This window comes from Eretmochelys imbricata, chromosome 11 (assembly GCF_965152235.1).
Source record: "Eretmochelys imbricata isolate rEreImb1 chromosome 11, rEreImb1.hap1, whole genome shotgun sequence".
Classification (NCBI taxonomy): Eukaryota; Metazoa; Chordata; order Testudines; family Cheloniidae; genus Eretmochelys; species Eretmochelys imbricata.
The window spans coordinates 61,328,110-61,399,809 of record NC_135582.1 but is presented as its reverse complement, the minus strand read 5'-3'; the positions used below and the strand labels follow the sequence as shown (position 1 = coordinate 61,399,809).

The 71,700-nt window shown below is 43.7% G+C and overlaps 2 protein-coding genes across 3 annotated transcripts; both read right to left on the bottom strand.

Moving 5' to 3' along the window:
* Positions 1–26,519: 26,519 nt before the first annotated feature.
* On the bottom strand, positions 26,520–40,198 carry ICOS (inducible T cell costimulator). 2 transcript variants are annotated; one of them, XR_013347491.1, is made up of 7 exons: positions 40,131–40,198; positions 33,054–33,095; positions 31,806–32,144; positions 29,978–30,090; positions 29,136–29,226; positions 28,522–28,594; positions 26,520–27,523 (listed from the first exon to the last, which is right to left on the bottom strand). XR_013347491.1 is itself a non-coding variant. In XM_077829979.1 (6 exons), the coding sequence occupies exons 1-5, from the start codon at positions 40,186–40,188 to the stop codon at positions 29,137–29,139; spliced, it is 642 nt and encodes a 213-aa protein (XP_077686105.1). In that variant the 5' UTR covers positions 40,189–40,198; the 3' UTR covers positions 26,520–28,594; position 29,136. The 2 variants fall into 2 exon arrangements, 1 of the variants encoding a protein (XP_077686105.1); XM_077829979.1 differs by having other exon boundaries at positions 26,520–28,594.
* A 22,228-nt stretch (positions 40,199–62,426) lies between these two features.
* CTLA4 (cytotoxic T-lymphocyte associated protein 4) lies at positions 62,427–66,117 on the bottom strand. Its single transcript, XM_077830126.1, has 4 exons — positions 65,883–66,117; positions 64,135–64,485; positions 63,582–63,691; positions 62,427–62,552 (listed from the first exon to the last, which is right to left on the bottom strand). The coding sequence occupies exons 1-4, from the start codon at positions 65,938–65,940 to the stop codon at positions 62,454–62,456; spliced, it is 618 nt and encodes a 205-aa protein (XP_077686252.1). The 5' UTR covers positions 65,941–66,117; the 3' UTR covers positions 62,427–62,453.
* Positions 66,118–71,700: the final 5,583 nt, after the last annotated feature.

The window sequence follows — 71,700 nt, the reverse complement described above, 5'->3', positions numbered from 1 at the left end:
AATTGCTACTAGCAATCCGCAAGCAATTGTTCCCTATCCTATTACCTTCTGGTTCTGTCTCAGATACATACATAGTCACAAGGTGTGTGTAACAGTCTGGACCCTTATGTTCACCAATTTGTATGAAATTTATCATAGTCTGGTAAAAGTGTGCCTTGAGAGGTATCCTTTGCTGATCATTATTTGTTCTGGAAAAGTATGTGACAACATTGTATGTAAAAGTGATTAGATTCTAGTGCATGATATTGCTAGCACATGCTCCAAGTTTAGAAAAGCAGGTACAAAGCAGTTCCTCAGAGTCAAAAAGCAAAATGATGCCTCCGCCAGGTGTCAACATAATCAAATGGACCGTTACCGGGTTAAGGGGCCATTCTTCAGCAGGAAGAAGGGTGTGAGTGAGAAATTCACATCTTGGCAAAGGAACAGCTGTGGGTTCCCATGCAAACAGACTGTCTCCTGAACCTCAGCTGGAGATGATTTTCAAAGAGGAAAATAACTATAAGTGGTTAGAACAGAGGACACACCTTCTCTCTTCCCTTTCTTTCTGTGCACAACATCCACAACACCTGAAAGACAAGGAAAGGAGTATTGGACTGAGAGGGGTCCTGGCTGAAAGGCATGTAGCCAGTAAGACTGCTAAACCATGTGGTGAGAGAGACCTTTGCTTTGAATTCATTTAGCTTGTTAAGTTAGGTATTAGTAGTTTTGCCTTGGCTTTTATTTTCTTGTAACCAAATTCTGACTTTTATGCCTCATTACTTGTAATCACTTAATTAACTACAGAAGATTGATTAACTTGTTTTGTTTTATCTAAACCAGTGTGTTTGTTTGGGAACCTCCATTTGAGACAACAGGGTTTATGCATGACACTTTCTATTAATAAAAAGATGGACTTTCTATGAACTTACATTGCCTAGGAGGATACTGGGTCAGAGGCGGCAGGTTTGTATAATTTTTGGTGGGGCCCAGAATGGGTCTAATCCCTGCCTTGTAAGCCAATATATATTTTTTTAAAATAATGTAAAAATAGACTGGAAACAGAAAGCATTTACAATGTCCCTTAATTGCTCACTATCATAAGAAAAAAATATTTAAGAATATCAACTTTATTAATACTCTTTTGAATATAGAAACAACCAAGCGCTCTTGAGTCAATAATCCTCAAAAGCAAATTTCTAAAATGGAAACAAATATAGCCCCCTTCTTTTGCAATGTTTTTAGGAGGCAGCAAATACCTTTTGTCGTTGTTTGGTTCTTGAAATGAAGTCCTCCGGGAGACTTGCAATGTCCAGTTCAGAGGTAGAGTTTTTATGATGTGCAGAAATGCCAAGTGATTTAGAGGTTCTTGGTCCATTGTCGTTCGCAAATAATTTTTCAGTCTGTGCAGGCAACCGGGTGATCGCTCAGCAGTGCAGACTGTAGTTGGAATTGTGAAGAATAATTTCAGGAGAATTGTAACTTCTGACAACATGACACTCAAGCCTTTGTTTTGTTTCAGAAATTGCTTCACTTAGCTCCCCAAATTAAGCTGGCACTTTCTCGATCTGCAAAGATCACTCAACATTTCTAAATGAAGAAATAGCCTCTCCATGTTAATGTCACCATGGAAAGATTCACTTATTGGGACAATGTCCTGTTTCGAGCCATTTGCTGCATCAGTGATATGCTTCTCCAATTTTACTGCAAATGTAAAGCTTTCTGTTGAAAACCTCTGTTCAATGGCAACTTTGAAAGCATCAATGATCCTGACCTATATCTGGTGAAAATACCTTCTGTGACCCCAAAGAGTATGAGGAACGCTTCCATGGTCAAGCCATCTCAGTGGCTTGCATTTTCTCAGGAGTGCAGGATCATCTAATTAAAGATTTCTTGCCTTCTCTACAGATTCCCAGAAATGATTGTATGAAAAATCGATGCGCACCCTGCTCAACACCTCTTGTAAGAGGCCAACTTTCTTCATAACACTTGCCAATGATATGTTTGGGCTTTGAATCTTTGCATTAGCTTCTTCTACAGGACCCATGGCTTTCACAAGAACTGTCAGTGTAAAGTACATTGAAAAAGATTGAAGTTGCTTCAAGAATCCACTACATTTTGAGCCAAATTCATCAGAAGAGTAACTACATTCATCTGAAACCTACATTCATGTAGGCAGTTCATCATGGCCTCGTAGCTGTGGAGCAGTGATTTAATGGTACTGATCCTTAGTGTCCATCTTGTTGGGTACAATGGTCGTAAAGAAAGCTCCCCCTCACTCTGAAACTCATACACTTTGACTCCCTGAAGGCATCGATGAGATCTTTCACCATCAAAAACATATCATAACGTTCTTGAATATTATGCAGGGCATCCTGTGTGGCAAGGTTAAAGGAACGTGCAGCACAGTGCACAAATTCTGCTCTCGATCCTTCACTCTGGCTTGGACCCCAGTAAATTTGCCAGAGACATTACTGGCTTCCTCGTAACACTGCTGCCGGCAATCAGAAAAGGGCAAATCACTCCTGAGATGCGTGTCTTCCACAATTTTGAAAAGAGAAGTAGCATCCATTGTGTCAGTTCGGTAAAACCCAATAAACTCATAAATCTGCCAGTCTTCACTAGAAAAGAACCTTAAAGGAAAAACTTGCTAGTTCTGTTCTTGACAAATCAGTCTCATTACAATGGCATAAAACTTTGAAGCCTTTTTTTTTTTTTTTCGCACAATTTGTCTTAGCACCATTGCCATTTTGGTTATTTTGTTAACCTCATATGACAGCCACTTGTATTTTGTGTGACTAAGCCACTATCTTGGTTCCTCTGAATCTGTACTGCTTGGCAACAAGAGCTGCATCAAATTTGAATCACTGTCATTATGGCCACGTAATGCTATTCCTTGTTGACCTAGGTACTGAACACTGTTAAAAATGTTGTGTAGCGCATTCCTAGTTGATTGTGATTCTTTTCTATAACTGGCCGACATTAGTGCAGAAACATTTACCTGTGATTGCAGAGCAGCAGACTTCACTACCACTTCCCTGTGGCAGGAGGATTTTTTTGTGTGATGTAAAACCACGCAATGTGTCTCTCCCATCTTGAAATCCAGACAAAATAAACGTTGGTTTGGCCTTCATAGAAAATACTAAGATCTTCTTTTAAAAATGTGGGGTTTTTTTGGTTTTTTTTGCAGACTGAGCAAAACGCTCTGTTTTACTTTGCTATTATACTCCAACCACATAAATCTTGAGAGCCAAGATTGCTGAAAACTCCTTTTCTTATCTTGTAGATTTGCCAAATCTTTCTTTTCTATAGCTTCCATTTGAAAGCTAGGTGTCGAACTCAGGCTGTCACTTGATGAATTACTCTTTTTCTTTTTCTCTGCGTAACTTTATTGAGAATTTATCCATTGTTCATGAATACGGATCCTACAACTCAAGAACTTGTTGCTGGGATAAAATGAAGCTACAATGAGCCGGTGCCACAAGATTACAAGGGCCAATTAAAAGTGGAAAGTCAGCATCAGCATTCGCCTACTTCAGTACATTATATTTTGTTGTACCCGTATACAACCAATTATATACTTCTTTTAAAGGGTGTAAAATATTCAAGTATTGTGATAGATAAGATCATGCCCCCAAACTGACCGCCAAATTTTAAATGGTGTGTTTTTTTTTCCCCCAGTTGCGGGCTCTGGAGTGGGGTTGGGGATGAGGGGTTCACAGTGCAGGAAGGGGCTCAGGGCTGGAGCTGAGGGTTGGGGTGAGGGCTCTGGCTGGAGGTGCAGGCTCCGGGGAGGAGGAGCTTGGGGTGCAGACTCCCCCCACCCCTCTCCCCACTGGCAGCAGCAAGCTCTGGGGGAAGGACCCCCCATCCCCCTGGCAGCACACTCACCCTGCCCCACTGTCACTGTACGTGCTCCTAGGGCCTCTCTCAGGTCCAGGCAGCCCCCTCGCTTCCCCTATGGTGGGTGCGGGGGTGGAGGCTACCATCATGTGTGCACCTCCTCCCCCTCCTCAGGCTGCCACCTCAGCCTGCTGCCGGCGCACCTCTTGTGCTGTAGCCTCGCCTTAGGCAGTAGTGGCACAGGTGAGGGAGAGCAGTGTGGTGCGGCAGGGCAGCCGCCCACTTTCAATCAGGCAGAGATGCTCTGGGGCCCAGGGGAGGTGTGCGGGGGAGGGGGGGTGGCAGGTGGGGCCCAGGGGAAACAGCGGTGGCAGCGGCCAGGGGATGCTCCAGGCAGGCCCGGGGGAGAGAGAGGAACCCACTGACCCCTCGAAAAAGATAAGGATGACCATACATAATAGAGATGTTTTAATTGAACCAATGTGTACAAGGTGATAACTAGCCACATCAGGGGGGCAGTAACTATGTCAGAGGCAGTATGTAATTTGTTTGTATCAGGATATAAAGCTGTCTCTCAGAGGGAGTATCTTTGTGCAGCTGAGGGGGGGAACGGAAAGTCCTGCCATTCAGTGAGCTGCATCCATTGTCACGGGCATACATGTCTTAGGCTCCTCGTAGAGTCTGCTAGATGCTATAACCATGCTTTGTCAACAGTAAACCTGTTCTGGTGCCTTCGTACCTTAACGGATCCTGTGGTCATTGGGCAGTTTGCTCGAGGTCTGCTGTGCTAGCTGTCTGCGCAGAGCTGGGGCAGCACACAGGGAAAGTGCACGCAAGCGCACACACAGCCGAACTTCTAACCACCCTGGGCAGTTCAGGACACACATTTCCAGGGACAAGATTCGGAATTTGCTGGTGTCACTCTGTAAGATAATTCAAGAGTGGCTGGCTAGAGTACTCATCATACAGCTTGGAGTGATTTACATGCTGAAGGCTGTCTGAGCAGACCAGGAGTGGTCGCTTTCACAGCGAAGCAATATAAAAGACACCCCAGATTAGAGAATTGAGGGGACGCAGCTGTTCAACAGTCCAGATCATACCATGGGTAATGTCAGTGTGTAATGCCAAAAAGAAATGAATTGACCTAGAAAAGTTTGAACCTATTTTTGATCTTACTTGAATCTTATTCAAATTTATGTAAAACACTTACCCTGCACACAATGCATGGTTACTGGCCTTGTGCCATTGCATTTGCATCAGTGACCTGTGGTTCCCTTGTCATCTTTCTGAGTCAACTCACAGGAAAAGGTATGATTGCCTACCTTGTTCTGATAATCTTGATACCACATTTTCCTGTTGCACAAACATCATGTCAGGGTGAGTTATCTAAAAGTGTTTCCTTTTTAGCTGGTTAAAATGTAAGTTCGCCACATTTGTTTTAAGTAATCTAGCACACCAAGTGGGCCATCCATTCTAACTGCTGTTCCCTAAAGTCAGATGACAGCAGCAGGGTGAGGGAAGGAAGGGTTTGGAGGCAGCAGACCCTCACATCCCTTAAAAACAAAAATGCTTGATTCCACACCCATTCTCATAGGACACCTGATTGCTTACTTGGCAAACAATATTCACAACCGGTTTCAGAGGAGCAGCCGTGCTAGTCTGTACCCGCAAAAAGAAAAGGAGGACTTGTGGCACCTTAGAGATGAACCAATTTATTTGAGCCTAAGCTTTTGTGAGCTACAGCTCACTTCTTGTTCATGAAAGCTTAGGCTCAAACAAATTTCTTAGTCTCTAAGGTGCCTACTAATATTCCCAACAATCTATCTTTAGGTTCTGACCTGGTCCCCTTTACCGTCTTCTCAATGTGTTAATGAATTTATAAATTATATAATGAAATTATAAAAATGTTGGCATACTGTGGGGCCATGCAAAGCTCTCCACACCAACATTCCAAACAAAGATGGACTACAAGCTGTCAGGAACAGTATCCCCAATTAATGTCACGGCAAACCTGGTGGCTGAACTTTGTGACTTTGTCCTCACCCACAACTATTTCACATTGGTGGACAATGTATACCTTCAGGTTCAGCAGCACTGCTATGGGTACCCGCATGGCCCCACAGTATGCCAACATTTTTATGGCTGACTTAGGGGACGAGAGAACAAGGCTTCCTCAGCTAACACCCCTACTCTACTTAGGCTACATTGATGACATCATCTTCATCATGTGGACCCATGGAAAAGAAGCCCTTGAGGAATTCCACCGTGATTTCAACAATTTCCATCCCACCATCAACCTCAGCCTGGACCAGTCCACACAAGAGATCCACTTCCTGGACACTACAGTGCTAATAAGTAATGGCCACATAAACCCACACCCTATACCGGAAACCTACTGACCGCTATACTTACCTACATGCCTCCAGCTTTCATCCAGGACCACATCACGGGATTCATTGTCTTCAGCCAAGCTCTACGATACAACTGCATTTGCTCCAAGCCCTCAGACAAACACCTACAAGCGTTCTTACAACTACAATACACACCTGCTGAAGTAAAGAAACAGATTGACAGAGCCAGAAGAGTACCCAGAAGTCACCTACTACAGGACAGGCCCAACAAAGATAATAACAGAACGCCACTAGCCATCACCTTCAGCCCCAACTAAAACTTCTCCAACACATCATCAAGGATCTACAACCTATCCTGAAGGACGATCCCTCACTCTCACAAACGTTGGAAGACAGGTCAGTTCTCGCTTGCAGACAGCCCCCCAACCTGAAGCAAATACTCACCAGCCACCACACAACAAAAACACTTACCCAGGAACCTATCCTTGCAATGAAGCCCATTGCCAACTGTGTCCACATATCTATTCAGGGGACACCATCATAGGGCCTAATCACATCAGACACACTATCAGAGGCTCGCTCACTTGCACATCTACCAATGTGATATATGCCATCATGTGCCAGCAATGCCCCTCTGCCATGTACATTGGCCAAACCGGACAGTCTCTACATAAAAGAATAAATGGGCACAAATCAGATGTCAAAAATTATAACATTCAAAAACCAGTCGGAGAACACTTCAACCTCCCTGGACACTCAGTTTCAGACCTAAAAGTGGCAATTCTTCAACAAAAAAACTTCAGAAACAGACTCCAATGAGAGACTGCTGAATTGGAATTAATTTGCAAACTGGACACCATTAAATTAGGCTTGAATAAAGACTGGGAGTGGATGGGTCATTACACAAAGTAAAACCTATTTCCCCATGCTAATTTTTTCCCCTACTGTTACTCACACCTTCTTGTCAACTGTTTGATAATCGGGATGGCCCATTTCACTGCAAAAGGTTTTTTCCCTCCTGCTAATAGCCCACCTTTAATTGATTGGTCTTGTTACAGTTGGTATGGCAACATCCATTTCTTTTTGTGTGTGTGTGTGTATTTTCCACTGCATGCATCGGATGAAGTGGGTTTTAGCCCACGAAAGCTTATGCCCAAATAAATGTTGGTCTATAAGGGGCCACAAGTACTCCTCATTGTGGGTTGGGTGTTTTGTTTGTTTGTTTGCTGATACAGACTAACTTTGCTACTACTCTGAAACCTGTCATATATGTTAGTTAACCATGGAGGGGGGGCACTTGACCCAATCATTGAATTTATTTTAAATGATAGCATTTGATCCTGGCTCTTTCTACTGCTAATGACACCTGGGAGAAGAGTTACAAAGTTGTCACCACCGTATTAAGCTCCATCTGAAGTAGTGCCTGGGGTCACTTGAAGATTCCTTCTCCTCTTCTAATATCCAGCCTCATGCTTGGACCTTAGGGATATTTTTAAAATTGAGCCCATAACATATACTCTCCTTTTGAAGGAGCTTTAATGAGTCTGACAAGACACCAAGAGGAAAATGGTAAGGTAGTATGGGCCAAGTCTTCCTTGCTTTACTCCACCACCCCTCTCCCCCCATCTTCCATTCTGCTGTTTTCATAAGGCTCTTAAGAAAACTGAAATCTATGTACAGGTTTTAAATGTGAGGAGGATGTTGTGCTCGTACAGCTTGTGGACTGGGAGTATATTGTGCATCTCAGCATGCTGGTGTTATAACTGGTCTCATAATATAGCTCCAATACTTGATATGTGACTTTGCCACTAGCCTTTGGCCTCTTAGAAGCCGTACCTGAGCAGTTTGTCTATGTAGATATACTAGCTTTGTGTCCAATTACACTTTGATAAAGGATGGGGAATGATTGGACAAATGGCATGCTGAAGGCAATCAGGAATTTGTAATGTACATCTTTCATAGAGGACTGGATATGCCTGGAAAAGCTAGCACAAGAACTGTCGGCGTTTTGCAGTTTCATGGTCAGTGAAAAGTCTAAAGAGTTTATGGGTAAATGTTATCTTGGTTTATTACTTTTAGAAGCAACAAGCCTGGTTATGTCTACATTGCATTGTAAACCAGTCTGTGGGACCCAGGCTTATGCTCTCAGTGTTTCCAAGTCCATGCTTGAGCGTCAACAGTGCATTGTAAACCTAGGTTTAAGATTGCTGAACCTGGGCCTCACAACCATGCTAATACATCCCTACTGCACTACGCAGATCTTCTGACTTATGCCTGGGGCTTGAGATGCAGCCACACTTCAAAATAATAGGGGTTGGACCCACATCCTGAATCAGACAGACTTGTGTGTGGCCAGTAGGGAGACTTGGGCTCAAACCTGAATCTGAGCCCATGTTTACAATGCGGACACTACTCTACTTTCAAATTTGTAGGTTTCTTTAATGTTTAGCCTTAAAGTTGATTTGCTTTCAGGTCTAATGACTATATTTTTATCGGTAGAAAGCATTTAAGATTTTTTTTTTTCTGATCTCTTCCCATCCTTAACTCTAGCTTGACAAATATTTTGTTTTTAAAATGTCTGACATACAGTGGAAGATGGGGAGTAGTAGATCTTACTCAGTTCTTCAGCCCCTCTTAGCACTAGGAATGGGGGCAGCCACAGGAGCTTGGAGCCAGGAGAAGGTAGGAAGCAGAGAAACCTATGGAGCTTGGAAACTCTTGCATGGTCCTCGTTTCCCTGCCAGCTATACCTTCTTCCCACCTTTCCTCCGCAGATTCCAGAGCTTGATTCCTGCTCTCCTTCCCCGTTTGCTCTGGCTTCTGTTGCCACAGAGTCTGAAGTCTTTAGTAACCTAGTGAATTGCTCACCTGGCTCTTTGGTTTCTATCAGCTGTGGCTCCTGTAGACTTTCAAAACTCCACTGGGAGGCAAATCTGGAACTGGCTGAAAGAATCAGGGTATGAAACCCAAGGAGGCAGATTTAGGGAGGTCCCCTGGAGAGTTGGCAAATCTTCACTAAGGCTAGAAGTTTACATTTGGTTATACAAGGAAAGTCTTAGGAGGCTTATATAGCCCTATGTAGTCTTCCCAGTCTGAGGGTTGGCTCAGCCATAGTCTCTTGCCCCTGGGTCCCCTATGGGAGTCCCTCCTCCTGGGCAAGCTCACTCTTGGTGGACTTTCTGGGTCTAATTACCTCCAGTCCATGGCACTGGTCCTCAGGTCCAGCTACTGGGCACTGTTGGAGAACAAACATCTAAAGCCCCTCTGAGGGCTCCAGTGTCTATCTACCCTAAACAATGTGTGTGCGGGGAAGCGGGGGGGGGTGGGAATGGACGGATGAACACTTCAATATTTTAGATTCATTCTGTGCAGATCAAAAGCTTCATGTGCTTTTGTAAAATCTTCCTTTCAAGACGTGGGGGGGTTTTTTATTTGTTTTTTTTTTTTCCTTTTGGTTAACTTAGTTTCTACAGTTTCAGTTCCTGGAAGCTGTGTGGTTAATCGCTCATTTTAATATATCTACTTGAATCTTGCTAGTACTGAAATTAATGCCCTCAATATATAGCTAGCCTTTCAATCTTGATAAAAGATCCTGACCTAATTGCTTCAGTGAAGATGGGACTTGCTGATGCTGCTAATCTTGATCCTGGAGTTGTCTGAAGAGCTGTCTGGGCTTATTGAGAGAGAATACTGGTAAAAGTGGCTTGACTGCTTTGAATATACATAGGGTGATGGCACTTTCTCAACAGAGATACTCTCAAAGTTATAGCCACTTAGGGTATGTCTACACTGGAAAGAAAAATCTGTAGCATCAAATCTCAGAGCCTGGCTCCGTTGATTTGGGCTTGGACTGCAGAGCTAAAATTGGCAGTGTAGACATCCTTGCTCCATCTGTTTAACCTGATGAAGGGGGAGGGTCTGACTCTGGCCTTCAGCCCTAAAAGGAAGGTCTACAATACTATTTTGAGCCCTGAGACTCTGAGCCACAGGTTTTTCTTTACAGTGTAGACATACCCTTACTCTATATGGACAAATGTACTTCCTGTATTTCTTATGCTATTAGCACAGAATCAGACATTACTCCTGGGGGAATTCTGTACGCATGCAGAATTCATGTCCACCACAGATTTCTTTGCTTCCCTACAGAAAAATCCCTTTCTGATGGGGAAGCCACAAAAGCAGCCATACCACCACATTGTTCCGGGTACCCAGAGCAGCCACCAGAGAGGTAAATCACCATGGTTGGGGATGGGGATGCCTGGCTGCTGGCTCCTACGCTGTGATGGGGCTCAGCTCCTCTTCTCCCACAAGGAGCAGCCAGGGCCAGGTCAGACCCACCCCGTGAAACCTCTCCCAGATGCAGGAAGCTCTTCACCATCTTCCCTGCCAGCTTCCTGCCTCCATTGCTCCTCAGCTGCAGGAGGAGTGTTCACTGTATGGGGAGCTGCTCCCCCCATCCACCCAACCCCGATGCATCTGGACCCCCCTGCACCCAGACAACCCCCCAATGAGCCTCCGACACTCAATCCCCCTCATACTCTAACAAGCACCAGCCCTTGCCCCAGGACCACTCCATGAGCCCCCTACACTGGGACCCCCACCCCACTGAGTCCAAACCAGCTGCACCCCAACCCTCTCTGAGTCCCAACGACCTGGACCCCTCCCCACTGAGCTGTTTGAACCCGGATCCCCCAACACTAAGCCCCTCCACACTCGGATCCTGCCAAGCTGAGCCTGCCTGCTCACACCTGGTGCAGAGGGGTAGGGGCCTAGGGTGTTTCTGGGGCAGGCCCAGCCCTTGCACTGTGTTAGGGTCAGATGCAGCCTCACTGCCAAGTCCATGACCTGGAGGAGGAAGGACTTCAGGATGACTTTAGACCTCCATTAAGCTAGTGCTGGAGCCTCCCCATTTATTTATTGGCAAATAAAATGTGCAGAATTTAACATACTGTGCACAGAATTTTGGCACAGAATTCCCTCAGGAGTAAGACGTAGAAGGAACATTCAGAGATCAAGTCTAGCCCCCTGCACTGAGGTAGGACCAAGTAAACCTAGACCATCCCTGACAGGTGTTTGTCCAGCCTGTTTTTAAAAGCGTCTCATATCAGAGATTCTACAACCTCCCTGAAAGCCTATTCCAGAGCTTAACTACCACTAGTTAACAAGTTTTTCCTAACATCTAATCATTTGTCCTATCTCCACTGGACATGGAGAATAATTGAGCACCATCTTCTTTATAAGGGCCCGGAACATACTTGACGACTGTTATCATGTCCCTCCCACCTCCACTCAAGACTAAACATGAACAATTTTTAACCTTTTTTCTCATTATCATTTTTCTTGCTCTCTTCTGGACTCTCTCTGTCCCATTTGTCCACATTTCCTAAAATGTGGCCCTCAGAACTGGACACTGTACTCCAGCTGAGGCCTCACCAGTGCCAAGTGGAGCAGAACAATTACCTCCCTATCCTACACACAACACTCCTGTTAACACACACTGACTGGTACTAGCTTTTTCGCATACACAATTTGTGGCCCACTATAACCTTCAGATCCTCTTTCGCTGTACTACCACCTCACCAGTTATTCCCCATTTTGCATTCGTGCTTTTAATTTTTTCCTTCCTAAGTGACATGCTTTGCACTTGTCTTTATTGAATTTCATCTTGTTGATTGAAAACAACCTTGACGAATTGGAGAATTGGTCTGCAATCCTGATCCTGTCCTCCAAAGTGCTTGTAAGCCCTCCCAATTTGGTGTCCTCTGTAAATGTTATAAGCAGACTCTCCACTCCATTATCCAAGTCATTTAATGAAAATATTCAATAATATCAGAGCCAGGACTGACTCTTGTGGGGTGCCACTAGATATGCCTTTCCGGTTTAATAGTGAACCACTGATAATTCCTGTTTAAATAAGGTATTTCGACCATTTGTGCACCCACCATATAGTAATTTCATCTAGAGACCACACTTCCCACATGATGTTCTCATAAGGGACTCCAGGGCTTAATTTGTGCCGACGCTTGCCAGGGCTGAGCCCTGCACTTTTAGGCTTGGCAGTTCATAGTCCCGGCACCTCTGGGCTTGCCGAGTCGGTTATGAAAATAAAAAATTTGCTTGAGCCCCAGCACCTGTTTCATTATAAAATTAAGCACCACAGGGCTCTCTCAAATCCTTACTAAAATCAAGATCTATCTGGTCTACTGCTTCCCCCTTATCCACTCAGCCAGTAACACTGTCAAAGAAAGAAGGAGATTAGTCTGGTTTGGCCTGATTTGTTCTTGACAAATCCATGCTGGCTGTACCTTTTTATAAGCCTACTATTCTCTAGGTGCTTACTTAAAGTATTAATCAATTTGTATCTTTACGAGTATTGAAGTTAGGCTGGGTGGTCTATAATTCTCCCAGTCCAGTCTTTGCTCCCCTTCTTAAAGATAAGTACTATGGTTGCCCTTCTCTGGATCCTCACCCATTCTTCATGAGTTTTTAAAGATAATTGCTAATGATTCTGAGATTACTTCAGCTAGTTCCTTAAATACCCTAGGATGAATTTCATCAGGCCCTGCTGATTTGTATACCTTTAACTTATCTAAATATTCTTTAACCTGTTCTTTCCCTATATTGTCTTGTGTTCCTTCACCCTTGTTAATATTGACTATCTAGTCACCATTCTCCTTTTTAGTGGAGATTGATGCAAACTAGGCATTAAACAACTCAGCTTTCTTGAGGTCATCAGTTATTAGCTCACCTTCCACTCAGTAGAGGACCTACACTTTCCTTCATCTTTCTGTTGCTCCTAATGTGTTTTAATGACCCTCTTCTAATAGCCTTTTATGTCCCTTGCTAGGTGTAACTCCTTTTGTGCCTTAGCCTTTCTGACTTTTGTCCTTACATGCTTGTTGCTGTACTCCTCCTTAGCCATTCATCCATTTTTTTTCTACCTTTTGTTGGATTCTGTGACAGGAGTTCTGAGTTAGGAGCTGACTTGGTAACCTGCCACTCAGATCCCCACCAGCAAGGTTAATATGGATCTAAGTGGAAGACCAACTAACCAGCTGAAGGGCTAATTAGAGGGAGAAGCAACCCCAACAGCTCAGAGCAGATAGAAAGGAAGCTATCCCTGGTAAACAGGGTGTAGAGCCTGAAGGGAGGCAGAGTCAGTTGCTGTTAGTATTGCTCTTTCTCTCTTCCCCGAAATAAGAGGGGAGCTGACTGGGACTTCTATATGTGTAAATAGTATCACAGGCAGGAATCTGAAAGAACACTAGAATAAAGCATCGTGGTGGTGAAGGTGGCCTATAGTGAGTGTGGTCTGAATCTAAGGCCATGTCTACACTACCAGCAAAATCTGCACTACTGCTATCGATGCAGCCGTGTCGATTTAGCGGGGCTGGTGGAGACACGCTAAGTCGATGGGAGATCACTCTCCCGTCGACATACCATGATGTAGACACCGCTGTAAGTCACCCTAAGTTAGGTCGAGTTCAGTTATGTAACTGAACTGGAGGAACTTAAGTGACTTACCGTGTTAGTGTAGACCAGCCCTAAGGTGTGAGAGGCTCACAGGGGAACATGCCATGACATGCTTTTTGATTTTTCAGGTCACTAAAAAGCTTATGGAGCCATATTGGCCTCTTACTATTCTTCTGTCTTTCCTTCTCATCAGGATAGTTGGCAGTTGTTGTTCCTTGAATATTGTTACCTTAAGCTGCCAGCTGTCCTAAACTCCTTTATCCCTTAGCTTCTCTTCCCATAGGAGCTTACCTACCAGTTCTGAGTTTGTTTTTTTTTAATCTGCTTTTTTGAAGTCCATAGTCCTTCTGCTTTTCTCATGTCTTCTTTTCCTTAGAATCACAAAATCTATCACTTCATGATCACTTTCACCCAAATTGGCTTCCACCTTCAGATTCCTCTCTTGGTCAGAATCAAGTCTAAAATGGCTATCCCTCTGCTTACTTCCCCCACTTTCTGAAACAAAAAGTTGTCCCCAATACAGTCTAAGAACTCCTTGGACATTTGCATGGCAGGGTCAATGGCAGAATCAGTTAGTTGTTTTCTCTTTTGGTTCTGTTAGGAGAATTGTTAGTCAAGGGCCTGACACTGCAAACACACTCATATTATTCTTATAAAGCTGGTCAAATTTCCAGGTGAAATGTTTTTCCATTAGAAAATACCATTTTGTTGAACGTGAAACTTTCCATGGGAACATTTCAATTCTCATAAAACCTTTTTTCACATTTTTGGAACAGAAAATTTTCAATTTTTCATTTGAAAAAACTTGTTTCAATTTTTGATTTTATAATTTGTATAACTTTTATTTTCTATTTAAATATAAGGCTGAAATCAGAAAAATATTTTAAGTAAACATTTTGATTTATCAAAACAAAAAAAGCTTTGAAAATTTGTTTTTTGCAGGGAATTTCAAACATTTTTTTTCATTTTTGTTCTGATTCAGAATGAAAACAAAACTTGAAATTGCAGAATTTTCTGCACAAATGGAAATTCCAGTTCCTGCATAGCTCTAATGATCATTATTTGTCATTTGTTTTGTGCATTTCCTCAATAAGCCATTAACGGTGTCTGGCCTTTTTACTGTTGTACCTGAAAGGCTGCTTGTGGGTGCTTTCAACCTCAGAACATGTTTCAGTAACACATACAGAGCCAAACTCCATAACTTCACATACGACGATAGCACATACCATCCAACGAGATATTAATGTCTAGCAGATCAAGACTTTTAGAATGATACCTCGCAAGACATACTTTGTACAAAACATATCCTAATTACATGAATATTGGGGTGTCAGGTTGTCACACCCATCTTCAGCTCCATGGCAAATCCCCAGAAAAGATAATACAGATGAGGCCTACATTTTTTTTTTTCTGTCCTGCTAAAACGTCTCACCCCCTACCCCCAAATGGTCCTGGGGGCAACTGCAGCCCTGATGGAACTGTACAGCCAGGGAACTAGGGTGGAGAGGGAGACATTGCTGAGGCGCAGTGCTTCCACTCAGATTATTTGGGTCTGTCATAGTGAGGGTGGGATCCTACTGCCTTTTCCATGGAAGGGAAAATCCTGCCCCCCACCGCCCCAACACCAGTGGATGGGACTATACATGGAGACATCTGTGGGAGTTTTGCTGTAGAAGTGCATGATTCAGCCTATAGCCTCTTCTGCTGGTCATCATGCATGAACCAAAAAGAGCCCAGTTTGACTCTCTTGTTTGTTTGGGCTCATTCCAATGAGATACCTCCTCCCCTGAGTTTCACTTTTGGGGTTTGTCTTCTCTCTAGAATTAACCCAGGTGGTCTGTACCCAAGTCAGCCTATCTTGACTGTGAGCAGCCACCCTGCATAGCCCACCAGAGTTATTGTGTTCTCACAGGTGCTGTACTCTCATGTGTATGTCATTAGGACTTTGGGGGCATATCCCATGGCTCTCTGTGCTACAGTAAGATGAGCTACTCTGATTCTTTTCCCAGTGAATTGTGGGAGAACTCATCTACCCTTTCTGGGTACATGGGTGGGGGGGAATTGTGGGAAGGCTAAGGAGGACTATCCACACTCGAGTGGCTTAGCCTAGGTCCATGCTGCAAAGTGGGCAGAGTACCAGCCCAAACAAAATGGAAGTTGATTCTAACCCATGCCCAAAGTTGTGCCATCCAGCCTGGGCTGAAAGCACCACTAAGCTCCCATGGGCTGTTTTTTATATGCAAATGTCGAGGGGGCTAGGGGTAACGCCTGAGTAAGACCTCAGGCTAACTCTGCAGTGAAGACACCCCCTGTGAGACTGGGATTTGAACCAATTATGGCTCTCAAAGCCAACCTAGTAAAAACCACAGACAGCGCTTCACCGGGTGCTGTGTCAAAGGAAAAGAAAAATGTGGGAACTGACATTTTCATGATTTTGATGTAACATCATAACTTTGCCAAGCTTGCTCTAAAGGTTCACAAACTTTTATGACATCTTCAGTAACCATGATCTGAGTCTCAGCTTTGTAACAAACCCCCTAAACCCGTGGAGTTTCATGTCATTGGCAGTTTGATCAAGACTGTCTGCATGGTTTCTGTAGTAAAGGAGAAGGCAAAAAACATGCCTTAAATCCTAGATGGTCTAGAAACTCGGTGACCATCTCCAGCAAGTAGTAGGGTTGCCAACCCTCCAGGATTATCCTGAAGTCTCCAGGAATTAAAAATTAATATTTAATTAAAGATGATGTCATGTGAAGAAACCTCCAGGAATACAGCCAACTAAAATGGGCAACGCTAGCTAGTAGGAGAAGAGAAAACAAAGGAAGTGCTTACTTAAAAAAATTCAAAATGGTCCTGTGACCATGGGACCATGAGATTCTGCCAAATGACTACATCAACGCGACTAAGTTTCTAAATTAAAAAATCTGCTGCATATTTTTCTTAATATTAGCTCTTATCACCACTCATTGGCTGTGAGTTATGTTGGCATGGAAGGGGAAATGGGCTATATTTCCTGGCACATAGCTCAGGTCTGCAAATGGCTTCTTGGTTGGTTGGTCTTAGTCTGACAAGAAGCCATATATCTGATCTGCTATGTTCATTTAAGCAGGTGCTTCAGACGTAATTAAGGAGCTCCTTTTTGACTTAACCGAAAAGAGTTGAACTCAGTGACACATGCGCATTTAGAGTGAAGGAGAGGTTTCTGTTTCCAGACAAAATTAAGAATGTGATTTTTATTACCTTGGGTTGAGGGTAGATATAGTAGGAGGAAACAACCTAAGTCCTCAGTGGAAACTATGACTCATAAGTTGCAACAAACAGTGGATTTTTCAGATACGCCCATCTTTTCCAGTAAAGAGAATATTTTTCTTTGAAAAATGGGGGGGTGGAAAACTGTAGTTTGCTTCACTTTTGTCGGAGTCCTGGTGGAAGTGTGGTTTCTTTGAGCTTTTTGAAGCTTGCGGTAGGAAGTGCTCAATGCTACTCATGAAAGAGAAACAAAGCTTGCTTAGAAAAGCTGACTCTGGGAAAGGAGTTACAGGTGCCAACATGTTAATCAACAGCAGCTCCATTGCCCAGATACTGTTACCCACCTCTTGCAAACTGGGTTTGGAAGAAGCAAGTGTCAGTGGGTGGGATGGCCCCTAAGAATGCCCAGATTAACCAGTGTGCATTTGCACAGGGCCCCCAACGCAGGAGGCCCTGGACCACTGAGGGAAAAACCAAAACCAAAACTGAGGGTACATCTACGCTGGGGGAAAATACGTAGCTGTGAGTCTCAGAGCTTAGGTCAACTGACTCGACTTGCAGGCTGTCACTGCAGGGCGTGCCCCCTCTCGCATGTATGGCATCTGCAGAGCAACATTCTATCGCTGAAGTTGTACGTCCAGAGGCCATTTCCAGCCCTCCTCTGTGACAGTTGCTGTCATCCAATTCACCTTTGAATCCATATTTGGGGCACTATGTTACATTGTGTTCCATGATTTGGATGTTCTCACCGCAGTCGCACAAAGTGGAATCACTTTGATTTCTCTCCCCTCCCGCCGCCACTTGTGTATCAACTAGCCACATCTTCCATGGTTTGTTTGGAGGCAGTTCAGAGTGATCCAGAGCCTGCATGGCAGGTCGAAACTGGGAAGGCAGTAACAGTTGGTTGGTTTGTTCGGAGTAGTAGATGATGACCTTCACGCAGCTCTTCTCGCACCCCACCCCCAAAGTTATGAAGGAAACCATGATTAACACCATCAAACCGGCAACTGAATGTTGATTGTTGACCTCCCAGTCAAAAGAGCAACCTCCCCTCTTGGCCAGGTTTCAGAGCCCAGACTCCAGCTGGAGTGGGAATGTCTACACTACTGTTTTTAGCCCCATAGCACAAGCCTGAGTTTGATGACCTGGGTTCTGGGACTTGCTGCCCATTGTGTTTTGTTTTGGCAGAGTGGTGCTGCAAGGCTATGTGCTAGGTTACAATGCCACTTACTCAGATTTGGCCTGGATGTGGAGTGCAGAGCCAGGGGTGCTCTAGTGAGTGGCCAGGAAGGTCCCGGGGTGGTGGGTGATGAGGGGCTGTGGGTGAGTTGTTGGTGGGCTCTGGGGTGAGTGGAGAGCGATGGGGTACTGGGGTGAGGTGTTGAAGTTGAGTGGGGGATATTGGTGGGGGGGAGTTGTGAGGGGAGTGGTCCATGTTGTAGGGTGGTGGGGGCCAGGATTTGGGAGTAAGTGGGGGGGGATGTATGTCGGGGCTGCTGGGATGTGTGTTGGCAGGGGTGCTGGAACAATTTGTACAGTTGGGGTGCTGAGAGCCATTGATCCAAACTGTAAACCCTGTCTATGATAAAAAGAACAGGAGTACTTGTGGCACCTTAGAGACTAACAAATTTATTACAGCATAAGCTTTCGTGGGCTACAGCCCACTTCATCGGATGCGTAGAATGGAATATATAGTAAGGAGGGAGAGATAGGTAGGGGTGTGTGTGTGTGTACATACGTACATACAGTTTGTATGGCAACTTCCACCCTCTCTGTCTGTCTGTAAGAGGCTAATTAGTTAAGATGAGCTATTGTCAGCAGGAGAAAAAAACTTCTGTAGTGATGATGATCAAGATGACACATTTAGACAGTTGACAAGAAGGTGTGAGGATACTTAACTTAGGGAAATAGATTCAATATGTGTAATGACCCAGCCACTCCCAGTCTCTATTCAAACCCAAGTTAATGGTATCTAGTTTGCATATTAATTCAAGCTCAGCAGTTTCTCATTGGAGTCTATTTTTGAAGCTTTTCTGTTGCAAAATTGCCACCTTTAAATCTTTTACTGAGTGGCCAGAGAGGCCGAAGTGTTCTCCTACCGGTTTTTGAATGTTATGATTCCTGATGTTAGATTTGTGTCCATTTATTCTTTTGCGTAGAGACTGTCCAGTTTGGCCAATGTACATGGCAGAGGGGCATTGCTGGCACATGATGGCATATATCACATTGGTAGATGTGCAAGTGAACGAGCCCCTGATGTCGTGGCTAATGTGATTAGGTCCTATGATGGGGTCACTTGAATAAATATGTGGATAGAGTTGGCATTGGGTTTTGTTGCAAGGATAGGTTCCTGGGTTTGTGTTTGTTGTTGTTGTGTGGTTGCTGGAAAGTATTTGCTTCAGGTTGGGGGCTGTCACCTTCAGCCCCCAACTAAAACCTCTCCAGCGCCTCATCAAAGACTTACAACCTATCCTGGAAAATGATCTCTCACTCTCACATATCTTGGGAGACAGACCAGTCCTCGCTTACAGACAGCCTCCCAACCTGAAGCAAATAACTGTTATGCTCAAGGATTGGACCTAGTAGGCATTGACCTGCTTTGGGGGCCATGCAGAACCATGGCATCCCACAAGGGGAGCATTTTGTTGCCTTTCCACTAGGGAAGGTGCAATGTACACCGTCATCCATAGACAGCGAGCTCTGTTGGGGGTGGGAGCAGGATCATGGCACTATCTTATCCCCACCTCTCCACTCCTTCGGAGATAGCTTGTACCTCAACAGAGAGCAATGCCACACTTAAGAGAATACAAGAACAGCAATTGTGCCTAGCCCCAGTGCAAAGGGGAGACCCCCCCTTCCTTTGTTCCCACCTGCATGGGCCATGCACAGTCTGGCTCTTAACTCTAGTCTGAGAGACATGGGTGCACAATACTGGCTATTGCAAAATCATCTGCTGCATGTGTGGAAGGATGCAGTGATTGGAGTGGGGCAGGGCAGGGGAGCGGGGTCAAAATACACAGCATGCCTGAATATCTCTGATTGGAATTACTGGTTTGGGCGTATAGAAATGCAGAGAACTGATGCAGGATTTACAGTGTGAAATATCCTTCAATATTTTAACGGTGTATTTTTTAAAAAACATGATTGTTTGCTCCGTGCGGCAGTTAAATGCTTCTCCTTGATCATCGGAGCTGCTTTCTCTTGATTAAACCTTGATCTGCAGCCACATAAGATCTTATTACTCAGCTAAGGAGCTAACTAGCATAGAAATGCTCATTAGATGAAGTTTGACTCCCCGCACCCGCTTTTTCATATCTCCAGTGTACTGATCTGCTCAATTCATTTTGCTGTAGGAGATGGCTGAGCCTCTCTTCCCCTCTCGTGAACTGAGCTCCTAATCCTAAAGCATAAATACAAATCTCAAAATTTCACCTCCCAGGGAAATCTGAATTGAGAGACAGCTTTGGTAGATTACTTTAAAAATGATGGACTGGATAGCTCAGGGGACTGAGATGGGTATATAGAACCTTTCATCTCTATTGTCATCAGTTCAACTCTAACCCAACTCTGTGATTTAGTCCCAATTCCCCAGTGACCCCCTACATGGACAGCCCCTGGGATCCCTTGTGGGTACAACTGAATTTTTTAAATAACCTGCCTAGAGAGACTATGGCTTTGCCACGTTTAATTATTGTGACAACTGCTCCATAGCAAGATACACAGACACATGCATGCTGAAATCTCTGTATATGAATCTGATTGCAAATCATGCTGTGATGATACTTTTGGTGTAGATCCCAGTCTTGATTCCTTTGTTTGTTTCAATCTAGTTCCAGTCTGCTCTCCCCTACTCTTAAATACACATTGTAAGACCTCGAGGGATAGGAAACCTGAGGGAAATTCAAGATGTCTCAAACTTTGAAGTTAATGAAAAGCATGTGCTAAGGAAGTGTGGCCCCTGGCATTTTATCATGATTAGCTGCAAACTTTAGATCCTGAATCTCAGCCTCACAAAGTGTGGGATTGTTCAGATTTCAGTTCATAGGCTTGCCCATTATGAAGGAAAAACTTGCAAAATTCGGATCCAGGTTTGGGTTTCAAGCCCTTTTGAAATATGCTGGTGTTTAAATGGTAGGTGGGGTGGGGAGAGGTTCTTAGTATCGTTTATCAAATGCATCCTTTTGTACACATTTATTGTTAAACTTTTTACCAAACCAGCTATACAGTTACAGTGGCCAGCCTTAAAGTCTTTCCAGTGTTTGCTTCACATAACTGTAAGCAAGGTCTGAATGAGTTCTCCCCTGACAGCCCGTGAGGAACTGGGGAGGGCAAAGGCTTCAGGACCAGACTGCATTTACATTTACGTTTAACACACTTACTCTGTCTAGGTATCCAGCAGACAGAGCTGTGTTGCCAAAGGGATCAATTTTGGCTGGTGTTCGGTCACAAATCACTTGATTATTGAATACAGGGGTAATGAAATGTTGTCCTTATTATCTGAGTGAAGGGCAGCAGAACTGTACTTGCCTGTCCTGATGGAGGGGGTCACTCTCAACCGACCTGAAGCAGGGGGTTCAGATGCCAAATCCCAGTGAGAGGGTGAGGACAGGTGTCCCTGCCTGGTGGTGTGGGCTCTGCCTATGCATCATAAATAGCATTTGAGCTCCCCCTCTCCCCTGTTTAAAGATAAAGCTGATTAGGCTCCACTGAGAGTCTTTTGTTTGAAGTGACCACTAGAGCTGAAATCACTGATAATCAGGTCTAAGTGCTTAGACCTGTTGCGGGGGCAGCATTTCTGCATAGAAGAGATTGCTAGTGCAAGCAGGGCAATGAGGTTCCCCCACTGAGAGCTGAGTGGCACCTCAAGAGAGCGACTCACAGAGGCCACAGTCGAGAGGCAGGTGGCAGCAGAAGGTCACAGTGCAGGGCCACCCGTGGCGGAGCAGATGGAGGTGCGGTGAAGCGCAGAGTGGCACAAGGGACGACAGCAGCAGAGTGAACAACAGCGCAGCAGCGGCAACATGGAGTGAACAGCGGCAAGTGAGAGCCGGTGGTGGTGGCAGTGTAGGCATGGCTTGAAGTTTCTTCCCCCCCCCGCCCCCCCCCAATGTCCGGTGAGAGGTGAACTCATGTGAAGGCACCTCTGAACTCTGGGTCTCCACCAACAAAGGACAGCGGCTGTGAGTGGGATATGGCAGGGAGAGGAGTGGCATGCTAAAGGGATGTTTGTTTGTTTGTTTGGACTTTCACACAGTAAGGTAAGACCCAGAGGCAAAGGACATTGCCCAATGTTCTCTGGAGCGGGAGTTTTGCTTATGGTCAGACATATTTGAATCATGGTTGTGGTGTGTTTCCCAAATTTAATGCCAGGTTCCTTTCCTCTTTTTATTAAGTTTTCTCTGCTATCTACAGACTCAAGGCTTGCGAGTGGGGAAGTATTGCCTCTTAGAGGTACCGGGGCGGGAGGGGGAGTGGTTAATTCTCCCAGATTACTGTGTAAGCCACACACCACCTGGGTGAGTGACACACACACACACACCCCGACTGCTCTACAGCCTTAGCTAATAGCCAAGTGGCTTTTAGCTCATGCAGTAGAAGCTCATGCACTAAGCTCCAGAGATCCCAGGTTCAATCCCACCCACCAATGACCAGGGTCTGTCGGCGTTACAACTGCGTGGGGGCTCGAGCTGGTTCTGTGCTCTACTATTAAGAGGGACCCCCCTGGATATTGACCCCAGCCCTTGCTGCTGCTGCCTGGCAGAAGGGTTACATAACACCACCTCTTTAGTAAGATTGAGATCAGCCTAGTTTGCTTGCCAGTTCTAAATTTCCATTTCAAGTGTTTACTTAATTTCCGGTGTCCTAGTTGTGTCTAGACAATACTTAGCTAAAGGTATCTAGGGGAAGATGTAAAGGGCAACCCCTGTATCAACTTAGAGTTTAAATAATGGGGGTGGGGTTCTCAGTAAAAAGCAAGAATAAAGCTTCTTTCTGACACTGGATCTTTAGTTCTTCTTTCATCATGTACAACAAATGGACTTGGTTTTTTACCAGTGCTATTGTCACTGAGGCAACTGCTGGAAAATTCAGCTTGATTCTGCTGGAATTTCAGAATAGACATATTCAGTCTCTCAAATGCTGTCCTCCTGGATGCTACTTAGCTGTATATGTAATGCCTATCTGATCTGAAAGAGAATTCCAGAGTAGAGCCGGTTGAAATTTTTCATTCACAACACTTTTTTTCAGCCTCTTCTCCAAAACTAAAAACTTTCACAGAGAGGCTTCCACTTCTTTCAAATTTTTGGTTTTCATAAAAACCAAAATGTTAAATTCCCTCCTTCTTTTTTTTCTTTGATTCCTTCTTGTCACTGAGTACAATCGAACAAGTGACGTCTAGAGGATTATTTTCTCCATCTTTTCATTTTTCCTCTTGCCACTCTAACTTTTCAAAACTTCCTCAGCTGTGGAAAAGTTAGTGGCAAAAGGAAATGTGGCCCTGTTTCATTTTATGGGACTCACAGGAAAAAAGGGGAAAGTGTGTGTGTCTGTGGGAGGGAAACCAAAAATTCAAAACACTTCCAAAAATATTATATGAAAAAATTCAAAGTAACAAAAATTGTTCCTTTTCAAACTCCATAAAATGGAAACCACTTCAAAATTCTGAAACATGTTTGTAATCTCTCAACATATCTTGACCATCTCTACTCCTTAGCCCATCTCTTTTTTTGACTGAGACCCTGTGTGGGGATTGTCATGATTACCGGGCAAGATTCACCATTTGAGATTCTCATCAAGTGCACCCCAACATGTCAGATCTCAGTCCTTCAGTTCTCAGGGGGGCAGGAATTCTGCAATTCACTCCCTCTTAGACTAGCACCTGAGGAACCCCCCCCCCCCCAACCCGGGGACCAACCATGACTACTTCAGCAGATCAATCTTGACTTCTCTCCACTGGGTAACATTTTAAAAAGAGGCCTAACCATATGGCTCTTACATAGGCCAGGTCTACACAACAGACTTACATCGGTACAACTACATCACTCAGGGTGAAAAACTCACCCCCTGAGTGACCTAGTTACACCAACCTAATCCCCCAACCTCCCATTGTAGACAGTGAGTTCTCCCGTCGACATAGCTACCACCTTTCAGGAAGGTGGACTAACTAGGCACAGGAGCATCTTCATTCAGCACTACAGCTGCACATGAAGACAAGCCCTTAGCCCTTTAGCTGCTCGTGGCCTAGATACCTAGGCTATGTCTACACTAGAGAGCTTACAGCTGCACTGATGCAGGGACGCTGCTATAAGATCTCTCCTGTAGCTGCATCTCCCGCCAGCCTAGTGCTGTGCACACTACCACTTATGCTGGCGTAACGATGTCGCTCGGGGGATGTGTTGCTCAGGGGTGTGAAAAATAGAAGTTTGGCCGACATAAGGGGGTAGTGTAGACATGGCCCTAGGCATTGCTTAGAAAGACATGGCCTGCAGCTCTTACTTTTCCCCCAGTTTGTGTGTCAGCCTCCCAGCATGCTGACTTTCTGCCAAGGGCACCTTTTAATCAGTCATGGTCTTTTGATCTTTTGTGTGTTGGACTTAAAAAAAAAAAAAAAAAAAATGTCCTAGCAGTGTTGTTAGCCCCAGGAAGTAACACCTGCCAGTGATCACCCCAATGTTCTCTTAGCTGGTTTGAAAGTGCATACCTGTGACTGTTTCTTCTCATCATCCTAGCTTCCTTTCCTAGGCCAGCCACCAGCTGTGGTTTGAATTAACTCCTTGAGTTCAGGTAGGCAGCAATACAAAATTGAACAGAGACACGGAGTCGCATGTAATATTCATAACAATAAAGCCACGGGAGGCACGTGAACACCCCCTTTGGGGAGGCTAGGTCCCTGCCCCCCCCCCACTTCTGCTCAAGGCTGTGTCCCCAGCCTGCCCCCGCCACTGCGGCCAGAGGAGCCCTGGCTGGGCCACCCTGGGCTGCCAGTCAGCCCGAGCCCCAAACTCCAGGTCGTCAGCCAGAGTTGAGCCCCACTGGCTTCTGGGGTAAGGGGAGTGAAGAGGGAAACAGCGGGCAACCTCACGGGGTGGGGGGGGTGGAGGTGAGGGAGGGGTGCAGCAAGTGATGGGGACCTCTGGAGAGGGGCATGTGACACACTGCACCCCATATTCATAGTGATATTATGTTATGTATTTTATGCAAGGTAAGCCATGTGAGGTGTCCATTGGAGAAGTTATGATTATGATTATCCTATTTGTATGCATGTATCATTTTTGTATCTGAAGTTATAAATAGTGACTATGTATCTGTACTTCAAATGTAGTTACACCTGGGTAATGCCCACTAGACAAAATGCTTCTAGTCTAGACAGCTGGTTGTGAAGGGCCTATTCATGGTAATGGGCCATTAGGAAAAACAATAGGCCTTGGGAGAATCTTATCCCCCACCTGGTGAGCTTTCCTGAGAAGGCTACAGACAGCCTGTTAGTAGTGGCTGCTATGACTCTACAAGGACATGTGACCAGGCCACATGATGCTGGACTCCATCTTGTGATGTCAGTATTTTTCCACAAAGTGGTCTGGGAACCAAGCTTTGAAACAAAGAGTTCCTGCCATATGCTAAAGCTATATAAGGCAGGGAGTGACATCAGGGTTCTTCACTCCCAACATAAGAAGACTCCTGGAAACACCTGAGGACCAAAGACTGAACTGGGGGAAGTGTTGGATCCAGGCTAAAGGGATTTCTAGCCTGTGTATGAAACACCTGAGGATTCCAAGCTGCAAAGCAAGTGTAGCTTGTGCCTTAAGAATCTACAAATCTGCCTGTACCATCAGTTAGATTGGTATGAATAGCAGATTCTCACCCTAAGTTTAGATTGTGTTTTTGTTTGTTTGCTAGGTAATCCTCTTAGATGTGTTTGCTATCCCTTATAATCACTTAAAATCTATCTTTTATAGTTAATTTATTTTATGTCTTAATCCAAACCAAGTGAGCTTTGACTGGAGTGCTTGCGGAAAATCTCTACTTGCTTACTACAAGTGTGCATTGCTCTCTTCACATTGAGGTAGAGGCGGACCGGGTGTTTAAACCCATATACTGGCCAGATTTGACCAGGGCAGGGGCCCAAGGCTGGGAAGCTGATGGTTAGAGAGCCTGCGTGTAACTGCAGCTGGGTGTGTCCCTAGCTGTGTGAATGCTGGTGAAAGTGCAGGCTGGAAGGCGTGGCAGCTTGTCACAGCAGCACTGTGTGAGAGGGAGCCCAGGCCTATGGGTCAGGGGGCTCAGTGGTACTACTGTTCCAGGTGACACCCCGGGTGGAACCCGTCACGGGGGTGGAGTGGAGAGGACTGAGTAGGGACTCAACAGGCAATGGTGGGTGGGGGCCTCGGGGAGAGCAAGAGACAGGCGTAGGCAAGGACACCACGGCCCAGGTGTCCTGCAGCAGGTCAGCAGCAGCAGTGCCAGGCCCTGGCCTATTACACCTGTCACCCATAAATAAAGCACATCTCCCAGTTCATCGCAGGGATAAACTGCAAACACCCTCTTCCCTTTTCTACCTCCTCTTATGGGTTGAGCGGTTTCTTTCCTCAGGATGGTGCGTGAAGTTTCCCAAACAGTCTGAGAGCCACGTGGTGTAATAAAAACCAGATTTATTAAGAGCAGAGAGATCTCATAAAAAACCAAGAAATGGTCTAGTCTAAAACTTTGCTAAGCTCATCAAGAGAGGCTCATCTCTGTAACAGGGTGTGAAAATGTGACATTTCTAGAACTCGACTATATTTTTTTTTTTTCACCTGAGCCACTTGGGGCAGACCCGCACCTTGTCTCTGAGGTGTTTTCTGATGATATACAACCTCCGGTCTCTGTACCTTTCCTTTGGGAACTTGCTGTTTCATGAGATTCCTTCTCAGTCTAGTAATAGGTTCCTTTGGACTCTCACAGGTATTATACAGGGCTCTCATAGTCAGCACATCGCACAGGTATGTAAGAACCTGGGATTGTTGTTTAGCGTCTTTCATCAGTAGATCTTCAAGGGGCTTACCCGGGAAGGCAGTATCGTTGTCCCCTTTGCACAGAAAGGGGAAGTCCGTAGGTCACCGAGCAGGCCAGTAGCCGAGCCTGTAGCACTACACCCAGACCCGACTTCTGATGTAGCGCTCTAGCCACAGATGTTCCGGTTTGCTATTTTATTATTCATTCATTATTTGTTGCTTCTCTTTCCCTCCATATGCTGGTCTGAAAGTAGGTCAGCTCAGCTGGGGACTTTCAGCCCTTGTCTGCAAAACCACCTCATTCGGGGGCTGTTGTTGTTGTGGAGAAGCCCTTCTGAGATGCTAACTGTCCTACTTGCTAAGGTTAACTGTCCCTGATCGCAGAAGCCAGCTGGTTTTCCGTCCGTTAGAGAACGGAAGTATTTCTTACCAGTATTTCTGCTCCGTATATGAATTAGACACTGGGTTTAATATGATGCTCTAATTTTAGAGTAACTGAGCAGTAATGTGCTGTGCACTGCCTGGCAGGATATTCAGGTTTGATTCCCTGTGGGCCATTTAAGGCATAGTATCGACAGACTCTGAAGGTGATCCAGGGTTTGAACTGCTCTAGGAATGTGAAGTACCAGTAACCTCCGACCCCTGTGGGGAAATAATAAAGGTCTGATGCAAAGCCACAAAAAAAAAGCAAGATAGTGCCAAGTTAAGACTGAAACTTCATCTTCCTCTCATTCTAGGTGATGAAGGACTCTTGAATATTCTGGTCTTTTGTACCTTAACATGTATGTGCTGTAATATAGATAAATAAAGGGATGGAATAAGGAGGCGCTGCCTTGCTTTCTCATGTAGAGACTGATCCTGCAGCCCTTACTTATGTAATTAAGAGCCACGGTCTTGGGATTTTAATATACAATATGTATACTGGAAGAATTTTGTTCTTCTAGGAAAAAATTCTGTAATTTCCCTAGCTCTATATAGAAAAGAGGATCCCTACACTGTGGGTTGTGAAGATGTAGTGAGAATCCAAAAAACTTAAAAAAAAAAAAAAAAAAAAAAAAAAAAAAGCACAATAACTGAGATTCTAGATGACACTAGAAAGTAGATTACACTCTCCTTCCATTGTTTCTCTATTGTCTGGAGTCCCAATCCATGGGACAGAGACTGTGTGTGAGTGTGTGTACACTAAAGTATCCTAGTGTGGTGCTGTTAAGACGTTTGAAGACCAATCCTGCTAAACTGTCCATAACAAAGCAGTAATATTCGCAGTAAAATGGCTGCTGTGCTGGCCACGCTGCTGGAGTTGGCTGTGGAGGTAGTTAGTTTTTTGTTTTTTGTTTTTTCCAGTGGGAGGTATCACAGAAGAAACCTTCTGCAGAAGGTATAATATAATCGCCCTATGCAGCACTGCAACAAAATCCTTGGCAAGGAAACATTCTATACCTTTCAACTACATGGGTGGGGGGGAGGTTTATGTTGTCACACTGGATGTGCAGTCAATAGATTTGGCTATGCCCAAATTAACACAGAATATCTAGAGCAAAACACAACTGGAAATAGCTCTAGAGCTAACATCTCATTGTTGAGCAGATCGGTATTGTGTGAGTTCGGTCTGGGAAAATCTCTTTGGCTGTGAAACTGACATTTCACGTGGCCGGAGGCTGAAGGTGCCAGGGAACTTCCTGTGCCACAGGTGACCTACTTGCAAGTTCACACCTGTAACAGAAATTAAGAATTTGTTGTAAACAAGCCTAAATCACTCCAGCTTCTAGCTCTGCTCCCGTTCTAACTTGTGGTTGATTTTCTATATAAGGGCCCAAGTCAGGCAAAAGCTCCTGACACCCTCCCACACCTGAGCCAACAGCCAGAGTCTGGCCTTTATTATAATGATCCAAAGTGTGATAAGCAGATGTACTTAGAGCTGAACTAGATGCACTTTCCCAGAGTCATTTTGGGAACGATGTGGTATCACAAGAGTCTGAATCAATTGAAGCTTCACATCAGTTCCTCATTCTTGAAGTTATGACATTGCCCTATTCTGAAGCACTAACATTTCTGGGGACTGGTCTGTTGTTCTGATCTGTAAGTTCTTTGGGGATTTTGCTTTTAGTTTGCCATTCCTGTTGGATGGCACTATGTACCCAGATACATTATAATACAGCCCTCCTAACGTCAGTTGGAGGCAGATCAGGCCTTCCCCACAGAGAGCCTGTTGCTAACAACGTAAGAATGATTCAGTAAAAAGACATAGTACAACCTTAAAATGCTGGTTTTCTAGCTGCATTCACTGCTGCCATGGGCATATATTCACTGTTGAACTCATGGGAGTTGGATTCACATTGCGTTGTCTGCAAAGAAAATGCCCTGAATTTAGTTGATAGTCTCTCACCCCCATTCACTCTCTCTTGCCTTTCTCCTTTTAATAGGGTGATTTAATCTCTCTCTGCTTTCAGTGGATCATAAAGTCAGAGGCAGCTGGTGTTCGCCTTCAAACTTCACAAATTGGAAGAGGAAAGCAGACGCTGTTCAACAAAACTCTCTTCTTTTTGTTTTTAAGAAGTTTCTGCTCTGGAACAGAGCTGGAATTCTCCAGCAATTTGTTTCCCCTCTTTGGAAGCAATTCACTTGATTATTTTCTTCAAGGTATTTTTGCTGACCTGTGCAGAGTTGCTCCTTCTTCCTGTGGCTCCAGGCCTTTAATCAATAGGCTAGTCTGACTTGGAAAAATTAAATCTGAGCTGCTGTCCCTGATGACTGAATTCCACGTCATTGAAACACACTTGGCACATGCTGTGCGTGCGTCTGTAACTGACCCCTGAGTGAGAAAGTTGCAGCACTGTAAAGTGGCAGTGTAGATAGTGCACTCCCCTCGTGGAGGTGGTTGGGTTTTTGTTTGTTTCTTTGTTTTGGTTTTTGTTTTTTTTAATAGCCCTGGGAGAGCTCTCCTAGCACTGGTGTCGTGACTACACGTGTAGCCACATTAAAGCGCTGCTGCGGAAGGGCTTTAAAGTTGCTAATGAAGATATACCCTAAATCTCACGAAATGAGGCCCTCGATGTATCCACTTTGGACCTAGGACTGTGTATGGAAATCGCTTACCTTCTTTCTTAAGCAACAGGCTACTATGCAGCAGATACAGGAAACCACGGAAAATGCAGTGATCCCAATAAGCATCCATGACATCATTTCTGATACAAAGCAGGCTTCTGAGTCTTGACCATATTAAAAAAAAAACAAAAAAATCACTGAGGATTAGCAATATAAGTTCTCCCCCCGCCCCCACACGCACACTTTGTGTAGGTGAGATCAGTGCTTAGAGTGGTCTGAAAGAAGTGTGTGCCGGGGTTGGGGTGGGGAGGGAGAATCATTTTCCAGCTTCAGTAAGATAGTGACCCAGTTGGCTTTTAAAATTTTTTTTTTCCAGGTTCACAACCCCATGCATTTTAAGTAGTGGGGGAAATGGCAGAAGTTAGTGTTTTGAGAGGCTCTAAATGATGTGAATGGACTCAAGGAAGACACACTGAGCATTAGGCAGAACGCAGCAATGGTCCAGAGTTCGTGTGAGGAAGAAGTGAAAGAGGCATTGAGGCTAGTATTGGTGACCGAGTGGAGGGGGCAAAGGACAATCTGAAAGGAGACCAGGGCTGCATCATGGGTGGGCCTAGAAGGCCCAAACCAGACTGCGTATTAATTTAATGAGTAGCGCAAATGGGGAGTCAGTGGTCCAAAGGACTGGTGAGAGAAAGGAATTTGGAAGCAACATTTTGGATGAAATGGAGGGAGGCAAAATTAGAGACCTGAGGAGAGTGAAGTAGTCAAGGCGTGAGATGACTAGGCCATGGCTGGGAAATCTGGCTGCCCAGACACCAAGGAAGGGGTAGCTTTTGGAAAAGTTACGCAAGAGAAGTGACAGGATTTGGATCATAGATTAATCTATTTTTAAGGTCAGAAGGAACCACTAGATCATCAGGTCTGACCTAACATGGGCCATTGAATTTCATGGTTACCCTGGTATTCCCCAGATGCTGCAGGGTGGAAGGTGCAGAAGGACAAGAGAGGGAAAAATGGGAGGATGGTTTTATTATCCATCCTAACAGAGAACGAAGGCAAGGGCTTGGACAGATAGATTATAAACTTGTTCAGCTAGAGGAGAGACACTTGCAAACCAGCCAGGATGAGATATCACAGACACAATGAATGGCAACTCAGAAGATGATTGATGTTCATTCGGTACCCATGGGGGTGCGGTCATAGCCCCTTTCAGGTAGACAGCAAAATGTCCTTTAGATTTTGATAGACTGTCCCAAGTTACTTAACAGACCTAGGTCCTGATTCAAAGAGGTAAGCAGCATATTCCCATTAGCTCCAATGGGAGATGTGAGTGCTCAGCACCTCTCTAGAGCAGGCCATAAGTTAGATTTATGTATTGCTTCTGGTACAGATACTGATAACAAAGACTTTGCCTGCGACACATGCAGATAAATCTCAGAATGGATTTTTGTGCTAATTTAGAATTAATTCAAGGTTTATGTCTGGTATCTTAGAGAAACACTCGGGAGAGGCTAGCTCATTACAAAAGCAGCTTTGCCTCTCCTGGAATTGACACCTCCTTATCAATTATTGGGAGTGGACTACATCCAACCTGATTGAATTGGCCCTGTCAGCACTGGTTCTCCATTTGTGAATTAACTCCCTTCTTTTTATGTGTCAGTATATTTATGTCTGCATCTGTAACTTTCACTCCATGCATCTGAAGAAGTGGTTTTTTACCCCCGAAAGCTTATGCCCAAATAAATCTGTTAGTCTTTAAGGTGCCACCGGCCTCCTTGTTTTTGTGGATACAGACTAACATGGCTACCCCCTGATACTTGACTCTCATTTATATATCTTTAAAGCTAGAGTAAGGAAAGAGGGGCTGTGAACTTACCATGGATATACAAATAGGTTTCATTTACCCTACATTCTATGTAGGGAGCAGGTAAAAGGATTTCTAGGCAGCAGAGATAAATGCCCGTGTGCTTGCTTTCCAAATTTTTGAGAATGAAGGACGTGCTGTTCCCCGAGTTCACTGGCTCACAGTAGGTGGTCTTAGATTCAGGTATTGCCTTCCCATTGTTCATGTGGATTGCACAGATTGCCTCCTTCTCATGCCCTTTCAGCAGTGTCATGCTGAATTCAGTAACATTTTTAGGGTTGCTGAAGTTGAATTTGAAGATCCCCTTGTGAAATTCAACCATCACCTGGGGATCAGAGACAGTAGGTTGTTCTGCAGAGAAAAAAATAATCTCCAAGTAATTATCAAACCAGGTAAACTCATCTGTAGCACTTAAATCTACTAAGCGTGGGTCTCTAGCACTGTGTTTTTGGGGAGTAACCCACAATGAGCATTCTCTCGACAGCAGGAAAGAGAGATAAATATATCCTATGTCACTTATGGACACCCTTGAATTCTCTTCTGTCTTGTTGCTGGGCACATTTAATATTCAGATGTTGAAACAAGGGGTAAAATAGCTTGTGAAGATGCTGCGGGAACACATGTGCACTGACCCAGGGTAAGCTGGTGTAGGTCACTGTTAGTTTTAGATACTGCATACTAGTTATTATGGTAGTGCCTAGAGACCCCCACTGAACCCAGCATTACAGATGGGTAAGTGAGGCACAAAGATTTACCCAAGGTTGCAAAGCGGTAGAATTGAATACAAATCTCCTATGTCCCGGTTCAGTGGCTTATTCACAAAACCATCCTTTCTCTATGCAATTGCTATTAAGTTTGACCCTAATAATTGACATGGTTATATCTCCTATCATTTGAAGCTTGCTGGGGTAGGGGGAAGGCATGTCACCCCATGCCCACTCGCACCAACCAAAATCCACATCCACTCTGGCCTCAGGTGCTCACAAAAATCCCTGAAAAGAGAAGCCATCATCTCATATGCAGCAAAAATTACTCAAATTTTTTTTGAGAAGTCCATTAAAACACCTGACTGAGGATCTCCTGGTACCTCCCAGTTTGGCTTTTGTAGGAGTCTTTGGGAAGATGAATGAATTGCAATGTCCCTTGTAAAGAAGGACATGTTTCCATTTCAAGAACCACCATATTGTGATACAAAAAAATATTTACAGCCCTCTTAAGACAATTTATGGAAATATTAGATGTTTTAAAAATGGCTCTTACCTAAATTTTTGCATAGTGGACGTGACAAACAGTGATCAGTTCCTGAAAAATAAAATGTAATTTGCTGTTTAAAATAACTAAAGGATCATAATGTGATGTTAAGATGGTGACATCATTATCTAGTGCTAAAAAATAAAATCCTACAATGCAATAAAATCATTGCAAAACATTAACATCAGAAGCTAAAGAGCATTAATTGATCCAGCATTAACATCAATCACTTGCGTAGCATTCATTAATTCTCATAACACCCATACAAAGTAAGTATTATCTGTATTTTGCAAGTAGAAACTGAAAGTGAAAGTTAAGTAATTTGCCTAAAGCTACAGAGGGAATGTGTGTTAGACAGGATTCAAAATCAGAAGTTATTGGATCATGTACTCAGATGATAGTCAAGGCCTTATATTTCTCTTATCAGGGCTCCTAAGATCAGAAGGATGTCAGCCAACCAGATAGAAAAGTCTGACTTTCCACATCAGATGATATTTTCAGTAAGGCTTTCAAAAGTCACTTGGATTGAAAGACTCACTTCAAACAACTTTATTTTGCTATGCTAGGGAAATGGAGTGAAAATAGTTAAGAATTTTAATGAGCCAATATGTTGTTGTTTTGATATTCCAGTATTGTCTAGAGACCCCAGCCAGTCTTAGCCCCTGTTGTGCTTGGTGCTGTTCAAAGCTATTGTAAAATACAAATACAAAGAGCTTGCAATCTTGTCCTGATTCTACAGACACACAGGTGTAGATAATTACACACTTCAATCTTTGCAGGGTCTGGCCAAGTATGCTCTGTTTCTGGACTCGAGCGGTCTTTCATATTCATGCTTTTTACTTCTTTGAAGTCTTGTTCACATACTTGCTGCCTGTTGGCCAGAGAAGTGCCATAAGCAATTCAGCACTCCTGCACCAAGTATTCTTAAACCTCCTTATTAGCAAAGACATCCAAAATACCAGTTGTTTGTTAGACTAAAAAATCCTTGAAAACGTTAGGTTTTTTTGTCATGTCTTTTATACATTATTTTTAAAATTGTTGTATTTTGACAACTAACTCCGTTCCCAGTAGTAAAAAGTATTAAGTGTGGGGAGGGGGCTGAGGCAGAACTTGAAGAAGCAAATGGCTGCAAGCTTCTCGCTACCTTACTCTCCATTAGACCTTAATGCATCCTGAAGAGAGAGAGCAAGAACGTGCAGTCTAGTGAATGTACAGGGAGTAGGGAGATCTGAGTTCTATATCAAGTTCTTCCACAGACATGCTGAGTGACCTTGGGCAAGTCCCTCCATTCCTCAGTGTCCTCATAACATTTAGTAATATGTACATCCCTCGCAGGTGCCCAAAGACACTTTTATGTTGTTGAATATTTGTAAAATCCTCTGAGGTGTTCAGTTGGCAGGTGCTATAGAAACAAAATATTGCTGTCACCCCTGTATGACTGAGTCATACTCTTCCTCTGTTATCACACGGCCTCTGGTCCACTATGCAGTCTGTTATCCTTGATAGTTCTAATAGTCTGTACCACTTCCAGGGCTATTGCCAAGTATGCTGACAGTCAAGATATTGGTGTCCCATTCCCACTGGTGTGGTGATAGGACAGATAGGTAAAACTCCCAGCTGGAATATAGATGTCTGCTCCAGAGTACGAACTACAGACCAAAACTTGTTGTACAATAAAGTAACAAATACAGAAAGTGCCAGCACCAAGAGAAAGGATGAACATTAAAATAATTCTTGCTGCTTGATGGGGGTGGAAAGTTGCTGTGGTACTGTTAATTATTTTAAGTAACGATTTTGTAAAGACTGTCTGATTGTAGGAGCTATAGTGTGATAGTTAGTTTTAAAATTAGGCACCACATGGACAAATCAGTGGAGGGAAGAAAAAAGTTGAAAATGTATCAGGTGTAAAGCTTACAGTGTTTGCCTCGTATTTTAAATCTGATCTAATATTTTTGAGGAGTATTTAATAATAGTCTGGGGCTCTTTAGATTTGTGGTTCAATTGCTTTGGTTAAATAGGGCCAAATTCTGCTACACTTTCTAACGCTAATCGCATCTCACTCCACAAACAGCCCCACTGAAGTCAATGGGACTATGCAATTATGTTTGCTTAAGTGGGCCACAAGCTTTATACAGCAGTGACTTTCACCCTAAAAACCTATGTAGCACACTGGCTTAGTGTGGGAACTCCCCAGTGGCTGGTCCACATCGAGGATAGCAAGCTAATTTTGCTCCAAGCTAATGGAGTTATTCTTTTCGTTCAAGTGGTGGTGATCTGTCTTTTATGCTGAGGTGCATAGGTGTCGTCCTTGCTGCTGACCAGCAATAGAAATGGTGGAGGAGGGTCATTAAGCGTACAATTCATGTGGGACTGTGGCCAACTGAAGGATGGTTTGTATCTTCCTGGGCCCAGAATTGTAACCACCCACCTTCAAGAAGACTGAGGACTAATAAGATCACTTCACTGAGTAAACATTTTGGTAAATATGATGCAATAATCAGTCTCTGTGGAGTAACAGGTGAAAATGCAGCCAGGCAGTAGTACGGCAAAAAAGTCTCTGGGGTTTGAGTGAGTCAACTGTAAATTGAGTAAATTGAATGAGTCAACAATGTGATGCAGTTGCAAAAATGGCTAATATACTGGGGTGTCTTAAAAGGAGTGTTCTAAGACATGAGAAGTAATTGTTCTGCACTGCTGAGCCTTCAGCTGGAGTAGTGTGTCCAGTTTTGGTTGCCACACACTAAGAAACATGGACAAATTTGAGAGAGTCCAGAAGAGGGCAAAAACAAGGATAAAATGTTTAGAAAACCTGACCTATGAGGAAAGACTGTGAGCATGTTTAGTTTTGAGAAAAGACGACAAGGGGGAGGATGCTGCTCCTTGTCCTATGCTCTGTAGACCAGATACAAGCTAAATCTGCAGCAAGGAAGAGTTAGGTTAGCTATTAGGAAAATCTTTCTATTTATAAGGATAGTTAGGTGTTGGAATAGGTTACCAAGGGAGGTTAGGGAGTCCCTCTCATTGAGTGGTTTTAAGAACAGATTAGACAGATTCCTGCCAGGGATGGTCTAGGTATACATGGTCCTGCCTCAGCATAGAGTAGATGACCTCTCAAGGTCCTTTCCAGCCTTACCTTAATGATTCTGTGATGATCGCAGCATAAAGAGAGCAACTCCTGTGAATGAGGTTTTAATGATGTATAAGAGAACAACAAAAGATCACCAGTTTCACAAGCATACTTCATGAGCCCAAGTTAGCTTTGCCACTGAAAGCTGTGTTTTTCCTTGCCAAAATGGAGACTGTCATGAAGTATTGCAAAAATGTCTCTGAAATTTGCAAGATGATTAATATAGAAATTGTAGTGAATACTATTTTCTAACTACTAGGTAGTATTGGGTGGAAATGAATTCCAAACTGTGCAAACCTCTGAACCTTTAAAGTTCTTGCCAGTAGCTAGTGGTTGCTTCTGCTGTCTTCGCTGTCCCAAATGTGCAGCTTTAACAAGTGATACAGCTTTGCAAAATCCTATTCACCCAATCACCTGGAATGTGTAACACTTCTGACAGGCCAGTACAACATCATAAGCTTTTTCATTATCATCAGTCATTGTGGAGTGAGGCAGACAAGGAGATTTTTGTGTCCACATGGATAACTTTTCCTGCTTTCAAGACTGGATGTTACTTCTGGGACCCCATCAATCCTGGATAGTAACTAGCTAGATACGTTTGTGATGTTGCTCCCTAACATACACATAGATGTTGTAAAGGGTGGGATGTATAAGCACTGTTTTTTATACAGAGTGCAAAACGCCCTCTTTCTATCCTGTATTAAAGCATTTGGAATGGTGCCATCTTTAAGGTTGTATTTTTTTCATTAAAATCAGGCTGACATAATGCAATAGCAATAAGAAGACTGTGGCAGGGGTTAAAATCTCACAAGCAGGTGTAACTCTGGACTTAAGTGGAGGTTCTCCTGGCTTAAGGAAAAGGAGACTCTGGCCACTTACATTTCTGGTTGCAATGTGGGACTGATGGGTACAGGCATGTGTGTGCGCACATGCGTGGACAAGCTATGTTGGCTTCCATAAGAGATTTTAAATTATGTTTCTAACTCAGTCCGGCCAACATGCTTCCTGAGTTAGAGCATCTTCCTGAGCATCTTCAGTAGAGTCAGTGGGCTCTTTGGTGGGGGCTCATGGATTTCTGCACCAGTGGTGGTTGGATGGCCAGTGCCCAATAGGTGTTTTATTTACCAGCTGCTACTGGCTTTCAGACTGGTCCGTGACTCAACGCCATTTGCAAACAGCTCAGGTAAAATCGCATCTGGCCATAACAGACTTAAAAAAATAAAATAAAGTTTAACCCTCATTTTGAAACTTGGAGTTGAGGGTGGGATGGCTGGGTGGGAATAGTCTTGGACCGTTGGGCGGGGGTGAGGGCATTTTTGTTCTGCGGTTTAACTCTCAGAACAGAGCTTTACTTGTAACATACTCGTGAAAGTCACCAACGCAATCTCAGCTGCATGTGTTTGCTGCTGAAGATGAGCTTGGATTATTTTTTTTTCTTCCAGTAGCATAAAGAAAATATCTACAGTTTTAAGTCACTGAAGCACTGACCCTTCCAGCCACTCTAAGCCGATGCACGCTGAACTGAGTTCAGCCACTCACATGTCTGAAGCTAAGTGTGTGCACAAGTTTTTGTAGAATCAGGGCCCAGACTCAAAGAGCAGAGCTATCCTACAGGAAAAAAGGTGTTGGCCACAGATATACTACTTGCCTATCTATGCTATAGGATAAATATAAGTATTATGGTGGTCCCTATTAAAATGTCAGCATTTGCCATTCAGTACCTCCACCCTAGTATCTGAGATGAGTATGGTTTCTCCCTACACTGACAATAGGAGGTTTCTGTTGTAACCCGTGATAACAATTGGCAAACGTTAACTTTTTTAAATGGCTACATGAAAAATATAGAATAGACAACTTTCCACAGCCAGAACCCCACCGCTGTCTGGTCTGCAGCCCTATGGCAGTGTTACCATGACCTTTAGACAGGCAGTTTACGAATATGGAATCTCTTGGAGATTTTGTGGAGAAATGTGCAAGGGAAATTTGTTTGAGGGAGAAATTCAAAAGGGACCAATATTAAGCCCTTCCAAGGTAAACTAAATGAATACAAAAAACTCACGTCAGAGTGAAGGCCTGATGTTTTCATTTTCTCCATTTAGTGCCTATTCCTGCATGCCTTATGCAGATCAAATTCCATTTAAATGAAGTCAATAGAAGTCTGGGTAGGAACTGGAGCCTGAGGCTGCACATTCTCATAGTGATTTCTTTGTCAAGATTATGCCACAAAGTCGCAAAGACCAAAATAAATTTTAATTTATATGGCACAGTTTCTGATCGGAAATATATCCATAGAGCAGGGCTAGGGCCTGCAAATTTTGCATGCATTTTTGTTAAAATGCTGCTATGTTTTTTCCTACTGAAATTCTGCTAAAATGCTTGGAAATAGTATTTTATGAGGTAACATATTCCATAAATTCTTTGCATCCTTGTTGAGATACTCTAAACCAAACAGCCCCTTATTTCACCCAGTCTTGTCCTTTTTAATAATAATAGTAAATAATTACCGTGTTATATGTTGAAAGCAATGTAGAAAAACATTTCCTGTGAGATTTCATTTTTTCCCTCAGAGGAGCTTTTGAAATCACCCTCTTTTCTCTCCCTTTGCTCCTCCTTTCCCGCTGATTCCCAGATTGAGTGTCAAAAAAATGCCAGTGCCTGAGAGAACATGCATTTGCAGTCTCCTTCTTTTCATATGAAATGTCCTTTCCAATGAGTCCAGCTACACTGGATAAAGCATGTTAGCTGGATGTTTCTGCTAAAATGGAAGTGATTCGTATTGATGTTTGGTTTTCATTAATAGCTTTTTCAAGTTAACTCCTCATTGAGACAAGGGCCAGCTCACACACTACTTGGGATATTGAAATCCTCACTCCACTGAAGTCAATTGGAGTTTTGCCATTGCGTTCCATAAGGTCAGGACTTCATCCATTCTTTCGATCTGCCAGTTTGATGGCCTAGGATGCTGGCACTACATTAGCTAACGTTCTGAAGTTTTTTTTACTTAAATAAAAACTTAATTTCTGCATAAAACCTTGGAAGTACTAAAATTCCACAGAGACTTTAAACCTACTTTTATATCACTGGAATTTCAGTACCATCTATTTCCAATGGCCCTAGGCATGACCTTCAAAGGAACAAATTTAAATGGGGCTTAGTAATAATACCCACCAAATCCCCAAACTTCAGAGTACTGTTACTTAGGGCAAATCCCACTAAATCCTACAACAGTATGTAGGTTAATGAGATTTCTTCTTTTAATCAAATATTGACTGAATTTCTGCACTGGACTAGTATGTAATGGAAAGTGGGTTTCAGAGAAGTTAAAAGGAAGCGAGTTGTGGCATTATACTTTGCAGACTACAATGCTGCGATAGGGTGCTGAATCCCATAAACTGCCTTGTCAGCGTTATGGTCATGGTCAGCTCGATGGCATCACCCAGGGCTCCTTGTAAATCACTCTGCATTTCCATCCTGCAATATAAATGACCTAAACCACTTCTCCAGCCCATATATATTTTCCAAGTTAAAAGAATTCCCCACCTAAACATGACTCCTCCTTGAAATCAATAGCTCAGTATGGATCTCCTTATACAGGCACCTGATGCACTTTTACATTTCTATAGATTATGCTCCATAAGGGAAGACCGCTACACTAGCTATATCTGAAAGGTAACTGGCTGTTTACATTTTTCACTTGTCTGCTTGCAAAGTACATATTTTTGTGGGTCTCAAAGACCGCGCAAATGTTCTGTGCTGGGACAAATTCAGCTCAGACCAACCTCTTTGGTGGTAAGGTTGAGGCTGACCTCTTTCCTCTTGGCGACTATTTTTCTTAACTGTTCCCCCCTTCCCCCAACCCCATCCTGACAGTCATTCCCCATTTACATATCTGGTCATTGTGTGTCTTAAATGCCTTATGGATGATTATTGTAAGAAGCAAAACCCCAAACGCCACTTACCATAGAGGGATTCCAACTGAAAGCAGAGGAGACAGAACGTTAAAACTCCTGACTTCATACTTGTCTGACACAGACACCAGCCCCAGCCGTCTGTCTTAAGTTTTCAAAACTGAGGGAGAATTCACACTGTTGCCCCTTTCGTAGAAAAGGAAGTGGTTTTGTGGGCAATGAGTGGAATTATACAATAAATAAAAGGGCTCTTTTATTTAAAATAACCCATAGCAACATTATCGCTATGTCAGCAGGGGTTTTGCTATGACATGCGTCTGTGTGGGGGGGGGTGTCTGTTTTTGGTTTTATTTTCCCCTAGCTCAGTCTTACTTTCATCTTCCCAGCATCGATAGTATCTGTGTCATTAGTTTACCTCATAGAATATAGGCCACCTTCGATACTCACTTTCACGAGTGGCTACTTCCCGCTTAATCCATCCCCTGCATGCACCACCATCACCTATCTAGTATGTGTCTTGCAAATAACCAGTGGCTAGCAAACCAGTTCTGACATAGATAAAGAACCAAAACAAATTTATGTCAAATTACTTTCTCACAAGCCACTGTCCACCATCAGTTTCTCTTAAACAACTTGTTGCTGTCTTTGTTTTAAAGTTGTTAGTGGATACAGTAAGGGAATGGCTTACTGGTCCACGCATTGGAATCGAAGCACCTGGAATTCAATGAAAACACAAAGTCAAATCCCAGGTGGATCAGCTCAGCCCTCTATCTTTCTAGGCGCTCATTCAAATGAGACCTTCAAACCCGAGGTCCTGTTTGGTCTGCATGGACACTAAAGACCTCATGGCCTCTCTGTAAAAGTAGAGGGAGTGATGCAGTGTCCACAGCCAACGTTTTCTCGCTCTGCTTTTGTGTTGCTGTGCTCTGGGCTGCTGTTCTTTGTCCCAAAGGCAGCTGCACATCTGTGGTCTAGGGAATGCTTTAGGATCCTTTGGGATCAAAAGGTCTACATCCACATCCAAATGATTATTTATACATGTATATTTTTATTATTAGAGCTGGTGGAAGATGGGAAAACAACTTAAGAATCTAGGGGATTTGGTTAATTTCAGCTGTATTGGAGCCTGTTAGCATTTCTGAATTTACAAAGATGATCTGAATGGCATTAGTGTGATCTACCCATGGACATACTTGGATGACCCATTCAGACACTGTGCAGATATTCCAGAGATTGACCTGGGTTCACTTGGGATGGGCTTCTAATGTTACCAAATATCAAATAATTTTATAAATAACAGGACTGGCTTGCACATGCTTTGCAAAGCCAAAATTCACCACATTTTGTATTGGCTGAATACTCGTTTTAGCCATTAATTTACTCGCCCCTTTCTCAAAAAGTGCTTTTTCTCCCAGCACCATTTTCGGGCAACTTTAGAGGGATACAGGCTCATTGCAGTTGAGCCAGATCCTGTGATGATGAGCTAGTGCAGCCTCTGATCACAAGCGGTATAACTTGCTAATGTGAGAGGCAGCCTGGTCTAGGTAATGAAGCACAGGATTGAAAGCAAGGAGCTCCTATATTCTAATCCAACCCCATACAGAATCCTTCATTGCCTCTAACCTTCCTGCCTTTGTTTTCTTCCTCTGTAAAATGGGATTAATACTTTCCCACCTCATGGGGATATTTTTACTGAGAAAAGCTAACGCCGGTTCCAGCTGACAGCTGGTGCAAGCAATCTGTTTCCACAGCACACTTCCTATATCTGTAGCTATTTTTGGTCTCTCACACGTGTTTCCTTTTTCCAACCTACATTGGGCCCAGCAGCTCACTTCTCTTCCCCTGTCATTTTAATCTTTTAAAATTCTTCAGCGACATGTTCCAGTCGTCTATCCAGCTATTCCTCTGACAGCTTGTTCCAGTCCACCTCTCCCATCTTGGCTTCCCCTGGTGCTCCTCCACACACCAAACAGATCCTCTTTCGGTGGCTCTGACTTGTCTCTTTGGGGCTTCTCCCCTTCCTCTGAGCTACTAAGTCACATCCTGTCTTTAAATCTTACCATAAACCCTACCATACCACTGAGATTTAAACCCCATGTGCCCCTTCCCTGTTACTGCATCTTTCCATTCTCCCCGGTTATAAATAATCTGGGAAAATCCTTACTTGTGATTTTGCTGCTTCTAAATAATAGAACACAACACACGCAGTTTAGCTGGGAAATGACCTCGCCAGCCCTCGGCCAATACAAGATTGTTCTCTACAGTGTATTACTTTCTCCTGTCTAATTTCAGATGGTGGTAGCACAGCCTAATCGAACTCACTGTGAGGATTTTGCTTCTGATCTTCTTCTTCGCTCAGTTAAATTGCATCATTCCTGTTCTAGCTATGTTACTACCCTAAGCAGCTAGTTATCCATCATATACCCTTTATTCATTTTTTAACCGAGTTATACATTTTTCATTTCAGCATTCTGTTCTTTTTACCTGACTCTATATTCACCTCCCAGTTCTCTGCTTCTGTCCATAAATGGGCAACTGCCCACAGCTGTGCTCTGTCTTCTCACTCTTGTTAAGCATTTTGTGATCCTTTGTGTGAGGATGCCAAAGCCTGTCTATGCAAATTGTATTATATTTTCTCCTGCTGCTCCTCATTCTCTGCTTCAATAACTGGCCTATGTTCTGGAGCCTCTACGCCAGCCCCCTCAGGGTCAGAGCACAAAACCTCCGCTCGTTTTTCCCCCCCCCCCCTCTAAAGGAAGGGGGGCACTGACTTCTGTGCTAGTTTTAATTTTTATTGTGGCTTTCAACACTCCTTTCCTCCCCGTTGAACGTGTAAACAGGTGACAGTCAGTCAAGGAGGCAGAGCCTTTGGCCTGAAATGCAGCTCGTTTCTCTCTTGTTATTACTCTGATTTTTGTTCCCACTCTGTGGGACGCTGCACTGCAGGGTAATGGAAGCAATCAGGGCTCCCCTCAGCTCAGCAGCAGGAGAAGCACTTCTCTGCAGAACAGATAGGATGAGTTGGGTTTGTGGGGCGGGGGCCGTGTGTGGCTTTTCTTCTCAGTAAATGCTATCTAGCTCAGATATCTGATGAATCAGTCTCTTGAAAGTGTAAGATTAGTGCCTCCTGAGTATTTCACAGTCATTGAGGCCTGTCATGCACCCTAAGAAAGAAAACCGGTGGTCCATAAAATCCTACCCTATACTAAGTAGTTAGTGTCTACACAGAGCTGGGTTAAGGCACAATAGGTACGTGCCTTGGGTCCTGCCTCCCAGAGTTGTGATGTCTAAGCTTTTTTTTTTTTTTTTAAAATAGATTTAAAGGAAAGCTTCTTCCCCTCATCATTGGGAAGAAAAGCTCTAAAACGTGGCCTGATACGGGGACGCTGCCCGAGTCTGCAGACAGCCTCCAGGAGAGGGAAGAGCTGTAGCCATCAGAACCATGGAGGAAGCTGCCTGCCCCCATGCGCTGTTGCTCTGGAAGGACAGGGCCTCCCTGGTGCTGCTGCAGCTCCAGGGAGGCTAACCTGTCACCCTGGGGGGCCTGCCACTGTTGTGGCTTGCCCCCTCTCACCACCAGTCCAGCCTCAGCTTGAGTGGAGGCTGTGTGGAGCCCCCGTGCAGGGATATGCCTAGGGACCCAGTTCACCTTTATCTGGCTCTCTGTGTAGACAGTGGATGATGACTGATGTACACAGATAAAGTGTGTGACCATAAAATCTAACCCCTTGTGGGTTTTGGACTCAGAAGCACAGTGACCGTACGACACTAAACTAAACAGCACTACAAAAATCTTTGCACTAGAATTATTCAGTGTATGTCAGTATGGGGGGGAACGCCCACCTGTGGTTATTTGGTCAACAGCACTTTGGATTGAAAGAGCCTTTTGCCGTGGTGGGTGGGTTTTGTGGTGTGGCTTTATCTCACCCATGTTAGTGTTTACTGTTTAAAGGTAAACTTTAGTTACAACTGCATAGGCTGGGTTTCAACATGGAGTCTCTGACGGTAGTAAGTTCTAGTGAGAAGCAAGCTGATGGCATGTTCATCTGGATCTAAGATGAATGTTGCAAATGGCAAATTTAAATGTGACATGAAACAAAGCAAAATCAAGGGTTGGATTTTCAAAAGCACCCGAGTGACTTAGGAGCACACGTGATTTTGACTTTCCCCATCGAACTTAGGCACTTTTCAAAATCTCAGCTTAAAAGCCCATCTTAATTTGGAGGGTTTTTTCTGAACAGGCTACACGGAGCTTTGCTATGCAATTCCCATTAGAGAGAGGCTTAAACAAATGCTGCTTTTGTAGGAGTGACATATAAACCTAGAAGAGAGGAACCCCAACTTATGTAAGAATAAAAGCAACGATGCTTTGCTTTGCATGCATTATGTTCAGAACTATTTGATCTATTTGTGCTCTACACATGTGCAAAGGGTAGGCAGAGGACCCCAGGAGCTGTACAAAACACTACTTCCAACCTGCAGGTCAGAGAAAATTAAAAAACACATGCTCCTTAGTGTTCAGGGCCTGCTCCTTTTCTCTATCCCTTGGGTGAGGAAGATCTGACTGAGTACATTTTTGGGTGAATGATGCACCTGCTAAAGGAGCGTAGCCATTGGCATGCAAAATTCCTCCTAGAGCCCCTCCCCCCCCCGCCCGCTAACCTTCCTCTGAGACAGGGCTGACATGGCTGAGCCATTCATAACTTAGCAAAAAATGCCTCAGATCCATCCTGTACATTAACAGTAAGAATGCTGCAGAGATTTGGGACGCTGCTGTAGACTGGAGGGAAGTTTATTTTTAGAAGGAATGGCATGAAAGGGGTAGAAAAGTGTAGCTATATATGACTAATGAAGAGTAAGCCAAGTTGCTTCTGAGCAGTCCAGCTGCTCACAGAAAATTCTCTTCATTGTCACATGGATCTCAATAACTGTCAGTGATTTGTCACTTTATTGGACAGGTAAAAAAGCTGGTTCTAGACAGGATTCCCACAGGAACATACAGGTTGTATGTTCCCTTTCTCATCAGTATGTAGTAAGGGAGAAGGCATGTGCCCTACGTTACGTACAAGCCTGTGTTTCCCATTTTGATTATAATAGGAACTAGGCTCAGCTGAGTAGTGAAACTAGGAAGTTTTGCTAGTGAAACTTTTCAGACAGCAAGAGAAACAGAGATGAATGAGGGGAGATGGTTTTTTTAAAGAATCCATTCATTATGGTCCTTCTGCCTCTGGGGCAGTTCACAGCCTGGGCAGCACAAAGTAAAGGCATTCTGAAGACCAGGAGCTCCCAGCACTGCCCAACCTGCAAAGAGACTTTTTGTCGCACTCTGTCCTGCTCTCCTCAGATACTCCTTTATTTAAGGGCTCTGTGGTACCCCACTGAACAAAGCTTCACATGTGGGCCACGCACTTTCCTCTGGAATAACATCACAAATCAATATGCAAATGTATTAATGCGAATTGGTGATCAAACTTCTTTGGGTACTAACAAATGTTCACTGATTGCTGTGACTTCACAGGGTTCTCCTTAGACTTTACAGAGTCTGGTTATGCTATTTTCAGAGTAACAGCCGTGTTAGTCTGTATCCACAAAAAGAAAAGGAGTACTTTTCTCTAAGGTGTCACAAGTCCTCCTTTTCTTTTTGTGGTTATACTATTGTCATCCTTTCTGTTCTCCCAAACACAGAACAAATAAGATAAATGACATCATGCAATTGCTTGGAACTGCCACATTGGGGTGCTGCTGATCTATACTTTATCTCTTCGTTAGAAAGCTCAGCAGGAAATCGGTTCCTTGATTTCGCCCCCTGATGGCAGCTACGGTCTGAAAAATGTCTCCAGTAAAAGCCTTTTAAAACAAGAACAATAAGGAGTCCGGTGGCACCTTAAAGACTTAGTTTTATTTGGGCATCTGTTTTCGTGGCTAAAAAACCCACTTCTTCAGATGTACGGAGTGAAAATTACAGATGCAGACATTGTGCACTGACATATGAAGAGAAGGGAATTATTTCACTCCATGCATCTGAAGAAGTGGGTTTTTAGCCACGAAAGCATATGCCCAAATAAAACTGTAAGTCTTTAAGGTGCCACCGGACTCCTTGTTTTTGTGGATACAGACTAATACGGCTACCCCCTGATACCTTTAAAACAAGAACAATCAAAAGAAACCCCAGAAGCTTCTCTTATTCAAATGCGGTGATTATGCACTGATAAGGTTACAGGCAGCTCTTTTTACATCTGTGTTCATCTATTTACATCTTCTGATCCATCTAGTTCTATTGAAAGGCAATCTTCCTGTAAGAAACAATACTCCATTGGTTCTATGGTTTTGTTTGTAACAAAGAGAAGTTCAGTGAAATGCAACTATTTTATGAGCTATGGCAGGGTGCATTGGTAACTCTCCTGCCCATCTAAGTTAAGTTGGGGACTGGTTTCCCATTTCATTTACACCAGTGTAAACCAAGCATAACCCATGACCTTTAGTAGGGTTACTACAGAATGTAACTGATGTAATGAACATCAGAATCTGGCTGTAGATTTTATAGCCTTCAAAGCCTGATTTTTGCATGTTATTTCCCAGGACTCTGAGTTTAAATAATCGCAGTGTACAAATTTTAAAGAAAACTCTTGGCCTCACTGATGGAATTTGAAGCCTCCTCTGGAGATATCAGTGAAATATCTTTGTTGTCAGGCTCCAAGCTCACTGTTTCTGTTGGGACAATGGAGGGTAGTGGGGGACTGTTCACCATACTCAGAAAGATTTGCTAACTCTCACTGGAGAGCATAAGGCTCATTTCTCTATGCAGGCATCGACACTATGTTGATCCAGGCTTATTGGTTGGATGACAAAGCACAAGCTTGTTAAAAACGTTTGAATCAAATCATGCTACAAAACGGGGAAAGAGCAAGAGACAACAGAATAGCTGAAATGAAAGTCATTACTCAAGATGACATTGCGTCACTATTGTTTCATTCTGAATGTAACTTTTCCCCTCCTGGAGGGGAACAAGTGAGGACTGTGATGCAAGACAAAGACCGGATTAAGCTATTAGTGAAATCAGAATCCTAATGGAAAGAGGACCGCGTTCACCCACAAAGAATAGAGGGCTTTCAGGATAAAATGTTCCTATATAGCCCACAATCTATATTAGGAGAGTATACGGATCTTCTAAACCATTTTTAAAATTGATTTACAAACGGGGAACATGGTAGTTAACTGATGGGTATACAACAGGTGCTAAAACACATGCTTGCCTTTCCATTGTCAATATTATTTCTAAGGTGATGTAGGGACTGAAAACAAATGCAAAGCAAGATAGGTGTTGAAGCAAGTAAGTAGTATTGCCCTGTCCACAGGTTAATTTGGAAAAGGGGAAGTTAAGAACTGAGGAAATGAAACATGTGAAGAGGATCGTGTGTAACGTCTCATCAAGGCAGAATAATTCCGTCCTATCATGATAGCCCAAAAATCCAAAGTCTCCATAAAAGGATTCTATAGAAGTACAGAAAATCATAGTAGGGAGCTGCCTTACAGAAGCAAAGGGTGAATTCTTCCCCTTTGTAAGCAATAAAGAGAATTTGGCATATTAATTAGAATCATAATGAACTAAACATAGAAATCAATAATGTATTTTCTCTAGAGAGTGCATATGATTGAAATGACTACCATAAAACATTACTTTTAACCACATGGATCACACATTTTGTTTAACTGGCCTCTTCTTGGGTTTCTGGTCTGTTTTGCAGATGATCTCTGGGTGTTTCTAACAATTTCCTAACATATACTTTGTTCTGGAGAAGGCACAATATGTTTCCCTTGCTTCTGTCACTTGTATCCCTGGCTTTGCAGAATTTAACAAGCTTGCTTCCATCTCTTTGCCAGGAAGCACCTGTTTCTCAAATTGAGTTCAGTAGGAACTCAAGTACTCTGCATCTTTCAGGATCAGCCCCTAATGATCTCTCTCAGCCTGGATTAATGGATCGATATGAGGGGAGAATGTATGCATTGTCTCAAATTGTCTCTTGTTGGATAGATCTCAAGCCTTAGCATTTTTAATCTTCTCACAGAAAGCCTGAAGGCTGACACTTCTGTTGTTAAACAAAATAGCATTTATATTGTATTAATGCCTACAGGCCAGCCGCAGGGTCCCCATTGTGCTGTTTATGGTGCTAACTTCAGTCTCTTGTATGGAAGCTCCACTTTTACAGCCATCTTAATGATTGTGGGATGCCACCAATCCAGAAGTGGGTTTACATCTGAGCTAGCCTTTTTTCAAAGGCATTCCCGGAAAACAGATGATGGCTATACCTGAATTTTATCTTAGAGTTAGCATAGTTTAAATGGTAGCCGGTCATTTGACTAGCTTCAACAGACCCAATCTACTAAAAAATGTTCACACGCTTATTTTGTGTATCTTTTTATCTCAACTCAACACAAAGGGTTGACTCTATCAGCTTTCCAGTTATTGGCAGATATTCGTTTGTTATATTTTTACTTTAAATCTTGTCAGTACACAAGGGACTGAACAAATCTGGGGAGGGGACGACAAAATGTGCATCCTTTTACTTCTGTCACTGGTTTGGGTCCAGCCTATGTAAGTAACAACTGCAAGATTTTGCCATCAGAAGACTGTTGATGGCCTCTGTTCTGTAGTCTCTGTCCATTCCCTCCAGGACAGGTGTCCATATCTCAAACAACAGCCTCATAGAATCGTAACTGACATTTGCTCTTTCACACTCAAGTACCCTCTCACCAGCAGAGCAGGTCGGGAGTGAGGTGTGCTGGCAGTGAACACTGAGGAAGCTTGTATTGCTGTTGTCTGTCTCATACTTCTGAGTACAGATGGGCTGCCATCTCTGGGCCTGACACCTGGGCATCTCTTACAGCCCAGGAATAATTAATTGTTGGTACAGTTGTTAGTTTTGGTGGTGCTCACAAAATGCACTAGGCACTGTACAAATGTAACCTATTAGTTAATGTGTGTTACAAGTCTCATTCTGTGCCTAATCCCAGAGGATGAGAGTTTGTTACAGCTCCAGGTAGGGAGTCTTGGCTCATTAGTTCAAACTGTAGCAACTCATACTTTTAGCTCTGGAGATTCCCAGTTCAGTCACCTGAGTGTTGGCTGAGATTGTGACTGTTGCACAAACACAAAAGAAGACCAGTCTTTCCATCCTGTTTGATGTCTCATTTATTTCCATAGGACTTGAATTGTTTTCTAGTGACATCAGTGGTGGCTCCCTAATGTTTTCTTGATCTTCTGATTTTGGTGCATGTCCTGTCTTGAAGAAGGAAGCAGTAGTTGGGGAGTGGTGATGGGGGGCGGGGGGGGATTCATCTGACCATTAACATTTTTCCCTTTACTTGGCATTCTTTGAACAGGGATGATTCAGCGTTAGTATTTTAGCTGGATATAAAAGATGCGGAAATGTATCTCCACTGAGATTTCCCCCCACAGACACATTTTGTGGAGTACAAAGAACTTCCCTCTGTCTAGGTGTTTATCACATGCTCGTCTGCATGATATCTGGGTTGGGTTTGGTTTGACGCTTTTTGTCTTTGTTTTTAATAATCTCTGAAAGAACAGTGAGCTGGGAGAACTTTTTTCTTTTTAAAGGAAGTGGCTAGTCAAGAGCCATTTGAGTTTTCTGAAGCTCTCCCATCTCTGCTGTAAATACCAAAGAGCTGATATTCACTGAAATTGACTTTGGAAGCAGACTGTAATTTTATTTGATCAATTTTGTCAAAGCTTTTGAAATTCAGCATTTTTTGCTCCAGTTGAAGCTTCTGGGGTTGTAAAGTGCTGCAAATTAATCTTACTATTTGTGAGGAATAGGACTCTCTCTCTGCCTTTTGGTGGCTGGCACAGGAGTGGGAGTATGAACTCTCCTCTTTGATCCACATGGCACATCTCTTGCTGTCTAGTCAGCTCTCCCTGCATCGCATAACCTCCCCAGTGGTATTATCAGTAGAAGCAGGTTCTGTGTACAAAGAGAAAGCAAAGCTAGCCTTGAAAAGAACTGTCATGCAGCTCAGTGAGCAGACTAGCCTGTGGTGTTTCTGGAAAGTAGTGTTGTATTCTCTCCTAATGTGTGTGTGTTGGTTAAGTACACAGCAAGGATGACCTGTTCCGTGTGGATCAGGGTTCCATTATATACATTGTAGCCTGTAACTCTCCAGAAAAATGGATGTTTGCATCAATACTGTTCCCTAAAGTATGGTAAAGTCCCTAATATAAACCTTGGGACTGCAGATACTTTTTAAATGTAAAAGTTCCAGCAAGGAGAGGATAGCCCCTGAGTGGAATTACAGCCTTACTAGAGTAAGTGCAGCAGATGCTGCACCATCCCCTGTATAAACCCAGCCTTGCCCATTGTGTGAAGCTCTCTTACATATTTCTGCCTACATGTAAAGTGAGGGCTGGATCCTGGCCAGGCTTGACTGGCTGCACACGTGAGGGGAGAGGGTGCAGGGTGAGAATTCCACAAAGACACTCTCTGTGCCTTTGTAGTGGGCAGCCTGAGTTTTGGAGCTTACACATTCTGTGCACCAAGGGAAATATTAGCCCCACAACAGAGATCCCAGGGGGAAGGGCCTCTCTGCTGCACCTACTGTGTTAGAGGCTGTCGTAGTGGTAGCTCATTTTTACTGTTACTTCATTCTTCCACCCCCATTCGTATGTTTCTTCCTCCTGTTGCATTTCGTCACAAACCTAGATTGTGAATTCTCTGGGGACGGGGCGGTCGTCTTCTTACTTGCTTGTACAGCCCCTAGCACAACAGAGCCCCGATCCATGACTGCCAGACTTTCTGAAAACCAGCTCCCTTTTAGGTGTCCCAAGATAGGTGCCCAACACCATGAATCCAGAAATCTTGGCCAGAATGTGCGTCCACGCACATGCAGACACGCCACGTTCTCAGCATGACTGAGTCCCCTGCTGGGTAAATTGTCATCAGTGGGGATCAAACCCCACAACCCTGGATCTAAAGACATGACCCTCTACCACCCAACATGTTAGCTCAAAGCCATTAGCACACTAATCAGGCCTAGCCACTGGAAGGGGACAGAGCACCAGACTGTGTAAGTGGGGCTTACAAAAGAGCCTTACTGCTAAATAGCTACAAATAACAAACCTGTGTCTTGAACGCTACCATGTGACTCTGAAAGGTGAGGAAAAGACTGAGCGCTATTCTAGCCAAAGGCAAAGCCCCCACTGGGGTGATACAAAAGAAATTTGTCTGCCTTTAGTGGTATGAGCCCCCATATGACAGATACCGGTTGCATAGGCTTTTTCAGAGGAAAGATCTTTCTTCTCTATAGAAACCGAATGCAAACAAAAACTTCCATGACTCTTTCCTTGTTTGTCAGTACTGCGCTTTCAAAATACAAACATTCACAGTCTACCCTCCTAAAACTCAAGTTAGTCAACCCATAAACAAAGCAGTATTTAACTTTCCTGAATCCTGCAGAGTCCATTTGTCCTCTCATAAAAGAATTATTGTGTGAGGGAGGTGTCTTGCCAACATTTCCGGGTGTTTGACAAACCGTTCATCGTATTGATGTGTCAAGATAGATAGATAAATATATCCCTCAACAAACAGAGGTCTTTGTCTTAACCGTATAATCTCGCCAAGAGCATACCTCTCTGGGAATCTCAAATGCATTAAAACATTAAGAGAATTAAACCCCACACCATTTCTGTGACATGGGCAAGTGACTAATATAGAGATCATGTCACCCACCACTGAAAGTAGCAGCTGTTTAATGGTGCACGGCAACACTAAACAAAGTAGGACAGGAATGGAAGACTAACATGTCCAGTTGAAACCTCAGGGTAACTTACAATTGGTGAGCAATATGTCTTGGTTTGAAATTCAGCCAGGACATTTGGTTTAACACCCCACAATTATGAAAAGTGCCTTGGTCTCTTTAATTGACCACAAAAGATCAATTTTACATCTCAGTCGTAATTCCTGAAAATAACATTTCAGCAAAGAATAGAGACTTTTATAGCAACTAGGGGGAAACCAGACAGCATTTCATTTATCAGCCACTTTGCAGTTCCTATGTCAAGACAAATGAAATGCAGTGTATTTAAGGGAAATGATTTATGGACCTGTAATTCTAACGAGATTCTGCAGATGTACCTGTCATAAAACATGGGCTCCAAGCCTGAGTAAGTTGTGTACTCACCAGAACCACTCAATACATAGCTGCATTTTGAAAGCAGAGCTATTTTTCATTGTATATAACTAATCCACCTGAATCCAATCTCTCAACACTACCGACTTCCCATAGTTTCTGCTGCTGCTTCTCTGATGTAGCTGCGGGGGTAACTTTCAGGCCATGTCTACAAACTACCACTTATGCCAGCAAATTTGACGTCGCTCAGGAGTGTGAAAAAAACACACCCCTGAGCGACCTACGTTTTGCAGGCATGAGTGGCACGTGCACAGTGCCATGTCAGTGGGAGAGGTTGTCCCGCCAAAACAGCTACCACCGCTCATTTAGGTGGCTTTGTTATGTTGACGGGAGAGCGCTGTCCCATCAGCACAGAGCAGTTACACAAGCGATCTTACAGTGGCGCAGCTGCATCGGGACAGCTGTGCTGCTGCAAGCTGGCTAGTGTAGACGTGGCCTCAGCAAAACGCCAAAGCAATAGAGAGCCTCATACTTTGTGGAAGTGAAGTCCCTCCTGTTCATGTAATGGGGTGAGATTTTGTGATTTATTCCGGCGCCTCATGCAACAAAACTGATTTTTGATATGGGTTGTTGTATTTACCTGCATCATCAATGTTTAATGCTGCAATCCGCGTACTGGGCTGCAGTCAAATGGCAGATATTGAGAAAAAGGGACTCAATTTAACCCGTAATCAGAAACACCCATACCGAAAGCTCTGGACACCAAAGAATGAATTCGATTAGATTTACAGTCACATCATGGTGACCATCTAGCAGCATCAAACGAATAACATGCAAGCAAAAATTAACTGAATCAGCCAATACACCAGAGCAATAAATCTCATCCCCAGAATACGTGCTTCAAAGATTTCTTCCCCCACCCCCACCCCCACCAAAAAACTAGAGCTAGTAGTGAAATTTTTGAGTAAACAGGTTTTCATCCAAAAACACCCATTTACCATGACCAAAACTTTTTGTGGGAACACACCCATTGCGATTAGACTTTAGTTAGGAAAAGTTTCTCAGGTTCAGCATGGAATGGCACTCTGGAGCACCTCACACAAAGAGGCCTGTGGAAAGAGAAGAAATTACCCACAGCTACCCAGTGTAATTTCCTACTCCAGTTCAGGAAAGCATTAAACAAATGCTTTTTTTCTGAATCAAGGCATCTGACAAAGACAAAAGAAACAGCTTTGTCCACTCACTTCAAGGTCCACAGGCAGGTCCACCACACCTCATGATCAAAGGCAACAAAGCTGTTGATGACATTCACTGATATCAGTGTGGATGCCTGGTCTTAGTTCATCATGTTAAATGGCAAAAATAGAGTAAACAGAATGGAAGTGAAGCAGGAAATTACAATATAAATGATCCCATGAATACGAAGGATTTTCAAAGTGGAGGGGAAAGCGAGTCCCACAATTCCAGAACTGGTGTTGTGACATCTGATTAGACCCTTTGGGTAAAATGTATCCACTTCTAAATAAAAAGAAAAGGAGTACTTGTGACACCTCAGAGACTAACAAATTTATCGGCACGTAAGCTTTCGTGAGCTACAGCTCACTTCATCGATGCATGCAGTGGAAAAACACTACATGCATCCGATGAAGTGAGCTGTAGGTCACGAAAGCTTATGCTCTGATAAATTTGTTAGTCTCTAAGGTGCCACAAGTACTCCTTTTCTTTTTGCGGATACAGACTGACACGGCTGCTACTCTGAAACCACTTCTAAATGTAATTAGTTCATATTATATTAGAGAGATTAAGAGCAAGAATAGCCCAAAAATATCCCACCTGAATAATCCAGTACTTCAAAGTAAAGGAAACTAATCATAGAATATGATATGATGAATTGATTTGAAAGTGTTGTAAAGGAAAGGAAAATATTATTAGTTCACAGGGCAGAGAGTCATCTTTTCAACAGAATAAAGAGACAGAATTCTCTTATACCCTGTGGGCAGCCATTTATAACACCTACCCAAAGCTTGACTATGAAACCAGCTTATTCTGCAGAGAAGTGCTGATGTGGACAGCTTTCCTGCATGTAATACGTGAAATCAGCAGGTTATGATTGCTATTAAATGTTTCCAGAGTGTCACTTACCAGAAGGATTTGATAACTTATACAGAAATGAATTGTTTTTCTTTCCTATCTTGTTTAAGTGCTGCTAAGATACCACATTTGGACACCTTCAGATGTGAGCCTTTGGGGTTCCCCCCCCCATGTTATCTGTAATTTTTGTGCAATTTATTTCAAGTCTCTCTGATCAGATGTATTTTTATTTTACAAATACATTTTTGTGTGTTCCCATGACACACACTGAAAGTATTTTTGTCATTGGAGTAGGGACTTATAATTAAGCAGACATTTTATTGTGTTTATTTCACTTTAAACAAAGGAGAGGTGCCAGTGTTAGAATCCAGGGGCCTGACAAATAGTTAAGAACATAGTCCAGGATTAGAAGCAACAGTCTCAGATGAGTGGACAATCCCATCTAATTTAAAAAAACAGCCCATCACAAATCTAACCAAACATATCCATCATGGCTTCCCCAGCAACCACACCCCCAGCCTTCCCCAGTACCCATATAAATAGAGAGGGCTTTTCTGTCTGCCTAAAGGCCAACAGCAATCAGCTTTTTAAAAAAAAGTTTCACAATGAAGCCTTTTCAGCCCTAAGTGTCCTGGCAAGTGCAAAGTGCAATGTACCAGTGCTGGTAAGTACAAATCACCAGGGTAGGAGAATGTGACTTACCCATTCTGAAACAGAGAGAATTTTCAAAAGAGCCAACCCCACTTCACACTGACATAGTGCATCTCCACCTGGGGGTTTGCACTGGGCCAAGAATCCTTCCTATCGTGCAACCCTGAGGAAGAGTTCTAAAAGAAGGGTTGGGAACTGTAAAATGTAGGAAGTTGTGAATAAATGGGAAGCAAATGGAGAATGATTTCATGCACAGGAGAATAAACACACTGTTGTCCCACTGCACAGCAATAGCATGTCAGATTCCATCTGGTGGTAGAGAAATCAGAAACTTAGATTTTCCTAGTGCAACTTGTTTTATTTACTTCAGTCCCTGGATAGAAAGGACATGCAGGCAGTCCCCTATTTCAGAGCTCTTAGCCCAAACACCAATACCCTGTTCCCAGGGGGCAGTTCTGCCACAAGCACTGATCCTAGTTAGAGAGAGCCCCCCCTCCCAACAAGAAGAAAAAAGGGTCCTGCATTCCTAAACCAACAGCAGCAGCATCTCTAAATCCTGCCCCACCTCGCTGCACAACAGAACCAAATCAGTGTTGCCAACTCTCATGATGTTATCATGGGTGTCATGATATTTGGTGTTTTTTCCTAAAGCCCCAGCTGCCGGAGTCATGTGATTGTGTAAAAACCTCAGCTTTCAGCTGGAGAAAAAACAAAGCCCTTTGGGGAGAAATGCCTGAAAAAGTGATTCATAAAGATGCAAATTCCAAAAATAAAAAAAAAAAAAAACAAAAACCCCACATGTATTATTCTTAAGTCAGTCTCATAATTTTTGGGAGGCCTCACTCATGATTTCTGAAAATTGGGACTTGGCAATACTGCTTCCTTCCCATTGGAGGATTTGCCCAGCTGTGCAATTACACAGAGCTATCACTGTAGCACCACACACCAAATAAATAATATTAATTATTTGTGGAGACAATCTTAAAAAGAGCTAGTCAATAAGAAAAACAAACATTCATCAATAAATTATTTGCCATTTGACAGAATTGACTGTTCAGCTCATACATTTTGTAGCTAGTCAATAAGAAATTGTTTATTAGTTCAATTTATTGGAGATCAATAAAAAGACCCAACTAAGTAGTAGGTGACATCTGGTTTGCAGGAAACTTTGCATGTGTATGAATATTTAGATAAAATGAGGGACAGACTTTAACCAGGCTCTTTAATCTTAGTAGTTGACTGCTTTTGTTATATGTGCACTTATATTTTTCAGTATAGTTATATTGAGAAATATCTCTGTCTTGTCACTCTTTCTACAACAATCTTACCCACAGCTGTTCCTGCTATCTGGGGGGCAGAAAGAGATGATAAAGTTTGACGCATCAGTTGTATCACATGGAAGAAGCAGAGATGTCATGTATGAATGTTTTACCCATGGGCAAGAAGTGGGCTAGCCCAAATTTACTGTGCTAAAATAAAGCAAATTAACAACCAGGAAAGAGCTGGAGGAAGTAACAGTCCGTGAAGAAACTGAGACGGTCTTGATCAAAAATAACTACAAAACCATGGAGGAAACCCATTAAGACATGGCACTCTGTGTGTGCATGGTTGAGATATGTGACTGGAAAGAGAAAAGCTTCTTTATTTTAAAAGTTAAAAAACAAAAGCATAATCAAATGCAGAGAGAACCTATCATTGCCCACGTTTTTGAAGTTAGCTGCTAATTCACAGTACTGGTAAGTACTGAAAATTCCTGGCCTACAATACTGTATTCTACCCAGACTTCCACCTGTTACCTCAAGCTTTAGAAGAAATGTCCTGTCATTACGTGGCTCTGGGAAGAAGGATAAAGGAGTTTGAGGTGCAACTGGTGTTCTCATCCATCCTCCCCGTGGAAGGAAAAGGCCTGGGTAGAGACCGTTGAATCGTGGAAGTCAACGAATGGCTACGCAGGTGGTGTCGGAGAGAAGGCTTTGGATTCTTTGACAATGGGATGGTGTTCCAAGAAGGAGGAGTGCTAGGCAGAGACTGGCTCCACCTAACGAAGAGCGGGAAGAGCATCTTCGCAAGCAGCCTGGCTAACCTAGTGAGGAGGGCTTTAAACTAGGTTCACCAGGGAAAGGAGACCAAAGCCCTGAGGTAAGTGGGGAAGTGAGGAAGCACGATCAGGAGCGCGTGAGAGGGCAGGGCTCCTGCCTCATACTGAGAAAGAGGGACGATCAGCGAGTTATCTCAAGTGCCTATACAGAAATGCAAGAAGCCTGGGAAACAAGCAGGGAGAACTGGAAGTCCTGGCACAGTCAAGGAATTATGATGTGATTGGAATAACAGAGACTTGGTGGGATAACTCACATGACTGGAGGACTGTCATGGATGGATATAAACTGTTCAGGAAGGACAGGCAGGGCAGAAAAGGTGGGGGAGTTGCATTGTGTGTAAGGGAGCAGTATGACTGCTCAGAGCTCCGGTATGAAACTGCAGAAAAACCTGAGTCTCTGGATGAAGTTTAGAATTGTGAGCAACAAGAGTAATGTCATGGTGGGAGTCTGCTATAGACCCCCGGACCAGGGGGATGAGGTGGACGAGGCTTTCTTCTGGCAACTCACGGAAGTTACTAGATTGCAGGCCCTGGTTCTCATGGGAGACTTCAATCACCCTAATATCTGCTGGGAGAGCAATACAGTGGTGCACAGACAATCCAGGAAGTTTTTGGAAAGTGTAGGAGACAATTTCCTGGTGCAAGTGCTGGAGGAACCAACTAGGGGCAGAGCTCTTCTTGACCTGCTGCTCACAAACCGGGAAGAATTAGTAGGGGAAGCAAAAGTGGATGGGAACCTGGGAGGCAGTGAGCATGAGATGGTCGAGTTCAGGATCCTGACACAGGGAAGAAAGGAGAGCAGCAGAATACGGACCCTGGACTTCAGAAAAGCAGACTTTGACTCCCTCAGGGAACTGATGGGCAGGATCCCCTGGGAGAATAACATGAGGGGGAAAGGAGTCCAGGAGAGCTGGCTGTATTTTCAAGAATCCTTATTGAGGTTACAGGGACAAACCCTCCCGATGTGTAGAAAGAATAGTAAACATGGCAGGCGACCAGCTTGGCTTAACAGTGAAATCCTTGCTGATCTTGAACACAAAAAAGAAACTTACAAGAAGTGGAAGATTGGACAAATGACCAGGGAAGAGTATAAAAATATTGCTCGGGCATGCAGGAGTGAAATCAGGAAGGCCAAATCCCACCTGGAGTTGCAGCTAGCAAGAGATGTTAAGAGTAACAAGAAGGGTTTCTTCAGGTACGTTAGCAACAAGAAGAAAGTCAAGGAAAGTGTGGGCCCCTTACTGAATGAGGGGGGCAACCTAGTGACAGAGGATGTGGAAAAAGCTAATGTACTCAATGCTTTTTTTGCCTCTGTCTTCATGAACAAGGTCCGCTCCCAGACTATTGCACTGGGTAGCACAGCATGGGGAGGAGGTGACCAGCCCTCTGTGGAGAAAGAAGTGGTTCGGGACTATTTAGAAAAGCTGGACGAGCACAAGTCCATAGGACCGGATGCGCTGCATCCAAGAGTGCTAAAGGAGTTGGCGGATGTGATCGCAGACCCATTGGCCATTATCTTTGAAAACTCATGGCGACCCAGGGAAGTCCCAGATGACTGGAAAAAGGCTAATATAGTGCCCATCTTTAAAAAAGGGAAGAAGGAGGATCCTGGGAACTACAGGCCAGTCAGCCTCACCTCAGTCCCTGGAAAAATCATGGAGCAGGGCCTCAAGGAGTCAATTCTGAAGCACTTAGAGGAGAGGAAAGTGATCAGGAACAGTCAGCATGGATTCACCAAGGGCAAGTCATGCCTGACTAATCTAATTGCCATCTATGACGAGTTAACTGGCTCTGTGGCTGAGGGGAAAGCGGTGGGCGTGTTGTTCCTTGACTTTAGCAAAGCTTTTGACACAGTCTCCCACAGTATTCTTCCCAGCAAGTTAAAGAAGTATGGGCTAAATGAATGGGCTAGAAGGTGGATAGAAAGTTGGATAGTTTGTCGGGCTCAACGGGTAGTGGTCAATGGCTCCATGTCTAGTTGGCAGCCGGTATCAAGTGGAGTGCCCCAAGGGTCGGTCCTTGGGCCGGTTTTGTTCAATATCTTCATAAATGACTGGAGGATGGTGTGGATTGCACCCTCAGCAACTTTGCAGATGACACTAAACTGGGAGGAGCGGTAGATACGCTGGAGGGTAGGGATAGGGCCCTAGACAAATTAGAGGATTGGGCCAAAAGAAATCTGATGAGGTTCAACAAGGACAAGTGCAGAGTCCTGCACCTAGGACGGAAGAACCCCATGCACTGCTACAGACTAGGGACCGAATGGCTAGGCAGCAATTCTGCGGAAAAGGACCTAGGGGTTATAGTGGACGAGAAGCTGGATATGAGTCAACAGTGTGCCGTTGTTGCCAAGAAGGCCAATGGCATTTTGGGATGTATAAGTAGGGGCATTGCCAGCAGATCGAGGGACGTGATCGTTCCCCTCTATTCGACATCGGTGAGGCCTCATCTGGGGTACTGTGTCCAGTTTTGGGCCCCACACTACAAGAAGGATGTGGAAAAATTGGAAAACGTCCAGCGGAGGGCAACAAAAATGATTAGGGGACTGGAACACATGACTTATGAGGAGAGGCTAAGGGAACTGGGATTGTTTCATCTGCGGAGGAGAAGAATGAGGGGGGATTTGATAGCTGCTTTCAACTACCTGAAAGGGGATTCCAAAGAGGATGGATCTAGACTGTTCTCAGTGGGAGCTGATGACAGAACAAGGAGTAATGGTCTCAAGTTGCAGTGGGGGAGGTTTAGGTTGGATATTAGGAAAAAATTTTTCACTAGGAGGGTGGTGAAACACTGGAATGCGTTACCTAGGGAGGTGGTGGAATCTCCTTCCTTAGAAGTTTTTAAGGTCAGGCTTGACAAAGCCCTGGCTGGGATGATTTAGTTGGGGATTGGTCCTGCTTTGAGCAGGGGGTTGGACTAGATGACCTCCTGAGGTCCCTTCCAACCCTGATATTCTATGATTCTGTGGTACTCCTTTCAGCCATCTTTACCCATAATTCCTCAACCAAAACAATTAAAATCTTCCACGGAACTACTTACCCCTGTAAATTCACATGTGCAGTGAGCAGCCCAAGTAATTCATCACCCTTTCTCTTTTAATGTAGAAAGATACTGTTGCACAGCCTCAAATGTTGAGCTGACCAGCCACGTTCTGCTTATTCATCAAATAGCCAGGGATGGGGGGAAGGGAGACTGTGATGAGAGAAAGAGGCATATGGTCACTGCTTCACCTTACGGTTGATGCCCGCCACTACAGGTTAGAGCAGCCTTCCCGCCGGTCTAAATTAGGTAAGGGAAACAGCTGGCCTCTCTTTTGTGTTGCACTGCACCTCTTCCATGTTTGAGGCTGATAATTTAAAAATGGCTGGGAGGCGGGGAAACAATCATATAAGAGCACATAAGAAAAGTGGAATCTACACTGTGGTGCATGCTGGGATCAGTGGTGCAGATAATAATCATATAGATGCCCCATCAGGGGTTGCCAGAGCCTCACTGACTCTGGTTCTCAAATAAGCCAATGCATCAAATCAGTTTGTGGAAAAGAGCAGAGGTGGAGGTCCTGTAGGGCAAGACAATGAGTATCACTGGAATGGAGATTCCCTGAGAACTGAGCTTCGCACTCTTCAGAGAAGGGCCGCTACTGTACATATTGTATAGAGATAGACATAGATAATCTTAAGTCTGGGCTTTATCCTGTATTCATCACTCCAATATCTGATGTAAACTAACTGAACATTATTGCAAATAAAAGCTGAATTGAAATACCCTTTTCTTCTATGTTGCCATATCAGCTGATTTCGGTCCATTTAATTGTCTGCTTGAAAATGTGCAAGAGCAGACCCAGCTTAAAGGAATGACGATCATTTGTGTACATAACGTGCAGCTCAGTTGCTGGAAGAGGAAAGATCATGGTATGGCAACATCAGCAGGAATGATTTAAGTACTGGCGTGCAAGTACAAAATACTGCCATTGATGTCCACCTTTGTTTTCCTGAGCTGCTGAAAAGGAGAGTGTTGCTTCTCTTTCCCACACTGGGGATTATTCATGTGATATGTTTAGAGCACGTAATATGAAGATGACTATCTTAGCCAAAGGGATCAGAGTGGAGAACTTTGCCCTCAACATATCACATGATTGAGAGAGAGCTTTTTTCAGAGATGGAAAAAGGAAATTATGTTCTGGAACTGGGACCAGCTTTTTACATTAAGATCGACAAAACGTGCCACACAAATCCTTACAGTCCCCTTCTGCATGTAATTTACTGAAAACTGCCTGTGACTTTAAGTAATGCCGTGGTAACATTAATTAGGCAAAGGGACCATCGGCCAGATTTTAACGGTGAGCACTGAGTACTTGAAGGAGGAAATCTGAAAAGAGACGTGATTGTGAGCACATGGGCAATGCCCGTGTGTGGGCACCAGAGTGTAAAAACACAGAGTTAGAAGGTAATGGGTTCCTTTGGCATTACTGCTTTCTAACATGTAGCCACTTCCTGTTTCTTCTGAGAATCGTGAATGAAAAATTAACTTGACTTCAGGAAAAGCCGTAAGGTTTTTATTGAACTGTACATAACTAATAAACAAACTTATACACTTTCTTCATTTTCATGGAAAATAGTCTTTCAATGCAGCGCCAGACTTTCTGCCGTTAGGATTGATGCTAATTTAGCATGTCGTAAAAAGCAAGACTCCAACAGAGCTGGAGCATTCTCACAGCAATAGGCTAATAAGGCTCCTGCAGTGAGACCTTTTCTCTTGAGCAGCTCAAATGCCATCCGTGGTCACTCCTGCACAACATTGCTGTGACAATGGCAGAAAAGTTGCTGAGATCAGCCCTTCCCAGCAGCAGTGTCCTCACCAGCCTCAGCTGGCGCTTCCAGGGGAATGCTAAGCGCTGATGCAAGAAATGGCACCAAATGCACAGCGCTACATGGAAACACATCAACACTCCTTTATACCTAAAGGTATCTCAGGCTCACAAATACCTATGTTTAACTTTGCAATGACACACAAGCCTCTGCCTTAATAGTGTTTGATTTCAATTGGTCAACACATATGCTGAAGTTTGACGGCAAGACATTTGAGTGCAACAGTAATAGCTCTTAATGCTACATATAGGCTACCTGATGGTACAATATAACTCTCAGAATCAACGGCCAAAAGGTAGTCATATTTGTGTGACAGGCGTATCCTTGAAATATTAATGCATAACCTTCTCATTAATCTATTCTATTCCAAACTGTAGACATTCTGTAGAAATTGCAGGGTATGTTCTTTTCTCCCCCTTCACCTTTTATATTAGGAAATCTTATTTTATTTGTTTATATTAGAAAGCCAAACAAGTAGAATCTCCGTCACAGCTAGAAAATTGCTCTGTGCTGTTTTCTTGTGCTTCAGCGAATGACAATGTGATATGGCTTAACTTTCTTCTCCTCTTCCTCTGAAGTCATTTTCACATAGAGCCCAGTAGTGAGATATTTCCTCTTCCGTATCTATAAAATATGTGAAGAAAATAAGATAAATCCAATGTCACACTTGACAACGAAGACAGACGCTTAATCAGTGACTGTCATGTTCTGAAGAACAGTGATAAGCAAAATTTGTTGGCGTGCCCACACTGTCAGGGTGGGGGGGAGGGGAATCTGTTCGAGTCACCTTCCCTTAACTCTGTCTCTCTGGTAGGGTGAGATAATTATGCACTTGTCAGTGGAGGGAAGAGCAGCCATCATAGAGGAGCATTAGGTAACAGTAGCCAAACCCTCCCTGGATTAGCACTAAAGAGGTGTTCAAGCTGCAAAGTTCAGTTCTGTACCAAAATTGTAGGTGTTCGGATCTAGGAGTTTGATGGGGCTCAAAAAGCCAGGAACTCGTTGAAAAGGATGGATCTGGATCTGAGTGCCCAGTAGTTCGGGGTGTTTGGATCTGAGGTTTGGGTTCTGGTCCATTTCTAACTGACAGTATACACACGCCCTTCTCACCAGCTGAGAGACAGGGAAGGCCAGGGCTCTGTCCCTCCATTGCCTTCAATTTGTGCCATTTACACCTGGGGAAAGTAGGTGTAACATACTGCCGGGTCAAAGTCCTCTACTCTCACCCCTGGTCACTTTTTACATTCACTTTGCACAGAGGTGAATGAGGACAGAGTGCCAGGCCCCAGACAGTGGCTGAGTCAGTGATGTGGAACGGAGTACGTACAAAGACTGATATTGTCTTAGATCCCAGTAATGGTTGGTGCCTGCCGCTCAGGATTCCAGAGCGGTCAGGTTAGTGCAGAAACTAACCAGGGATCAGATTCACCAGTATGATCTGACTGCTTTCTGCCACTCTAGCAACACAAAGCAGCCATAAACTGCCTTAAAAGCAAGGTCTGTGGCTGCTTTTCAGCACTGGAACAACAAACAGGAGCCAGCGCATTCCAGTGACTCTGTCCCTATCATTTTTTTTCTATGATCTGATCTTTCATTCTGCCATATTTATGCAATTAAGTGTAAACTGTATGATGCTCCAGCTATGGCACTTACCACTTTGCTCAAGACACAGGCTGTGATGAGGATACTGTAAATAAACAATCCTGAAGCAGCTGCTCCTAATATCCAGAGATACAGGTCAGTGTCTGGGCAGGGCTCTGGATCTGAAATACATCAGATTAAACGTGACATTGGGAAGGAAGCTGTCACAATTCATTAACCTTTTTGGGCACTGCACCCCTCCGTAACAGAACTCAGGGTCAAATCCTCCAATCCATACCCTCTCAAAAATCCAATTGACCTTAATGGGAGTTTGACCTGGGTAATGACTGCATGAGTGGCCTTCTCTGGTTATGTACTTATGTGCACACATCCATCTACACACACACATACAATATGGGGCATTGCTCTTACAGCCCAAATATGCACCGATCATTGAATGCATCATGTCTGCCTTAGCTCTACAAGTGGCTCTTAAAGAGAGAAGAGCAAATAATGGTTCTCAAGGTTGGAAACTGATTTTAACACTGACTCGTTTCAACAAAATAGCAGCTTACTAAACCATAGATCAGAAAATAATGTAGTATAGTCAGGGTGCTTTGCTCACCAATGACAAAGAGCTGTGTTCCCTTTCCTGTGTTCATATAATAGGGTGGTGGGTACAGCCGCTCCATCTTGCAGATGTATAGGCCAGCATCAGTAGCATGCAGCCCCATGAGAGTGAGGGTCACATTGTTTTGGCAGGGGATGACATGACACTGAATGATCTTTTCCACAATGAACATCTCGTACTCAGTTGTGTAGGTTGAAGCACAGATTTCGGTGTACTCCTTGCCCGTCTGTTTAAGCAGGGTCACTCGGATTTCCTCTGCATTCCCAATGTGCTTATATTCACACACCAAATTGGCAACTCCTTGCCTGTTGGCCAACACCACTGCTGGCTGGGTCACTTCGATAGCTGTGATCAAAGGCAGAGCATGATGATCAATTAACACATTAAAGAAATGCGCTTCAATAATATGTAAGCTCTTACTTAAAACCTATAAAAGCAAAGAAAGAGATTCCACCCTGAAGATCCTTCATCCCTGGACCCAAACTGTGCCAGATCCTTTTGGAAGAGATATGAGATTTCCTTTCACTCCCAGTATGTAGACTTTTTTTTCAACACCTGCATTAATGTACTAAAAATCCTTAAGAAGGAATTCTGCAGTTTCTGAACACCCATTGTGATAGCTGATTTGGAGATCTCCGCTGTTTCTCATTCTTTAAATAGCATATGATATGGACCCACATAATGGACTGTGTATACTGCAGGTTTCCTTCTTTAAATAAAGCATTTTTAATATATCAGAAGGCATGAAAGGGACTTCAAATACTAAAACTTTATGCATTATATGTTGGGGATTGGTCCTGCTTTGAGCAGGGGGTTGGACTCGATGACCTCCTGAGGTCCCTTCCAACCCTGATATTCTATAATTCTATGATTGGGGATTGTGGAAATTTAAACCAAATTGTCTAAAAAGTAGAAATAAACTCCAAGGCTGATAAATTTTGACCAGGAACACACTTGATCATTAGGGTTAACAACAGAGCTGGTCAGAATACTATTTTGCAAAAAATTTCTGTTTTTTTTTTTTTTTTTTTATCTGGGGCAGGGGAGGAAGAGTTGCTCACATTTCTTTTCTTTGAAACCTTTTAACCAACTCTACTTGCCGCTGGAGTTACATTGAACAAATTCTGATAAAACACAGCAAAACATTTGAAATAAAATTCACAAGTTAAAAAACATCTGCTACACACATCTCTAGCTTTACAGGTTGCAATGTACCACTGCTCTTCATAGCTCTGTAGTTTTCATTTTCTATATGGAAGTCAATGGATTTTGCGTGAGTAAGAACTGCAGGGACTGACTTGTTACCATGAGCTGGATTCAAGTTTGGATTATTCCCTGCCAAGGGAGGGTTTATTTTCTCTGTGGCTGCCAGTGCTAGAGAAGGGGAAACCAGAAGCTCTTTGTCCACTCAACTCCTATATCTACAGTAACAATTTCATGCAGAGGATCTGATTTAAACAAACAAACTCTTTTTATATATTCCTGATCGATACAGGAGTCTTTCCTAGCACCCCATATAACTCTGCTGCTCTGGAATCTTTGCCTGTTTTCCCAGTAAAGTTGCAGTGCATTGTATTGGACTTGTCCACCGAGAATCCCTTGACTTTCCCAGCCTGTGCTCTTCAGAGACCCCGCCTCAAATATGTCCTCTCCTTGCTATACTGAATCACTGTCCTGCAAAGGGGTGAAACTGAGAAAATGTCAACACCCCCAGACACCTTCGGTCTCCTTGATCTACCCACCTTTGGTGATGCCAGTGGCTGTGCTGAGAAAGCCAATGGTGGTCAATAGCGTGAGCATTCCAGCGAAGAGACAGCCGTTAGAAAGTTTGAAGTTGCCTGTTGCCTTCTAACGCCAAGTCCAGATGGAATTAAATCAGATTTATAATCAGAACTGCAGGGAAAAGGGCAAGACCTTTCAGGATACTGAACCTCGAAATGTTTGAACCCACACAGATTCAGTGTATGTATATATACCTCTGATCCCAAATACACACACACACACTATACCCGAAAGTGCATGAGACTTTGTTTTGGTTTTACAAGAAGGGAAGTAGTGGGTTTGATTAATACGTGCAGAGTTAACCTCAAACAGCTATGAACAAAACAACGATTCAGCAAGTGGAAAATGTATTCAATCCGAAATCTGTCATGCGTTATACTTTAAGAATTGGGGGAGGAAAGAGAATGAAAGAATAGTTCAGCCCCTCCTTTGGCAATGCAGAGTTGATTTATTCAAAGTTCCTGAAATCACCAGGTATTTCCTTTTAAGGAAAAATACCTTTTAATAACATACCTTTTCAAAGTGTCTACCTGTTTAAGGTTATGTAAGCTTTGAAAATTATCTTGTGTTTTTGTGTGAGAGTCTGTCAGGTCCACGGAAAAGTCACTGTGGATCATTGGCTAAAGAGGTTTTAAAGTACTATAAATATGTGTCTACATAATAGGCCATTACTTTTTCTTTTTTTCTTCAGCCTATTAAGCTCTTATATAATGTGCCTAAAGGTATATAAATGGACCACCACAGATTCAGAACACCCGTGAATTGGTCTATGAACTAGAAAAAACTGATGAAAAATACTGTAATTTTTTATTAAGATGATATACTACAGCAACTCCAAGGAAGTGCTAACAGTTGGGTATAATATATATATAGTGGCATAGTTACACAAGGGAGAGCATTTACTACTGTGTAATTTAGGTGGGATGCCCATATAGCAATAATGATAGCATGAAGAGAGCCATAATTTGCTCTTACCCATGAGCACGCAGTAAATAAAAATAGTGTATAGTAACTCAAAGTTGTGTGAAAATAACTGGTTGGGCCTATATCATATTGTTGGTTAGACAAATTAAAATCAATTCATAAATAAATTCTGTCATACTATCAATTACTATGGTATAAATGAGCTTTTAGAGGTGAATTACTGGCCTATTCTTGACCCTGACTTATCCAGAGTAAAGACAGAGTTGAGAACAGCATCTGTACCTTGGATTTTGCATACAGTTAAGTGAATGATGCCTTTTAGCCCTCATCAACCATAGTTTAATCTGCTGGTGGCTGATGGGGACTGCATATGGAGTATGCAATTAACTGATAAGCTTTTGGGGGGAATGCATTACAAAACTCAACGCTCATTGCACAGACACCTGTTGTCACTTGGTACCTTGCTACAGTAAGGATATGAGATGCCATGGTCCTACCGTTGCTCTGGGAAATATTCTGCTTCCGTACTGTTTCTTTTCTGAGGGTGCCTTTTTGGAAGAAGAAGACACTTTTCTGTGTTCTCCGCTCAGCAGCCTTATGCTGGAATGACTGTGGTTCCACCTAACTAAGGCTGAATGTGGCTCCCTGTGAAGACAGCCGATGCTGCTCCTCTTTTCATTGGCAGGAGCTGATTGAGAGTAGCACAAAACTGTCCTCTCCAGGGGTGGACAGTGCTTACCCCACCGTGCGGCCTGCTTTTGCCAGCCTGGGAAAGAAGGGCCCAACATTACCTTCAATCCTGAGTGAGAGGATGTTGGTGCAAGACTGATGGGCCAGTTGCTTTGAGCTGATGAGCCTCCTACAGACCAAGACCCTGTGGGTCTACACTGTAATAACACATCTACAGCTGGCCTGCATCAGCTGACTCGGGCTCACAGGGCTCGGCCTGCAGGGCTATAAAACTGCTGTGTAAACATCTAGGCTCGGGCTGGAGCCTGGGCTCTTGGAGCCTTCCTTGTGGTGCAGTCGCAGAATTTGGGCTCCAACCCAAGCCCAAACATCTACACTGCAGTTTTATAGCCCCACAGCCCAAGCCCCAGGCAGCTAAACACAGGCCAGCTGTAGGTGTTTTATTAGAGTATAGACTTACCCTAAGGGTCTAGGGATGGTCCATCCACCCCCATTGTACCTCAGAAACTCCCTGTGGGTTACACCAAGTCCCCTGATCCAGGCTGTGCTAAGCCATCAACCCCAGGTACCTAGCACCACAGATTCCTCCAATATTATCTCTTTACTGCCACGTGTTTTTATGGCTACCCTTTTGTTTTCTCCTCACTTCACCATACCACCGGCACCATCACCTGGTCTTTGTCCTTCCTCTCCCCTCTCCCGTGCCTGTCCCCACCCCACCACTCCTTCCCATCTCCCTGCCCATTCCCACCCTCCAACTTCTGCTCTCCCCATGCCCCCTGCTGTCTCCCTGACCCATCCCTCCCTCTGAACTCCCTCACACTTGCCCTCTGCAATCTCTCCTCTCCCTCCTCACCTCAGTTCCACCCACACACACACAGCCAATAAATGGGCGGAGAGGAAATAAAACAAAGAAACTGCTTCTGTACATTTAATGGGACCGTACAGCTTGGCAGAATAGCCTCATGATCGTATTACTGTAGACCATATTCTTCCTTCTCCCATGTTCCTATTCATATATTCTCTCACCTACTGGCCCTGATTCTCAGTTGGCCCATTCCTGCACAGGAATGGGGCTGGGGGTGGAAGAGATAGTGAAGGTAGGTGGCGTTAAGTCCCTCTCTGTTTCCACATTGCATTCTGACGCAGGGAGGAATCTGCCTGACCTCTGGTTTCACTTAGAGCAGCCGCAGGCCTGTTCTAAATTAAACTCTGTTTCCTACAGGCCTCAGTGCAGAACGCACTCCAGCCCTCTCACCTCAGAAATCTCCCTTCCCTGTCCCTGGACCACCTCTGCCACTGCTGATGCTGTGCTACTCAGAGAGGGGTCCAGGTGCTAACTTTGTTTGTGATGACTTTGAGGTTCAGAATTCCTTCACTGGTGGTATTCCCAGAGGCTGTCATGTCTAAAATGAAAATGTAAACTCTTTGGGGTGGGTGGCTAGGTTTTATTTGTTATGGAGCCCAGCATATACATAACAGTATTTTTTCCTTTTTCCCCAGGGGCCACATAACTCTCCAAATAACAGGTGAGCCTTTCTACTCCACATGAGCTACTCTAAGTACCATCATCATGGTCTTCACTGGGTGACTTCCCGAGCTAAATGCCTTAACAGCTTGAGCTAAAGAATCAAACTATGAGCTTTTGCAGACTTACTCTCTCTGTAGACCAAGCGCAGAGAGGGATGCACAACTCAGACTGAACAATGTGCAACACTACTATAACTAGGCGTATTCGGATGAGGTAGGTAGCTAGGTTTCTCAATTAATTGAAAAGATCTGTGTCATTTTGGGTTGATATCTGACACTTGAAGTAATTTTACCGGCTTTTCTTTTGTTTAATAATTAGCAAGGACAAATTATCAGCTTCCATTCAGTCAAAATTCCCATTACAAACCATTGTTATTATTATTCCACAATTAATTTCACACTTTTAAAAACATCTTACTTTACCCTAATGCTGTTTTTCTTCTGCATTGACAGGAACTAAAAAAAACCATTGGGTTGGTGAATAACTACAGATGTAATGGGGAGAAGAAAAGTTTAACATTTGCATAGCATCTGGTTTCAGGATATCTTGTTAAGCTCAGGCTGTGAGATCATCTCTAAGTATTCACATTTTTATCACATTAGTTCACCACAAAGCTATTGAGGTTTTGAAATGCACTGTTATTTTAAAAAATAATTCAGACCTCTATACGAAAAGGCTGAAGAAATTTTTTTTTGCTAAAAAAAAGCTAAGTAAAGAAAGGAAGTAGCACGGTGGCTGGAAAAATAATTGATTCATTACCATTGAAGGACTAAAATCTGATTGCAAAGCCCTATATATGGCCAAGTTTGGTGGACTGATCTGGGTCCCATGGGAAACCACAATTCGCATCACACAGACACTTAATACCGGATGTTTCAGAACTCTAGACTTTCTGTCCACCTTTAATGTGAAAATAACAAAATGGATCCCAGAGGTGCGCTGTTTACCAGTTTAAAATTAACTGAACTGGAGTTTTTAATATGCCTGCGTCTCGCAATGTAGGTGATACAACTAACTAGAATCTTTTTTTCTGAATATTTGTCACTGGGCACTAGACTACACTTCTTGTGTATCGCAAGGGAATATTGACCAATGGGCAGGGGCGTGCACAGGAATTTAAATTTTACCACTCGGGGGGGGCACTGGTGAGGGACGCAGAACTCCTCTGAGGGTGGGGGGTGAGCAAACTCCTCCAGCCCCGGGGCCCTGCGCCTGGGCTGCGGCAGGGAGAGCGAGAGAGCTCCTCTTTTGTGGGGCTGTGACAGAGTTCATTCTCTCCACCACAGCCCCGGGGCTGGAGAAGTTCTGCATCCCCAGCCTATTATTGGGGGGAGTCCATGCCCCTGATTGCCCCCACTTGTGTATGCCCCTGCCAATGGCTTGCACAGATATAGATAGGTAAGATTCAGTGGATATCTTTTACCCTGAGGTTGTTGGTAACTCCTTCTTTAGACCTCATCCTTTTTATTCACCCCACCCTTTGGAGCCACCACGGACGTTGACTCCATAATTCTATTCGATGAATGGCATTTGCCACTCTCTACTGGGACTCTGAAGTATCCATGGCTAAACTAACGTGGAGAATGAATCATCTCTTAACGCTAAAGACAGTAGCTCAAAGTTAGTACTGAAGGTGCACAACAGAACATACATTCTACCCTGCAGCTAGATATCATCCTCATTTATTATTTGTTTTGCAGAAGTGGCTAAGAGCCCTAGCCATGAACCAAGAGCCCTCTATGCTAGGCGCTATACAAACACAGAACAAAAAAACCAGGCCCTGCCTCAAAGATCTTATACTGCAAGGGCTTCTCTAGACTGACAGCACTGCAGTGGCATAGCTGTGCTGTTGTAGCCCATCGTGAAGATGCAAGCTATGCTGACAGGAGAGCTCCTCCCTTAGGCATAAGTGCCCCATCACCCCAAGAAGCAGTAGCTTTGACAGTGGGAGAAGCCTAAAGCTATGTCTACACTTAAACCACTAACTCTTCATCACAGGCACTCACTATGGGTTCTCCCTTTGCTGTAGTTAATCCACCCCCTCAAGAGGCAGTAGCTAGATGAATGGAAGAATTCTTCCATCAACCTAACACTGTCTACACTGGACGTTGGGTCAGCTTAACTATGTCACACATGGGGGTGGATATTTCACACCCCATAGCAACTTAGCTGGGTTGACCTAATTTTTTAGTGTGGACCAGGCCCTCAGGATAAGACAAGAAACAACAGGTGAAAACAGTCAGACAGGGGAGCACAAAGAAACAGCAAGACCATATTGGTCAGCGTGATAGGCCGTGCTCTCAGCACATCAACAGCCAAACTGGTGTTAAGTGTTCTGTAGGCATCTTGGGAATGGAGAGATTTAAAGGAGGAGAATGAGATGGCTTTGCAGACGTTTACAAGGAGCTCCTCACAAGCATGAGGGTGCTTGTTTAAAAATGTAATACATGATTAATGAAGGCTGGCATCGATCGGAGGGAGGAGTCGAGAGCTCAGTCGTGAATGAGGGGTGATGGGCTCGGAAGGGCCTTGAAAGTTTCTTTGCTGCAATGGAGAAAGGGGAGCCGGTGGAGGGATGCAAAGAGAGCAGCAGCACAGTCAAAGCAATGAGCTAGGAAAATCTTTGCAGCGGC

Coding starts and splice junctions, on each gene's coding strand:
- CTLA4 (XM_077830126.1), bottom strand. CDS start 65,940: ATGCTCACGCTATTGACCACCATTGGCTTTCTCAGCACAGCCACTGGC. Junction 63,692..64,134: donor AACACAGCTCTTTGTCATTG/GTGAGCAAAGCA, acceptor GATGTATTTCAG/ATCCAGAGCCCTGCCCAGAC. Junction 62,553..63,581: donor CCTGTGTCTTGAGCAAAGTG/GTAAGTGCCATA, acceptor CATATTTTATAG/ATACGGAAGAGGAAATATCT.
- ICOS (XM_077829979.1), bottom strand. CDS start 40,188: ATGAAGTCAGGAGTTTTAACGTTCTGTCTCCTCTGCTTTCAGTTGGAA. Junction 32,145..33,053: donor TCCACTATGCAAAAATTTAG/GTAAGAGCCATT, acceptor TTTTCTCTGCAG/AACAACCTACTGTCTCTGAT. Junction 29,227..29,977: donor CCTGTTGCTTAAGAAAGAAG/GTAAGCGATTTC, acceptor TTTTCTTTGCAG/ACAACGCAATGTGAATCCAA.